This window comes from Ursus arctos, unplaced genomic scaffold (assembly GCF_023065955.2).
Source record: "Ursus arctos isolate Adak ecotype North America unplaced genomic scaffold, UrsArc2.0 scaffold_74, whole genome shotgun sequence".
In the NCBI taxonomy this organism is placed as follows: Eukaryota; Metazoa; Chordata; class Mammalia; order Carnivora; family Ursidae; genus Ursus; species Ursus arctos.
The window spans coordinates 9,695-70,642 of record NW_026623094.1 but is presented as its reverse complement, the minus strand read 5'-3'; the positions used below and the strand labels follow the sequence as shown (position 1 = coordinate 70,642).

Here is a 60,948-nt window from a genome sequence, read left to right as displayed (position 1 = left end):
TCCCCCTCCCGAAAGGGTTTTAGGAGGCAGCTGTGAGTTAGGGGCCAAGCCACTTCGGGCTCTGCTGATAAACTGCCAGCTCCGATCCCAGGCAGCTTCTCCGCTTTATCTCACTCTGCCCACAAGCTGCAGTGGGTCTCCTGAAAAGGATATGCTCTGTTTAACTCTGTGCCCCGAAAAATGCATGCGATCTCCCAATTTTGCACCTGGTTTCAGGCTCCAGGCCATGAAATTTGTCCAGGCCCAGGTTTAAGAATCCTGTTCCAGAACCTTCCCAGGTTCCAGTTACCTGCTTATCCTCCTTCCTCCTGCCAAGCTGGCTTACTTGTTATTCCACAGCGGGTATCTGGGCTGTGCAGCTTCAGTGTTTTTGTTAGCAGTCAGCTGCCTACAGGGGTGCCCCCACTTGAAGTTCTTTCCCCACACCCTCCACCCTCCACAGCAGCCAGGAGTCATCACCTCCCAAATGCCACAGCAGCTGATTGAACCTTCTGACCTGGAGTCCTCAGCTCCCGATTTTGTCTTGGTTGGCTTTGTCTCAGTCCCCATGACTGACACCACCTGGGCCAGGACCTTGACTTCGCTCTTCTCTGTACCCTCTCCATCCTTTTAGTCCAGCCCACTCAGAGGTTATCAGGTTGCATAGGTGACTTTAGGACCCATTGAATGACTTCACCTCCAAAATGATCTCTCAAATGCTGCTTGAGTGCCACCAAGGATGGTATAAAAATCCCCCCAGAAGTCACACAGAATTAATTCTTTTTTTTAAGTTTATTTATTTATTTTTGATAATCTCTACACCCAATGTGAGGCTCAAACCCACCATCCTGAGATCAAGAGTCTCATTATCTTCCAAATGAACTGGCCAGGCTCCCTGGCACACAGAGTAAATTCTTAAGCATCAGAAACTTTGCGGGATTCTTTTGCCTAGAACAAGCAGCAGGGCTGGAGAATTATTTCAGGCATCCCGAATTGAGGGCTCTGCAAATATGCTCCGGGCTGCTCTGAGCTCAGTGCCACAGAGCCCGGAGCAGCTGCTGATGGAGGACTACTGTGAGCCAGGCAGCAGGCTGGGTAGGGGAACCAAGACCATGTCAGCCATGGCCTCTGCTCTCAAGCCACACTTCTGAGCTGCTCTCAAGGCTCCAAAGTTGTTCCAGCTCATTCCCACTGCATTCGTTTCTCCTTCCTCTGTGAACCTTTCTTTACTTTCCTCTCTTTGGGCACTTCCTACACTAGTATTTGTTTGTTTTATCAATGCCCACCAGAGCCAGGCTGGTACCCACCTGAAGGAAGGCCACCAAACAAGTGATGGTCAGGACAGCCTCCAACTCTCACTCTCAAAGGACAGCCAGGAAAGGGAAGGGATTCCAAGGTTGGGTGTGCCAATCTGGGGAGGGTGGCCCTGGGAACTCTAACAGATTTTTTTTATTTCGGTCTTTCTTTCTTTCTTTCTTTTTCTTTTCTTTTCTTTTCTTTCTCTTTCTTTCTTTCTTTCTTTCTTTCTTTCTTTCTTTCTTTTTCTTTCTTTTTTTTTTTTGGTAGTGTAGTAGGATATGGAAATAACACCTAGCTCTCAGACCTTGGTTTCAAATACCATTCTGCAATCAAAGGAATGAGGGACCCTTGGAGAAATGGCTGATTCTAAGACTGGAACAAGAAACGTGCAAGATAATGTAACCCAACTAACTTGAGTTTGCTCCGTGGTGTGTCAGAAACTACACCTGGTTGAGTTGTTGCACAAAAAAACCCTTTTATTTGCAGCAAATAAGAAGGTCCTAAGGAATGGCTTCCAAAGCCGTGACTCCCCGAGCAAGGGTGAATGGATTCCTTTTATTTAGGGTTAGGATGAATATTTAGATAGGGAAGCCTTATCATCTGGTGTAGAGACAGGCATAAGGTTGTGCATGTGTCTTAAGGAAACTTGCCTCTATACATGTTGTATATTATGCAAACGAGGCTTGTGCTTCTCCTTGGGCGGAGATTTTAGTATTATAATGAGGTAAAGGAAGTTGTCAGTCATTCTACAGGTCACTCCATGGTCCATCTGCACAAGCATGAGGCAGGGTTAAGCTCAAATTGGTCTGGATGGTCTGGGCTGGCTAGGAGTCTTGTCAAGGCAGTTGCTGTGGCTCTAGGGGCAGGTTCACTTTCCATTTGCCTGAGTTAAGAGGTAAGCTAGAAAGAAGAGTTTAAGGAAGAATGTGAGACGCAGGCCAGTGAGTACAAGCAGGTGGGCAGTATGGAGATCAGGTCTTGGGGTCTAGCTGGTGACAATAAGCCTGGAGCATCTTGTGGTGCCAGAAAGTTAAGGAAGTACTGAAAAACAACCCCCCACAATGCTGGGGGTGTCAGAGGGGCACAGAAGCCAACTGGAAGAGCTCCTAATGGCTAAAACTGGAGCAATCTGAGTAGTATTGGATTCTAACCCAAAATATAAAGTAAATACCCATGAGTCATACTGAGATAAGCTATTGAAAAAATAAATAAATGGAAGAGACAAATCTCCCATGCAGAAGAATTCCAAATAATGTGTGTAGCTGGTGTGAATTAGCTAACTCTTGCAATTCCTTTTACATTCGAGGCTGCTCCTGGGTTTTGTGTTGCAATCTGACCTTCGGCATGCTGGATTTTACCTCTAGTTCAGTATGTGGTCCTCCGTCATGGCTGCAAGTTAGAATCTCCTTGGGAGCTGCTAAGACCCAAATTAAGTTGGACCCCAGACCAATTAAGTCAAAATTTGGGGCATGCAATCCAGAGATCCAGTGAGTCTGAAGATTCCCTGGGTGATTTTGGTGGGCATCCAAGGTTGAGGGCCGCAGTTCCAGGAGTAGGTCTGGAGCCAGCACCAGTGGGATTGGCTTCCTTTTGCAGGACACTGGCTCCACCGTCTCTAAGGGGTCCTCAGGCATGGGCTGACTCCTCAGACACATGAGGCCATGAGTGTGGTTAGGAGTACTGTGAACCACATTGAACTTGTGAGAAGCCTGTCCTTCCCTCATCACTGTCTTAACTTTCACCTAAGATATCGTGAAGCTGGGGTGCCTGGGTGGCTCAGTCAGTTGGTTCAGTGACCGACTTTTGGTTGGGCTTAGGTCATGATCTCATGGGAATGAGATCAAGCTCTGCATTGGGCTCACACTCAGCAGGGAGTCGGCTTGAAGATTCTCTCCCTCTGCCCCTCCCCCACCTCGTGTGTGTGTATATGTGCATGTGCTCTCTCTCTCTCTCTCAAATAAATCAATCAATCTTCAAAAAAATGGTGAGGCTATGAATCCAACTGATTGTGTAATTTATTAAATTACTGCTCAAACTTTGGGTCTGATTTTGGGGTCCCTCAGCCCTGTGGCTATAAGAGGTTAGCAGTTCTTTTAGCACAATTATAGAGAGTCCCTGGGCTATGCCTAAGATTAAGAATTTATAGGATTTTCCTTCTTTCTCTTTCTTTCTTTTTAACTTTGAAACAACCTCAGACTTCCTCCCCCACCCCCCAAGAAGCATTTGAGAGTAAGTTGCTGACATGATCGTCCTATAATGCTAAAGTGAAGGGGGCGTCTGGGTGGCTCATTCAGCTGAACGTCTGCCTTCAACTCAGGTCATTATCCTAGGGTCCTGGGATCAAGCCCCACATTGGGCTTCTTGCTCGGCGGGGCGCCCATCTCTCTCTCTCCCTCTGCCTGCCACTCTGCCTACTTGTGTGCTCCTCTCTCTGTCAAATAAATACAATCTTAAAAAAAATTAATAAAGTGCAGGGCAGGCCTTCTCAACCGGGGTTCCTCAGTTGAAGGACTGAAGAGAAGACAATAATTTGAGAGACTATTCCAATACTCCCGCGGATGGTACACACTTAGCAGTATTATGCTAAGGAGAGAGTTAATGCCTATTATATCTGGAGTGCCTTCTGATATTAGGGCTTACTTCTCTGATAGAACAGCAAGTGTGTCTTTCCTACGAAGAATCAACCTACATCAGAATCAGGAAATTAGCATTACCACTATCTAACCCTCAGATCCCATTCAGATTTTGCCAAATGTCCTTTAGCCCGTTAGGATCCATTCCACACCGGTAACGTGCTTTCAGTTTTCAGGTCTTTTTCATGCCCTTCACTCTGGAACAGTTCTTCGGTGTTTCCTTAACTTTCATATCCTTGATGCTTCGGAAGATCACAGTCCGTTTGTTCTGTAGTCCCCAGTTCTGTCTGTCTGCTGTTCCCTCGTGACTAGATGCAGGTTAGCACAGAAGTGACACTGTGCACTCTGTCTGCATCCGATCGGATGGGGTATGATTCTGATTTGTCACATTACGTGGTGTCCATTTTGATTGCTTACGTGAGGTGGCGCCTGCTTCTCCGCTGTAAAGCCGTGTTTTCCCTTGGAAATTATTAAGTATTTAGTGGATACTTTGAAACTCTGTAAATACTCCATTCCTCATCAATTTACTCATTTATTAATACCAGTATAGACTCATGTTTTCCTATTTTATTTCAATGGGATACATTTTCTTAATGTCATTTTTTATTTTGGCTGGCTCAGATTGACCCAGATTTGGTCAGTGGGAGCCCCTTCATGCTGGCTTATGTTCTAAACATCCCTGAGCAAGTCCTTGCTTTCTGGTTTATAAAGGTGCTCTGAGCTCATCGTGTATGTTCCCTGCTATAAGTCTGGAATCTGCCATTTCTCTGAGGATCCCTGGTTCCTTTTAGGAAAAATGGTATTCCTGGGCGCTATGTGTGCTCTTTGCTGTTGGGGTTCTGCTCTTCCAGGCCACCTGGACAGCAGTAGGAAACACACACACACACACACACACACACACACACACACACACAGCCTGTCCGTCTATTTATCCACCTTTCCATCTTGAAAGCCACAAGTTCACACTCATACCTACAGTTCCCAATCCAACATCACAGGATTTATGTTATTTTTCTCTCTTTCCATATTTGTAACTCACTCCTCTGACACTCTTCTGACAGTGAGAAGCCTGGCTCTAATTATCCTTAATATATTTACTTATGTGATCAAGCCCCTGTATGCAAACCATCTTCCAGCACTACTCCCACCCCCACACGAGCACAGATGCCTTCCTCAAATAAACTTGGGCTCCAACTCCCCAGCCAGTCTGTCTCTCCCACATGGATGCCTTCTTCATCCTGCTCAAGCTGAAAACCCATGCTACACTTCCCCTCTATGTATGTGCCCTCCTCACTCTGCTCCGGGTCTAAGACGTCCCCTACCCCCAACCAGGCTTCCTCACCATGTCTTCTGTAGTGGTTTAAAAATATATCTGCAGGGGCGCCTGGGTGGCTCAGTCGTTAAGCATTAAGCGTCTGCCTTCGGCTCAAGGCATGATCCTGGGTCCCTAGGATCGAGCCCTGCATCAGGCTCCTCCACTAGAAGCCTGCTTCTCCCTCTCCCACTCCCCCTGCTTGTGTTCCCTCTCTTGCTGCCTCTCTCTCTGTCAAATAAATAAATAAAATCTTTAAAATCAATTAATCAATCAATCTGCAAATTCTTCGATACTCTTCCCCTCAAAAGGTGTCACCTAATTCCCCTCTCCTTGACAATGGGTTGAATTTAGTGACTCACTTCTGATGAATAAAATATGATGGAAAGGATGTCATATGACTTTCTAAGCTAGATCATTAGGAAAAGATAACTTCTTCCTGGTTCACTCTCTGGGATCACTGGCTCTCAGGAAGCTGGTTGCCATGTTATAAGGACACTCAACAGTCCTCTGGAGGGAGTCACGGGTGGTGAAGCCCACAGAGAAAGATATCAACTTGTTAGCACTGACTATTCAGGCGTGAAGTGAGCCACTGTAGAAACAGATCCTCCAGCCTCAGCCAAGACTTGATAATTTCAGCCCTCAGTCATCAAGTCCGCCAGGCCAGGCCTGAGACATCGCAGAGCAGAGACAAGCCATTCCCGCTATGCCCTGTCTGAATTCCCGACTCACGGAAACTGTGAGATAGTAAAAGATTTTTTGTTCTACCCCACGAGGTTTGGGGGTGATTTCTTTTTTTTTTTTTTTTAAGATTTTATTTATTTATTTGACAAAGAGAGAGACAGCCATCGAGAGAGGGAACACAAGCAGGGGGAGTGGGAGAGGAAGAAGCAGGCTCATAGCGGAGGAGGCTGATGTGGGGCTCGATCCCATAACACCGGATCACGCCCTGAGCCAAAGGCAGACGCTCAACCGCTGTGCCATCCAGGCACCCCTGGGGGTGATTTCTAATGCAGCAGGACATAACTAACACACTTTCATTACCCTGCTCAGGTTGTGATGTTCTCACTGAGCCACCCCTCTGCAGCGCTGTCCTTCTTACCCTCCTCGGGCTCTGACCCCTACGAGAGGCCGCCGTCCTATGTAAACCCCCTCCTGGGGCAGCTCAGGGTCTGACTTACTGGGCCAGGCCACTGTCCTACACCAAGGCTCTCCTAACCCAGTTCAGTCACCAGTACCTCACTCTGGGCCTCCAGTGCTCCTTCCACTCCAGGGACACATGCCTTCCTTGCTCTGTCCTAGTGCCTTTAGATTGACTTTTGCCAGGAACGTAAGGGAAGAGATGAGAAGAGGAGAGTAAAAATAAACAGAAAGGGAAGAGGTATGACCTTGTGCTTCTCGATCTCCTTCCTTAAATTGTCCGGAGTTCAAAGCAATGGCCTCCCCCGTAGTCCTTGAATTCCTTGTTTCCTCTATAATGTTTTCTGACAGCAGCCACTAGGACCCCCAGAGCCTTGCCTCAATGGGTATTTCATTCCAGGCGACCCTAAGCAATAGTTACATCACTCATTTTGTCACCACATGCCCCAACCTGCAAGTTCTCATCCCTAAATAATTACTGCTCGTTATCTATTAGTGCATAATGAATTACTCTACAGCTTAGGATCGGAAAAAACACATGCTTATTATCCCACAGGGTCTGGGCGTCAGGGTCTGGGCACAGTGTATCTACATCTTCTGTCAGGCTGTTTCTCTAGGTGGCAATCAAGGCATCAGTCCGAGCCGTGGTCTTATCTGAAGGTTGACTCCGGAGGGATCCATGTTCATGCTCATTCACGTGGTTGTTGACAGGATTCAGTTCCTTAGAAGCTGTTGATCAGTTCATTGCCATTTAGACCTCTCCAACATGTCAACCAGCTTCACTGAAGTGTGCAAAAATAGAAGGTCATAGGGCAAGATGTAGGCCACGGTCTTTTGTAACTTAATCATCCCATCACTTTCCGAGTATTTGTTAGAAGCAATTCACAGGATCCAGAACACAGGATACTATAAATAGCAGGAGAGAAGGAGCTTTGGAAACTATCTTGAAGGCCGCCTATAACAATTATCTTCAATCCTGTCCAGGGAAGATGACCATTTCCCCTAACTTAAGCAAACTATCTCTAGAAAATTAGGCTTAGCATTCTAAAAAGTTCTTGATATTCTCAAAACCACTACTGGGCATGTAGTGAACATTTCATGGGGTTTTGAATGAGTAACTGAGAGAACAAATGAAATAACAGACTATCCTACCGTGGGTGGGTGTTATTTGGTGACATATTCAGCTTGGGAAATCTCATAAAAACCATGGCCTAGTACGATGAAGCCATTGCTTAAAACGTGGGATATCTATATTTACTCATTTGGAAAGTTGTCAACAATATATGACTAAGTGAAAAGAGCAAGTTCTAGAATGTGAACCCGTTCTGAACAAGAATTCAGGAACATTTAATCCCAAGATGTGATCAACTTTTCAAGTATCCAGGAACAAAATCCGGGATAAGCTCATGATGCAACAGAAATTGGAAATTCAGAATTATTTATTTATTTATGAAAGTTGGAGATTTTTATTTTATTTATTTTTTTAAAGTAGGCCCCACACCCAATGTGGGGCTTGAACTCACGAGCCTGGATCAAAAGTCTCATACTCCACCAACTAAGCCAGACAGGCGCCCCAAATCTGGAGATTTTTTAAAGAGATTTAAGGAAGAATAGTCTCCCAGAATATATTGGACACCCCGAAGAGAATCAATATTGATGGCTCTACTGCTTCTATGCAGAAGGGACTTCATCAATTTTCTACTGCTGTGTCACATGTTATCTCAAAACTTAGTGACTTGAAGCAATAGCAACCATCTTATTATTATTATCTCTCTCATTTCCCATTGACTGGGTTCAGCCAGGCAGTTCTCAATGGCATCTCTCATGTAGTTGTAATCAAACCATGGCTGGGGCATGAGTCTTTCTCATGGCTGGGACCTCAACTAAGGCTCACCTGCATGTGGCCTCCCTGTGTTTTCTGGATCTCCTCCTAGCATGGCAGCTGGGTCTCATGAATTAATGTCCCACGAGGAGAGAGGCAGGCAGAAGCTGATCTGCTTTTATGACCCAGCCTCAGAAGTCAGAGCACATCACTTCTATATTATGTTGATTCGAAGCAAATTACTAGGGAGAGCGCATATTCAAGGGAAGGGGAATTAGACGCCACTCCCAATGGAGAGAATCTCCAAGAATTTGTGGTTATATTTTAAAAACCACTGCAGGAGTCATGAAGGAGATTGCTCTGGGCTCTGCAAGCAAAGGCTTCCCAGGCAAATGCCATGAGAGCTGAATGATGAGGAGGGCACACGCCAACTTTGGGAGAGACAGAAGTGGGAATGGACCCTGGACGTGCAGTGGTCTAATGCACGGAGCAGAGGAGTCCGTTCCCTACGCCCAGTGCCGGACCCATTCTTGGGTGTCCAATTTGCGCACTGCTCAAGTCTGCACCTTCCCGAGCGGTGCAGTGTGACCTGGCAAAGGATGCAGACAGACCTGTTTCCCAGCCCAGTGATGCTGCCTATTACCTCTCGAACTTGGATATGTTACCCCCTATCTCTTTAGGGATTGTGTTAGTCGGGGTCCTGGCAGAAAACAGATGACACACTCGATGGGGGTAATTTGAGGAGAGTTTAATAAAAAGACTATTTACAAAGGTGTGAATAAGGTGTAGAGTAACCACTGGGGGATTGTGCAGTACTCCAAGACTGGGGACGGGGGACTAGGAACAATAGGGCTGCCTGTCACCTCCCCCGGGCCTGAAGGACAAAACCTGGAGACAGAGAGGCTGTGTGGAGGGCTACCGAACAGGTGGCGGAACCGTGGGTGGCAGGACAAAGCCAGCCGGTGGGGGTTCTGCGGTGGGAACTGGGGAAAGAACATCTCAAGTGCTCTCTCTTCTGGGTGCCGCCTCCTGCTGGAGCTTCCCACTGTCCAAACCCAAGGGGAAGCCAGAGCAGCAGTAAGCTGGCTAATTCTGTCTCGACAGCTCAGCCCTTGGGGGCTCGCACTGGTGGGAGAGGGGTGGAAAGCTGATGGGGGGCGGGGGCACCAGGTGCCAGAAGACACCAGGCACAGAGATCAAATGGGAAAATGAATGAAGACTGCCTGGCTCAGAGAAGACGCTCGGTGGACCTGAGTTCCAACGCTCTGTTCAAAAAATGTAGAAAAGGTGGTGCTTCCAACTCACGGAGCTTTACGTGGCATAAAAATGCACATGAGTGTGTCCTAACACAAAACATTTAAAAGAATATTCATCCTTTCCCGGTGGGAAGGAAAGCGGCGAACATAGCCTGCTTGGAAGGCACATCACAGCCTCTAGCGGCATCTAGTGGTGGCTTTATGCCTGGAAAAAAATGTGAGGATTCGGGATGCTCCAGTCGCGCCAGCTGTTAACAAACCTCAGTAATGGTCTCCATCCAAATTGCACGGATCATCTAGGCCTCCTAGAATTTGGCCATCACAGTTTTAATCACACCTTTCTTGGAACCCACCTAAAGATATAACCAGGCAAAAAGCGCCGGCAGAAGATTCAGGATAAATTTCGTAATCATAGTGAGATGTGCTGCCTGACAAAAATGAAAACTGATGGAGAAGAGTATCTCGCACGGTCACTGCACAATAGCCGAGCTACAGAAACAAAGTAAGCATCCCCGAGTGGAGGAGTGGGTAAAGAAGGTGTGCTATATCATACGGTGGAATAGTTTTCTGACGCGAGAAAGAAGGAAACCCTGCCCTTTGTGACAATATAGATGGACCTTGGTGACAGTACGCCAAACGAAATAAATCAGAGAAAGACAAATATTGTATGTATCTCCTACGTGAGGACTCTAAAAGGAAAAAACAAACTCAAAAAGACAGGGACTGAAGATGGCGCATGGGAAAGGTGTGGCTTAAGGGTACGTGCTGGCGACTTGTGGATCAACGTGTCCTGGAGGTCTAACACACAGTGCAGTGATGAGAGACAACAAAACCGTATCGTGCATTGTGAACATTGAACTTGCTACGAGTTTAGATCTTAATTGTTCTCACCAATAGAGGAAATGATAATTATGCGACATGACAGAGATATTAGCTAACGTGACAATGGCAGTCATATTGCAACATAAATGCATCAAATCAGTGTGTTGTACACCTTGACTTACACCAAGTTATATGTCAATTACATCTCAATAAAAAAATGAGAACTGGTACTTGGCCATTACTCATCAGCCAAACTCAATGAAGTGTCTGGTTCACTTTTGTCTTTCTCTCTCTCATAAGTTGGTTCTATGGCCAATGTAGGGCTTGAACTCAAGATCCTGAGATCAAGAGTCACACAGTCTATTGTGTGAGCCAGCCAGGCGCCCTGTGTCCTCCCCCCCCTTTTTTTAATTGAAAATACAATGTAAGGACATGAGTAATGTTTTTTAAAAAGAAAATCACTTCTAATTCTACACCTTGACACAGTACTTTTTTTTGGAATGTGTTTTCTGGCCTTTGTGTAACTTCATATTATCGTATAGTATAGACCACTTGCTTCCTTTAAGTGTTTTTCAGTGGTTTTGTGGTTCAACAAAGACTTGGTGATTATCATTCTTTAACCACTGCCATCAAAGGGTGTGCCGAAATTTACTTGGCATTCCTCTATTGTACATTTATGTTATTCTAATTTTTTTTTTTTGCTTTTGCTTTTATAAGAAAATGTTGTCATGGACATTTTTGTTCATCAGAGTTGGTCCTACTTGAGGCTTAGTTTCCCAAAGTTCCTGAAGCAAGATTCCAGGGTGTGGGCCCAAAGATGAGCTACACTGCATCAAGACCGAAGACTGCGTATCTAAGCTAAGTCCTGGAATGTTTGGGAAACGTTCTGCTTTGTTAAAACAAATGTGCTAGGGCCTCAGAAGGACCAGGATGTGGAGTAAAAAGCTCAGATCAGGGAGGCTTGGATATGCGCCCCTTGCTTAGTGAGGTTACGCATTAAAAAGTAATTATACCCAATGAGATACCACTTCAGACTCTTTTGGATGACTATTATTTGAAAAATGAAAATGTTGGTGGGGATGTGGAGAACTTGGAGCCCTTGTACATGGCTGGTAGGGAAACAAAAAGACGCAATTGCTGTGGAAAACAGTATGGTGGTTCCTCAAAATGTTAAATATAGAATTACCATATGATCCAGCAATCCCACTTCTGGGCATGTACCCAAAAGAACAGAAAGCAGGAACTCGAACAGATATCTCTACACCAAAATTCATAGCAGCACTTTCACAACAGGCAAAAGGTAGACCCCCCTCCAAGTACCCATCAACAGATGAATGGATAAACATGTTGTGATACACTTATACAATGAAGTATCGTTCAGCCTGAAAAAGGAGATTTTGGTACATGCTACAACATGGATGAAACTTGAAAACATTACTCTGAGTGAAATAAGCCAGGTTAAAAAAAAACCCACATAAATATTGTATGACTCCACTTATGTGAGGTATGTAGGACAGGCAAAATTACAGAGACAGAAAATAGGATGGAGGTGCCAGTGTTGGAGGGAGGGAAGGAGGTGGAGGCATTGTGCCATGGGCGTGGGGCTTCTGTCTGGAATGATGAAGAAGTCCTGGGCACGGACAGTGGTGATGGCTGAGCAACATTGTGAATGTACTTAACGCCACTGAAACTTTGCATACTTCACAATGGTTAACATGATAAAAATGTGCATGATGTATATTTCACCACGATACAAAAGATATATAGATCAAATGAAAGAAAGAAGTCGTTATAAATCCCTTTATGGAGGTTTTATTGGGGTTTTCAGAGGAGTGAAATTAGATGCACATTTTTAACTCACTTCTGTGTCTGCTCAGTGTTAAATGAATAAATGAATCAGATCTAATAGAAGTCTTTCTGCATATGTACAGAGGAGCCGAGCCGTCACACATACCTTCACCCCTGCAGCCCTTTGTCCCCTCTGTCTTTTCAACTCAGAAGTGCCATATGTACTGATGATCATTATTTTTAAAAAATCATACAATTCGGGGCGCCCGGGTGGCTCAGTTGGTTAAGCATCTGCCTTCAGCTCAGGTCAAGATCTCAGGGTCCTGGGATGGAGCCCCGCGTCTCGTCGGGCTCCCTGCTTAGTGGGGAGTCTGCTTCTCCCTCTCCCTCAGCCCCTCCCCACTTCTCAAGCTCGCACTCTTTCTCTCTCTCAAATAAATAAATAAAATATTTTTTAAAAAATCATACAAATTCAGACCGTAACTATGCGGCAGAAAGTTCACTCTATCCTACCTTGCTCTCAAGTTTTTACCTGCTGTCACTAATTGGCTAAAACCATCGCCTGTGTGTAGCTGTCAATGGTTCCCAGCAAGTTTTAGATCCAGCTCAACCCAGGGCCAGCGGCCTCTTCTCAGGGAAGCCTCTCTCTCAAATACCTAAATAAATCTTTAAAAAAAAAGAAGAAGACGACGACGACGTTCCCATCACTAGAAAAATAGTTTTGTAACATGCGTGGTGATGGATGTTACCGGATTTACTGTGCTGATCATTTCGCAATATGTACAAGTATTGAATCATTACATCGTACACCTGAAACTACTATGGTATATACGGGGAGAGGGAGAAGCTACCCAGGCGCCCCTCCCCTTCTTTCTTACAAAAACAGGTAGCGTGTTGTTTACACTGTTCTGTGTCCGCCTTTTCTTTTTTTATTTTATTTTTTAAAATTGAGATATAATTGAGACAGTTGACATATAGTTAGTTTCAGGTGTACAACGTAGTGCGTCGATATTTGTATGTATTGTGAAGTGATCACAGTAAGTCCAGTTAACGTCTGTCATCACACATAGTTACAAATATTCTGTGTGTGATGACAACTTTTAAGAGCGACTTTCTTAGCAGCTTCTAATACAATACACTACTATTCATTATAACCACCACGCTGTGCTTTTTTTTTTTTTTTAAAGATTTTACTTATGTATTTATTTGCCGGAGAGAAAGAGAGAGAGAGAGTGCACAAGCAGGGGGTGCAGCAGGCAGAGGCAGAGGGAGAAACAGGCTCCCGGCTGAGTAGGGAGCCCAATGTGGGGCTCGATCCCAGGACCCTGAGACCATGACCTGAGCCAAAGGCAGACGCTTAACTGACTGAGCCACCAGGCACCCGCCACGTTGGACATTTCATCCCCAGGACTTGTTTTGTAACGGGAAGTTTGTACCTCTTGATGCCCTTCCTATTTCACCCACCCTCCCCAACCCCTCCGTCCGGCAACCACTGATCTGTTCTCTGTATCTGTGTTTGAGTGTGCTTTGTTTAGCCCCCACATATAAGGGAAATCATTCAGTATTTGTCTTTCTCTGACATTTCACTTGGTCTGATGCCTTCAAGTTCCATCCATGTTGTAAATGGCAAGATTTTTTTTCTTTTTTACGACTAAATCATATTCCATTATTTATTTAGTTAGTTAACTATTTTCTTTATTCATGTGACAGAGCGAGAGAGCACAAGTAGGCAGAGAGGCAGGTAGAGTCAGAGGGAGAAGCCAGCTTCCTGCTGAGCAGGGAGCCCCATGTGGGGCCTGACCCCAGGACCCTGAGATCATGACCTGAGCCGAAGGCAGACGCCCAACCAACTGAGCCACCCAGGCGCCCCCTAAATCATATTCCATTACTTAGATCACATTTTATTTATCCATTCGTCTATTGATGGACGCTTAGGCTGCTTCCGTGGCTTGGCTATTGTAAGTAATGCTGCAGCGAACATGAGAGCGCCTATGTCTTTCAAGTTAGTGTTTTTGTTTCCTTCAGATAAACATACCGAAGTGAAATTGTTGGATCATATGGTAGTTCTATTTTTAATTTTTTGAGGAACTTCCATACTGTTTTCCCTAGTGGCCATACAAATTTATATTCCTACCAGCAGGGCATATTTTTTCCTTTTTCTCTACATCCTTGCCAACACTTGTTATTTCTGGTCTTTTTGATAATAGCCAGGTGTAAGGTGATTTGTCATTATGGTTGTGACTTGCCTTTCTCTATTGATAAGTGATTTTGAGCATCTTTTCCTTTTTTTTAAAGATTTTATTTATTTATTCGATAGGGAGAGAGGGAGAGTGAGCAAGAGGTGAGGCAGAGGGGTGGGGCAGAGGGAGAAGGAGAAGCAGACTTCCTACTGAGTTCCAGAGCCTGGCACAGGGTTCGGTCTCAGGACCCCAAGATCATGACCTGAGCTGAAGTTAGACACTCAACCAACTAAGTCACCCAGGTGCCCTGATTTTGGGCATCTTTTCATGTACTTGTTGGCCATCTGTATTTTTTTTTAAAGATTTTATTTATTTGTCAAAGAGAGAGAGAGAGAGAGCAGAAGCAGGGGGAAGTGGCAGGCAGAGGGAGAAGCAGGCTCCCCACTGAGCAAGGAGCCTGAAGCTGGACTCAATCCCAGCACCCTGGGATCATGACCTGAGCTGAAGACAGACACTTAACTCACTGAGCCACCCAAGCGTCTCATCTGTATGCCTTCTTTGGAAAAATACGTATTCAATTCCTCTGTCCGTTTTTTAACCAGATCGTTTTTTGTTATGATGTTGTATGAGCTCTTTATATATTTTGGATATTTATCCCTTGTCAGGGATTATGTATATCTATATATCAGGATATAGATACAAAATCATATATACATCTCAGGATATATATATATATATATATATATATATATATATATATATATATATATATATGATTTGAAAGTTTTTACCCCATTTGGAAAGTTGTCTTTTCATTATTTATTTATTTATTTATTTATTTATTTATTTATTTACCTATTTGATGGAGAAAGAGAAAGCACACAAGCAGGGGAAGAGGGAGAAGCAGCAGGGACCCCGATGCGGGCCTCCAACCCAGGACTCGGAGATCATGACCTGAGCCAAAGGCAGATGCTTAACCGACTGAGCCCCCCAGGCGCCCCTGTCTTTTGCTTTGTTCATGGCGTCCTTTGCTGTGCAGCTTTTCAGTGTGATGTAGTTCCACGTGTTTATTTTTGTTTTTGTTGCTGCTGCTTTTGGTGTCAATTCCAAAAAATGACCGCCAAGACCAAGGTCAAGTTGCTTACCCCTAGGTTTTTCTTCTAAGAGTTCCACGGTTTCATGCCTTACATTCAAGTCTTCAACCCATTTTGAGTTAACTTTCGCGTGTGGTTCAAGATACGGTCCAGTTTCCTTCTTCTGGATGTGGCTGTCCAGTTTTCTCAAGACTGTTAATTGGGTTAAGGATTTCAGTGAAGGGGTTCTATTCGGGAAGGGATTCCCAGAAATGCTAGTAAAGGTGTGGGAAAGTGGGAAGGAAGTCAATACAGGGTCTGTTACCGAGCAAGTTACCATTGCAGGCATCTGGAGGTCAGTCCCACTCCAGAACCTTGGAAGCCAGTGTCGAACGCCTGCCTCAGTGTTACCCCCCTGAGGTGTGAGGGCGCTGGGGTATTTATATACCAGCTGCTGCCTGTGATTAAGTGGAGGGCTGCTACCTGGAGGGATCAACTCTCTGTCACTTCTGGGCTGTTTTGAAGGCAGAGTGGGTTCCAGCAGCCAGAAAATGCTGTCAGGCAATTATCTGCAGCTGCTGGCATTCCGAAGGCTGGCCGGCGTGCAATGAAATGATAAAGGTTAAGAGGGTACAGGCAGGGTATTGACAGCATTTATAACAGGAAAATACAGGATACCAACGTGGCTGTGCCTGAAGGTCCTTGTGGCCGAGACTATGGCTCCCAGAAAGAACAAACAAAGTTCATTGCGAAGCATCTGGTTGAAGAGGTGTGAGCAAGCACTTCTGTCTGTGTGATCCTGGCCAAGCTCCCTATACTTTTGGGGGTTCAAGGTGTCCATGTATAAGACTGAGATGATATGACTGGCTTCCTCCCTGACCTGTAGAAAGACAGATAACTCATAAAATGGTAAAAGATTCAGGAGTCTAAGTGTCGGAATATTTGTTTTCTCACCAATTGGGAATCCTGTTTTTTTTTTTTTTTTTTTTTTTTACTGATCATAGTACTAAGAAATATTATAGAAGTTTTTTTTTTGAATCCGGGTATATAGAGAATAGGACAATTTATTATTTTTCTTTTCTTTTTTTTAAAGAAACTTCATTTATTTGAGAGAGAGAGAGTGAGCACAAGTGGGGGGAGGGGGAGAGGGAGAAGCAGGCTCCCCACTGAGCGGGGAGCCTGATGCAGGGCTGGATCCCAGGACCGCAGGATCATGACCTGAACTGAAGGCAGACACAACTGACTGAGCCACCCAGGTGCCAGGAGAATAGGCAAATTTAAATCCATTCCAAAGCTAGCCAGTCATAGAAGTTTAACGAGCTGTATAACTTTCCAGGTTTTCAATGTATATATAGATTTATATGTTTACATAGAGGAACTCTTAGGGAACATACTAGTTTTTAATCTTTCTTTTTTTATTTGACAATATTTTGAGAACATATTGGCATACATCAAGAGGTATGGATTTACCTTATTCTTTTTAATAGCCTTATGGAGGGGTGGACAGCAGGGCCAAGGCCTTTACTTGCCTCCAGACTGCTCGGACTTCCCAGCTTCTGGGCCCCCATGCTCGAAGGTGACAGGGGTAGTGACTTCTGCCTACTGGGTGGCTGGCTTGGGCATCGGTGCCTCCAGGAAGAGCCTGCCCTCAGGGAACCGAGAGGAGGAGACCAGGGTGGGGTCCACAGCAGGGGACAGCGCCTGTTTTCTAGTGAAGCACCAGGAGATGTAGCCATGCCCATCCTGCCTCTCTCTGTGCTGACGGGTGATCTCCACCACGCAGTCCTTGGTCTTGACCTTCAGCTCCTCGGGGGCGAAGCGGTGGACATCCAGGGAGACCCGCCAGCGGTGGCGGTCTGCGGGATCTGGGAGACACCGCTGCGGAGCTGCGGGCAGAGCGCATGGCTGTAGTCCGGTGCGGCCACCGCAGTGGGCGGGGGGGGGGGGGGGGGGGGGGAGGAAGGGGCCTCGACCGGCCAGCTGCTGTGGCTGAACCACTGCACCCCCTCCTCGGGCAGCCGGGGCAGCCCGAAGGCCTGATCCAAGAGGCGGCTGTGGGCCTGATACCCGTCGCGGAAAGGGTCCCAGCTGGGGCTCCGCAGAAGAGAGAAGGACACTCGGAGCTCCGTCAGCTGGCTCGGCTCCGCGCATCTGGCTAAGGCTTGGAGAAGTTCCAATCTACCCTTGATGGACCTTTATGCTTTTCCACCCAGTTTTTCTATAATAAATTTTCTATACTAAATAAAGCTACAATGAAAATCCTTGTACATCCATCTCTGCTTAGCTGAGCAGATGTTCCCATAGGATACATTTGGAGAAGTGGAATTGCTTGATCAAAGAGTATGCACATTGAAACATTCTGAAACTATTCTTGATTGTATCAGATAATACGCATAGTCATAGAAGGTGAGGGACAGTTTCACCTCACACTGGGCATTTCTTAACCTTTTGTGAATTGTATTCTTCATGTCTTTTGCCCATTTTTCAATTGGGGTGCTCATTTTTTAAATTTGGTTTATATGTCTTCTTTGTGTGTTAAGGATAATACAGCACCAAGATATTGACAAAGTCAACAGTAAGCTCTGATTGATGGGAAGACCAGATACAACATCACTTGCTCTGAATTAAGTATCTAAAATGTATAAAAGGAACTCAGGGGTGTAGGATACCCTACAAGGAGATTAGAAGCATTCTGCAGGACAGATGAGGGATAGAGAAATTCCCATGTCCCTCAAATCCTCTTCCGGGTCACACAGTTGCAGATAATAAATCTCTGTGTGGGTGTCACATCATACCTTCTGAAAACTCAATCGCCCCTCCTCCGAGGCAGTTTTCTGTGCATAAAGCTGGAGCATTTCTGCACCTAGTCTAGTCTGAGCTGACTTCTTGTCAATTTGGGGATGTAATTACATACCACCTGACTACAGTGTGGTACCCCAAAGCCTGGGCCAAGAGCACTTGTTTATTGCTGCATGATTCTTTATACTTTAAAAAACGTAATAGATGAGGAGCCAATGGATAAAAGCAGAGGGGAGGGTGGGACTGGAAGGGCTCTATCTCCCTTAATCCCCATTAGCTCTCCTCAGGCATCCTCTCTTCCCCTCATTATTCAAATAATTGCATAAAATGTATGTTGTTTGCAGTGAAATGTGTATATAAAAACATCTTTGGAAAACTGCAATTTAACTGAACTGTAATACACCATTTAAATGAAAAAGATGTGTGTGCTACGCACTTTGCTAAGCAAAGCCCCTTGTGTCTCTTCTGGGATCTCCACTGGGTGGAGTGGAATAATCTCTCTGAAAGGTGACCTGGGTTCCCCAGTTGGGCTGGGCAAGTCTGGCTCTGGAGCTTGACACTGGTGGAGGGGAGTGTGAGGAGGAGCCCCTTCCCTGACAAACCCTGGGTGCCTCCTAGTGCCTTATCACCTCTCACCAGCTTCATCTGTAAATGACAAAAGGAGGTGGGGAGTATCTGCTTGAAATGATACTGTCGGCACTGGCCTAAAGCCCTGAGCACCCTTGCTGGGCCCCTGATTCCTATGGTGGGGATAAGGGACACAAGGGGTGCCTCGTTCTTGTGATCGATGTGAGTGGACCAGAGTCAGGCAGATACCCTGCCAACCATCCAGGGTTTGAAGCCTTTCCAGTCCATCGCCACTTGTGTTTTGTTTTAGGAAGCTCATTTCAGTTCGACTCTTCTGATGTGGATTTCAACACCATGATAAGTTAACTTCTGAATAGGAAATTTGAAAACAGAGTCTATGTTCCATCTTTAAAATTTTAATGAAATTGTATCTACCAGATATTAAATTGTTTCCCTGCTGCAAAGTTCTGCTTATTAAATTTTACAGACTTTGTGGAGATGAATTGTTCTCCAACGACAAATAGATACAATCTGGTTTTCTACTGGGCCCTGCCCGGACCTGAAGGGAGCCAAGGGAGTCCTCCTCCCCAGCGGCTCCACCTCCAAAAAGAAGACCAGGTCAGCAGGAAACAGCATGGCTAGTCCTTGATGCTCTTTGGCTTATTTTTCCCTACTCTGTACCTTCTGACTAAACTTTTTCATTTTTCAACATATCTGTGCACATGTAGTCACTGAGCCCTGAGAGTGAGAGCTGCGGTGTCTGACCCCGGATCCTGCAACAAGTTGGGACCAGCGCTGGGACTGGAGGCAGAGTCCGGAAAAGCACAGCAAGAGGACAGGATGGCAGTAGTCTTCTGCTCCTGCCAGGAGCTTCCAGCATTTTCTAGTCGTGCGAGTACAAGGGGCCTCACCACCTCCCTGAGCTAAATGCTTCATGGAGACAAAGAGCACCCCAGCATGTTGGTGCTGAAGCCCTGTGTACCCACGTCCATTTTTCCTCACCTGCGGCAGGCCCCCCAGCCCCAGCTCCCTACCTGCCATCACTTGCTGGTACTCCGTGATCCCCTCCCCGCCCTTCCCACTTCTGTGCTGTATGCCCCGGGAATCAGCACCATCACAGCCAGCCTGTCCTGGAATGGCCAAGGCTGCCTTAAGGCTCAAACGTCTCCTCCTTCCCTGAGCCCTGCAGCTGGAAAAGGTGTTGGAGCAATTAATTCCTTATCCATGTGTCTATCTGTCCCACCATGGGCTCGAGGGAGGCAGGAACCATTTCTTGTACTTTTTTGTAACCCCAATGCCCAGCGCATTAGGGCCGGCATGGTACGCCCACTCGTTTTTGTGGTCCGTCTCCCCGTGGGCGCTGTTCCCTCTCTGAGGAGTCACAGTGCCACCCAGTGGCAGGCTGGATGTACTGAGGCTGCTCGCCGAGGGCCCTTCCGCCCCACCCCCTGCTGGTGAGGGTCTTTACTGCAGGCGTTGAAGGTGATCAAAGGTGACTGACTGGTGGATCACCTTCGCGCAGGGCCTTCCTGTACTCCACAGCTACGGTCAAAACGGGGTGCGGCGGCAGAGAAGCATGCCCGCCGCCTTTGGGATCCTTGGGCACAGAGACTTGGCTCCATGCTGCTGTATCTGCCGGAGGCGCATATGGTTCTTCTCCCTGTCCTGCTGTCCTTTCTCCCTTCCCAGGCTATTAAAATGTACTTCCGAGGCTCAGCTGAGCCACCGCCTTCTTCCTTCCCCCCTCACATACACGCCCCCACAGATCTCTAGCTTATGCAGCCTAGATTCAGATCCCAGCTTTGCACAGTATCTGTTTTGAGACTACAGGCAACTCACTTAACTTCACCGGCCTCAGTTTATCTGTAAAAAGGGAATAATAAAACTACTTGCCCCGTTGGGTCGTGAGGGATAAATGAATGCAGACTGGTAAAGTCCATGCAAGTGTAGCGCCTGTTTCGTTTGTGCTTTTGTTCCTCGTCAGTTACACCCCTTGGGGGCAAGGACTGTGTCTGCTCCATTTTACCCTCATGGTGCGGATTAATGGGAAGAACTCAAAAGGCGCTACACCCGCCAAATGCCTGCGGACAGTCAGCCTTTGATTTGGGTCTTAGTGAGCAGGGGTGGCAGGAGAGTTCCCTCATCCTGGTCCTGGCTGTGGTTCTTTCTCAGTGTGTGGCCTTGGACATGTCACACCATCTCTGGGCCTTGAGTAAGTGGAGGGGTTAGGTTATACTGTTACAAGTCCGTTCTGACCCTCCTGGGGGCCAGGCCTTCTGATCTCAGAAGGAGATGCTGTTTTCCCTCCCTGAACTGCCCTTACCCTCAAGCCTTTTCTTTTTTTTTTCCGGATTGGCAAGACTTTCAGTTTTGGGATAAGTCTTCCTCCTGATCAGGGAAACAGATAAGAGCTGTATTCCAAAGAAGGAGTAATTTTGGCTCTGAGAGAGGGAGGAGCAGCTCTGGGACAAAGGGAAGAGACATTCTGCTTCCCCAGGAAGGTTGTACCTATGATAGGGTGAGGCCAGGAGCAGAGACACCTTAGGTCTGAGTTCAGGTGGAGGGAAAAAGGGGTGACCAGCACAGCTGGGTCTAGGACAGAATGGGGCTACCCTGGTGTAGGCAGCCCCTGAGCCTGGGGATGGCTTCTCAGATGGGGAGGAACTGATAAGAAACACTGTAGCAAATACGACAGAAGCTAACCCCGCAGGCAAGGAGGAAAGTCACCTCTGATGAAAGGTGCCAAGATCTGGGGGCAAAAGGGCCCCTGAGCAGCTGAAAATTTTTATTAAACAAACCTATGATTTGTAATACAAACTACAGAAAGTAAAAGTCTAAATACATGTGAATTTTCTAATTCTGAATGGATTCTTCAAAGCGATCTTCTTCAACTAATCAAGACCCATATCTTGAGATCTTAATTTAGGCCATTATATTTTTTGACTTCTGGATCTTCAATTTATGGTTGTTGTTTTTTAAGGTTTTATTTTATTCTATTTTATTTTATTTTTAAAAGATTTTATTTATTCATTCATTCATTCATTCATTCATTTATTTGAGGGACACAGAGAGAGAGAGCATGAGCAGGGGGGAGGGAGAGGAGTCCTCCCCGCTGAGCAGGGGACATGGGGCTCAATCCCAGAACCCCCATGACCTGAGCCAATGGCAGACGCTTAACCAACTGAGCCACCCAGGCGTCCCAAGACTTTATTTTTAAGTAATCTCTCCACCCAACATGGGGCTTGTACTCACAACCTCAAGATCAAGAGTCTTATGCTCTCCTGACCGAGGCAGCCAGGTGCCCCGATTTCTGTTTTGTTTAGTTTCTAATTTTGTATCAAAAATTCAATTTGTATCCTAAGGACCATACTAAGATAGTTGTTTTCTTATTTATGTCTAATGACTCCACAGTCTGGACTATCTGTTGAAAGTCTATTGTCCATTGTTGATGCTGGCTCTTGTTCATATTTTATTTCCTTCCATGTCTGATTATCTTTGACTGTGTGCTGAAAATTGTACTTGAAAAATTCACTGGAGTAATGTTAAGACTAGGATAATATCATCTTCTCGTGGAAAGGGTTTTCACTGACTTTTGCAAATGTGTAGGGGCACGAGCAAACCAGAAACACCTTAAGCATTTCCAGGGCTTGAGATTTTTTCTGAATCATCCGGAGTACTTGAAACTGAGCTGAAGTACAGCAGAAAGCTAGTTTATTTTCGGTGTAGTCTTCCTTCCAGGGTGCAGCCACTCAAGATTACAGTTCTGAGCGTGGAGTGGTTTTCCAGAGTTGACCCTGCCTTGAAAAGCTCTGGATTCCAACTTACATGACCTTAGCTCCCTCAGCGTTTTAGCCACCTCTTCTGATTACAAAAGTGGCCCCCGACTGAGCTCTCCTCTCTGGATTTTCACCTTTTCCGAGCAATTGTCTCTTGCCAATAATTGGCAAGGTGATTCTTGCTATTTGTTAGCTTTTTTCTGTTTTTAGGAAAAAGCTTTTTATATTTCATGTGAATTATTTTAGTTGTCTTCAGTAGGAGGTTAGTTCTGAATTATTTAGTTCACTATTTCTGAAAGTGAGAGTTCTTTACTTGGTTTAAAATTGTGTAATAGCTTGGTATCTCTCTAGAGGATTGAGGAATGCAGGAAGACTTAGCACAGCTGATCTGCAATCATATATTGATACCAAAATACAATGATTTTTTAAAAATTTTAATTCCAGTATAATTAACACATACTTTTATATTAGTTTCAGGTGTACAATATGGTGATTCAACAATTCTAGGGATGCCTGGGGGGCTCAGTCGGTTAAGCATCTGCCTTCAGCTCAGGTCATGATCCCAGGGTCCTGGGATCGAGCCCTGCATCGGGTTCCCTGCTCCGCTGGGAGCCTGCTTCTTCCTCTCCCACTCCCCCTGCTTGTGTTCCCTCTCTCGCTGGCTGTCTCTTTCTGTCAAATAAATAAATAAAATCTTAAAAAAAGGATTTTATTTATTTATTTGACAGAGAGCACAAGCAGGGGAGCAGCAGAGGGAGAGGGAGAAGCAGGCTCCCCACTGAGCAGGGAGTCCGATGCACGGCTCGATCCTAGGACGCCGGGATCATGACCTGAGCCGAAGGCAGACACTTAACCAACTGAGCCACCCAGGAGCCCCAGATCTCTTATTTTTAAGTATTCTCTACACCCACTGTGAGGCTTGAACTTACAACCCTGAGATCAAGAGTCACATGCTCCACTGACCGAGCCAGCCGAGTGCCCTTTAACCGAACTGTACTTAACTGACTTTCTAGATTGACATGTGTTCTCTTTTCCTTCTTTATTTTTTATTTTATTTATTTATTTATTTATTTATTTATTTATTTTAAAGATTTCATTTATTTATTTGACAGAGAGAGAGACAGCCAGCGAGAGAGGGAGCACAAGCAGGGGGAGTGGGAGAGGAAGAAACAGGCTCCCAGAGGAAGAGCCTGACACGGGGCTCGATCCCAGAACTCCAGGACCATGCCCTGAGCCGAAGGCGGACGCTTAGTGACTGAGCCACCCAGGCGCCCCCTCTTTTTCTTCTTTAAAACATATTCACACACACACACACACACACACACACACACACACACACTGACAATGTCCATGGCACACACTGAGTATCCAAGGCTGGTAGGCCACTTTCCAGCATGAGTGCTCAGTTTTGCCTCATTAACCAGCCAAGGGATCCAAATCAAGATAGATGAGAAGGCTGTCAGATAAACTGGTTTGCGGTTCACAAGTGGTTGGCTTTGACTCAGTGTCACATAGCTGTCAGGAGGGAGAGCCAAAGACCAAATTCCAGCTTGACCACGTGGTATTTGACCTTGGTCAAATTACTAACACAGACACCAATATCGAGAATTACTCATTTTCAAAGACTCTTTCAGAGAAGAGTAAATAGTGATCTAGTCCTGAGCTAGCCCTCCGAGGGCCATTAGCACCAAGACGTCCCCCAGGACAACGTCTTCCATTAAGATTGTGTTTTGCCAAAGAGCGGCCAGTGCGGCGAGTCTCCAGTGTGGGACGAGGCGTCCAATTCTCCGCTCTTCGTAGATATTCCTGCACAAAAAGTTTGCCAGTGGTCTTTGCTCGGCATGCGAGTGCAGCAAGTGCCTGTGGATGCCCCCACCCGCTCTGTGGCCCTTCGCCAGTCAGGAGGCTACATTGCCACCATTGGAACAAAGTTCTGTGCTTTGAACTGGAAGATCAGTCAGCAGTCGTCCTGGCCACAGTAGATAAAGACAAGAAAAACAATCGGTTCAATGACGGGCAGGGGCGTCCCGCTGGGAGACAGTTTGCTGGCACCACGGCTGTGGAGACAGCCCGGGCAGTTCTGGAGCAGCACCCGGGGTCCCGTACTCCTTCCTTCCTGACCGCTGCGTGGAAGAGAACTTTGACCGGGTAGACATGTCCAACGGTTTGGATTGGCCCCTGGACCACAACATCTTCTATGACATTGACAGCCTGTCCTGCTCCGTGGGTGCCTTTGACTAGGACCTACAGACAGGAAAGATGTCCTACTGGAGAAAGGAGAACAAACCCCAGGTGGATGTGCACTGTTGCTGAGGGGGGCTCTGGGGGCCGGTTGCAATGGAGGAAGAGTGATTTGTTTGGATCCTGAGACTGGGAAAGACTCCAAACTGTGAAGTTAACTGTTGGTAAAATAGCTTCATTTTGCTTTGGAAGGAAGGACCACTCTGAAATGTCTGTGACCTTCCAGGGTGGAAGGGACATGAGGGTCTTCTGCCGCAGCCTGAAGCTAGTGGAATTTTCAAGATACCTGGTCTGGGGGCGGGGGTGGTCAAAGGAATTCCTTCCTATCCTTATGCAGAATGAGTGGCAGGCCTTCTTTCTTACTGGAGGAAATTAAAAAAAAAAGATTTTATTTATTTGGGAGAGAGAGAGCACAAGCAGGGGGAGTGGCAGAGGGAGAGGGAGAAGCTGACTCCCCACTGAGCAGGAAGCCCAATGTGGGGCTCAATTCCAGGACCCTAAGATGATGACCTGAGCTGAAGGCAGATGCCTAATTGACTGAGCCACCCAGGCACCCCTGGAGGACCTTTTGAAGACATGTAGAAAATTCTAGAGCTAAAATTTCAATCTAGCTACAAAAAGAAAAAGAAAGAAAGAAAGAAAGAAAGAAAGAAAAGAAGAAGAAGAAAGAAAGAAAGAAAGAAAGAAAGAAAGAAAGAAAGAAAGAAAGAAAGAAAGATTATTAGCAGGGTTTTATTTTTATTTACAATTTTTATTATTTTTTAAGATTTTATTTATTTGTCAGAGAGCAAGAGAGAGATATACAGAGTACAAGCAGGGGGAGTGGCAGACAGAGGGAGAAGCAGACTCCCCAATGAGCAGGGAGCCCGATGTTGGACTCAATCCCAGGACCCTGTGACCATGTCCTGAACCGAAGGCAGGTGCTCAACTGACTGAGCCACCCAGGAGTCCCTGTTTACAATTTTTAAGTGGAAGAGCATTTTAGCAAGGGGTGACAGGTGGTTCTGATAACACACGACAACACCTGCTGAGGTATTACAGAAATGTAAAAAATTGTTCAACTGTCAACCAGCCTCTTGATTCTTCGCAAATTGCTAGGAGGGGAGGGCAAGGGACCGTATCTGTCCTGCATTCCATACTTATTATACATAACTAAAGCCTCAAAAAACTAATAAATAATGACCTAGTTAAAAAAAAATACTCTAGTCCTTAAAAGCCTCTCATATTACAGGATATTTTCTAAATTACCTCAGTTTGAAAAACAAACTTTTGAAAACATTTTACTTTATTTTTTAATATGAAGGATGTCATACGTAAAAATAGATTAGTATAATCACCCCTCAAGTACTCATCACACGGCTTGACCAATTATCAACTGTGGCCAATCTTGTTTCCTCTTTACTCTCTGCCCCCCCAATACACACACACACACATGTGCACACAAACTTCCTGTTTCCTCCCCAACTTCTGCTGCTGGATTATTTTATTTTATTTACTTATTTTTTAAAAGATTTTATTTATGGGGCACCTGGGTGGCTCAGTCGTTAAGCGTCTGCCTTCGGCTCAGGGCATGATCCTGGATCCCTAGGATCGAGCCCCGCATCGGGCTCCTCCACTGGAAGCCTGCTTCTTCCTCTCCCACTCCCCCTGCTTGTGTTCCCTCTCTCGCTGGCTGTCTCTCTTGTCAAATAAATAAATAAAATCTTTAAAAAAAAAGATTTTATTTATTTATTTGTCAGAGAGAGAGAGCACAAGCAGGGGGAGCAGCAGGCAGAGGGAGAAGCAGACTCCCCGCTGAGCAAAGAGCCCGATTTGGGAATTGATCCCAGGACCCTGGGATCATGACTTAAGCCAAAGGCAGACACTTAACCGACTGAGCCACCCAGGAGTCCCTGCTGGATTATTTTAAATTAAGTTCTAGACATTGTGCATCTAGAAAAAAAGGACTCTTATTTATTTATTTAATTTATTTTTTAAAAAAGATTTTATTTATTTATTTGACAGAGAGAGAGACAGCCAGTGAGAGAGGGAACACAAGCAGGGGGAGTGGGAGAGGAAGAAGCAGGCTCCCAGCAGATCAGGGAGCCCGATGTGGGGCTCAATCCCAGGACCCTGGGATCACACCCTGAGCCGAAGGCAGACTCCTAATGACTGAGCCACCCAGGCGCCCTGGGAATCTTTTTTTAAAAAAGTTTTTACCTATTTAAGTAATCTCTACACCCCATGTGGGGCTTGAACTCACCACCCCGAGGTCAAGAGTCACATGCTCTTCTGACTGAGCCAGCCAGGCGCCCCAGAAGAGGACTCTCATCTTTGAAAAAATGATCATTTGCTTAAAACATCTAATATCCAGTCGAGGATCAAATTTCCCGGATTATCCCCCAATGTTTGTTTTAGTCACACATTACATTTTGTTGACATGCCTCTTACATTTCTTTTAATCTATCAAAGTTCCCGTCCTTTTTTTTTTTTAACCTAAGCAACCAGGATGGATCCTTTGTCCATTTCCTTAGCAGTTGTGACTGTGTGACAAGTCCCAGGGTCCTTCGCTTTTCCCACCCTTTAGTAGACAGTGCTCTGGGTGTTACACCAGCTTCACACCTCCACTGAGTGGTCAAGCGGGTCCCCATTTCCACTTACGATAAGTGCACCACATGACAACCAATTTCCTTGAGATCTTTCCGATGGTAAGTAGGGAATTGGAATTGTCGAGGCTTTTTGTTCTCAAGAAATGAGTTTTTCAAGAAACCTGTCGGATGACTCACCAAGAGGCTCTAGGGGACATAAAAACACTGGGGTTGTTTCACAACATGAGGAATGGACAAAAGAGACATTTGTAGATTGAGATATTACTTTATAAAATATGCATTTAAAAATATGAATAGCTAAATTAATAAGCTAGATCAACACAGGCATAACTATTTCTTCTACATCTCAAAAGTTTTCCGTTTTCACGATGAATAAAAGCTGGAAAAAATTGAGATATTTTGATAAGGAGTTGCCATGCATTGAGTTATATATGATGCTTTTTCAGTTATGAAAGGAGACTCATTTCCTTGAAGACTCTGACTCCCCTTGTTCTTCCATATTTTATTTTATTTTATTTTATTTTATTTTATTTTATTTTATTTTATTTTACTTTGTGAAGTCACTCCCCTTTCCATTGCTCTCGATTATGTTTCCTACTTCGACCACAGAGAGAACTTTCTGAATATGCTCTGGATTTGGTCCCTGGTTATTGGCTCTCCTCAGGTACCAGTAGGTGTGCCCCCTCTTATCTGAGGTTCTGCTGGCTTCTCGCTGATACACTTCCCCTAGTTTTATGCACACTCCATGATACATGGGAGCGATTGCTCGAGGTCAGGAGATGAGGAAAACACAGCTCCAATGACCTCCAACCTCGGGAGTCGGGGAGTGAATTTCCTTTCCATTACTCCCTTGGCCAGGAGGAATACTCCAGTGGCTTCTACTTGGCAGTTCCTATGACAGTGGACTTACTGTTTAAGGTCACAGCAGCTCCGTGGCAGTCGGGCCATCTGTTCCACCTACACGTTCAGAAACCAGGGACATGATCCTGATGATTGCTGCTTCATTGGGTCTGTTGTTGATTCTGGTCAATGCTTCAATTGTCACCTGATGCTGTCAAGGCCCTGATTGGTGGGCCAAACTGGTGGTCTGAGTATCAAGGAATTAGTTCCATCTTAGGGGGAGGGTCCATTGTAACTGGAAGTTTGGGGGGATTCCTCTTTACCTGGCACAGTTACCTGGCAAAATCACCACAGGTTCCTTGGTGAAAGACTAGGAGGAAGGCGTCTCGTATACATTTGTGCTGTGAAAATTGGTCAGGGGCCTCTTAAGTCTGGAAAGGGTCCTACCTGGGGCTGCAACTCTAGTAAGTTGGGCCTCTGGTCACCAGACCTAGAGCACATGCATAGTTCATATGCAGTGGATGATGCTGTTGGTCAAATATTTCCTGCTCTCTACCTGAGGACACCTGGTTGTTGGCACTTCTTGTCCCCCTTGGGCTTGGATAGGGAACGACCTGGCTACTTCTGTCCAATCAATTCTGATCAGTGGATGTATGCCACTTCAGGACCGGAACATCTAATTGCCAATTTGTTACCTTCCAGAACAATCCATCTGCTCGTAAGCCTGGCCATGTTCAGGATCGTGACTGCTCCATCAGCCTAGATCCCAGAGCGAGAAAGTCAAGTGAAAGGGGCCCAGCAACCAGCAATAGACATACAGCATGAACAAGGAAGAAAGCTTTGTTATTTTATGTCATTAAGATTTTGACATAATCTAGGAGAGTTTGAGGTTTTTTTTTTTTTTTATTACTCAAAAAAGCTTCATTTTTAAATTTAGCTTTCTGACTCTGAGCTTGTGCCTTCAACACTTTTACAACGATTTTCTGCTTCTCAGGAAGGAAAGCACGCTTGATCCTTTCACACACACACTTAGGAACCAATATAAATCCTGTTGACATGTTTTTTTGTTTTAGACAAGCTCATAAAAACCGTAGGCCTCCCAGCACACACTCCTCGAAGTTGGCCTGGATATACACCACATGAAGATTTTCCAACCTTCTTGATACGAAGGGAAATGATTCTATGACCAGGGGTTCAGGACAGCCTAGTTTTGTTAGAGGCTGTCTTGCAGGACAGCTTACGATGGTAGGTCAAACACTGGACCATTCCGACTGACTACAGATGCCGTCCTCAGAAAAGAGTTAGCGTACTCTGACTGACATGGAAACTGATGCTGAGAGATGCTGTGTGTCTTAACAAAACCCTGACTTTTGTGGCTTTGACTTAGGAGTCAACCGATGGGACAAGAAAGCTGTTTTGGAAGCTGTTTCACACTGAAACAATTGAGAAAACCATCACCGACAATTCCTTGGAAGGTAGATCATGAGCCTAGTAAGCTTGTGAGCTGGTAAGCTTGTAGCTCCAGAAGAGTCTAAAAAACCAAATGTTAGTAGCTTGTGTTGGTTGGTATTAATTGTGTATGGCAAGATACTTCGAGAAAGAGACATACTCAGAAAATAATGGACTAATTTATTGTCAGTGCGAATGGAATGGAATAGAGAGGCTTTTGGCAGTTTGTTTCCATCCTGAGGCCTCTCCCTTTGGCTCAAAGATGGACCATCATCTCCCCTTTGTTTCCATGAGGCTTTTCCTCTGTGTGTTTCTGTGTCATAATTGCCTCTTCTTAGATAGACACTAGTCATACTGGACTAGAGTCCACCCCAATGAGCTCATTTACCCTTAATTATCTCTTTTTTTAAGAAGATTTACTTTATTTATTTTAGAGAGAGAGAGTACACATGTGAGCAGGGGGAGGGAGAGAGAAAAGCAGACTCCCCGCTGAGTGCAGAGCCCAACATGGGGCTCAATCTCCTGACCCTGAGATCATGTTCTGAGCTGAAATCAAGAGTTGTATGCTTAACCAACTGAGCCACCCAGGTGTCCCTTAGTTATCTCTTTAAAGACCCTATCTTCAGGGCGCCTGGCTGGCTTAGTTGGGGGAGCATGCGACTCTTGATCTCAAGATTGTGAGTTTGAGTCCGATGTTGGATGTAGAGATTACTTAAATAAATAAAACTTAAAAAAAAAAAATAAAGACCCTGTCTCCAAATATTCTGAGGTCCTGGGAGTTAGGACTTGAACATATGAATTTGGGAGGGATGGCACAATTCAGCCCACAATACCCTCCCACCAAGATGATGGATTAAAAGTACCTGGGATTAAATAGACAGATGGAGATGAGAAGAAAGAACTGTGGGAATGCTATTGCAAATAAAGCTGATTGGAATCAAATTGTTCAGAATGATAATGAGATGTCCCTCCCCATCCATGGTAGTATTCCTGGCCTTAAAGTCTAATCGGATAATAGTATAGCCCTATCAGATTTTTTATGATTAGTGTTTTTATTATTTATTTATTTATTCATTTGAGAGGGGAAGAGGGAAAGGGAGAGAGAATCTTAAGCAGGGCTCACGCCCTGCATGGAGCCCAACATGGGGCTTGATCTCCAGACCCTGAGATCATGACCTGAACCGAAATCAAGAGTCAGACCCTTAACCGACTGAGTCACCCAGGAGCCCTTTTCTTTCTTTCTTTCTTTCTTTCTTTCTTTCTTTCTTTCTTTCTTTCTTTCTTTCTTTCTTTCTTTCTTTCTTTCTTTCTTTCCTTCCTTCCTTCCTTCCTTCCTTCCTTCCTTCCTTCCTTCCTTCTTTCTTTCTTTCTTCTTTCTTTCTTTCTTTATCTATCATCTATCTATTTAAAGTAGGCTCCATGCCCAGTGTGGGGCTAGAATTCACAATCCTGAGATTAAGAGTCACATGCTTTACTGCCTGAGCCAGCCAGGCACCCCTTACCCTTTGCCTTTTAAATTAATTTGATTTAATAATTTTTATTTAGTGTAATTTTTATATGGTCGAGCTTAAGTACTCCCTCTTGCTATTTATTATTTGTCCTATTTATTCTTTGTATCACCTCTCTTGGCTTCTTTTGGGTCAACCAAGCATTTTTTTTTAAGATTTTATTTATTCATTTATTTATTTGTTTATTTGAGAGAATGAGCGCTCAAGTGCTCAAGTCGGGGGAGGGGGATGGGGATGGGGAGGGAGAGAATGTCGAGCTGACTCTGAGCCAAGCTTCCAGTCCACCCCACGGCTCAACCCCAGGACCATGAAGTCACAACCTGAGCTGAAACCAGTAATTGGATACTCAGCCAACTGAGACACCCAGGCGCCCCACCAAGCATAATTTTTAGTATTATATTTAGTATTATATTTCATCTCCTTTTTGGCATTTTACCTAGAGCTCTTTGCACTGTATTTTAGTAGTTGCTCTAAAGATTATAATAGCAAACTTAATCCATCAAGTCACTGAAATTCTGCAATACAGTATTTTGGGTATTGTTTATGTTTAGTTTTAGAATTTGCATTTTGTTTCTTTCTTTAGAATTTCCACACCTCTCTCGAAATTCCCATCTCTTTGCTTTTTACGTTTATCTTTTCCATACATTCTTCAGTGTATTTAGAATACTTATTTTTAAATCCTTGTCTGCTAATTTCAACATCTGTATTATCTGCATGCTCCTCACGACCATTTCCCTCTATATTATGAGTCACATTTTCCCGCTTTTCAGCATGCCAGCAAATTGTTATTGGCTTCTGAATATTGTGGCTAATACAATTTAGAGACTCTAAATCTCATTATCTTCCACTCACAAATGTCAAGTTTTGTTCTTGAAGGAACTTAAACCACAGCCAGATCATTTTGATCCTATGAGTCTTGATTTTAGACTTTGGAGTGGGTCTATTTCAGTTTTTCCCTTTGTCCTAGGGTGTAGTCCTTGGTTCCAGGAAGTGGTCCTTTCTTTTAAGGTGTGGACCTTCTGGGGTTTCAGTGGAAAGCCAGAATGTTTACCAGATTCTAACCTGACAGGATTTGAGCTCAGATTTTTGTTTCTCTAGCATTGGACGACGGTTGAAATTTCTGTTGAGCGTTCGCCTTCCTCTGGATTCCTTGGAGTCCTGCCGTGTACATGGGCAGCGCGGGAGTCAGCCAAGGATTTCAGAGGAGTTCGTACACAGGTCTTGGGGTTCTCCCTCTGGTGCGCCCTTCTTTCCAGGGGTCCCCCCTCCATGTGAGATGCACTGAGGCCCTGGCCTCTGATTCCTCAGCCAGGTATGTTGGCTTCTTTCTGCTTGAGATCTAGCCCCTCCCCCACTCCACCCACACCTAATCCACCCCAGTCTCCCACGGCACAGACAGTGACCTCGGAGAAAAGCTGAGTAAATGGGGATCTCACTCCACATTCTTTCCTTTTTTCAAGGATCATATCCCCTCCAGTTTCTGCCTACTTTTGTGTGCCCTCAAGTGCTCTCAAATAGTTGGTTTTAAGAAATATTTTGTCCAGAATTTGGAATTGTTGGGGCGCCGGGGTGGCACAGCGGTTAAGTGTCTGCCTTCGGCTCAGGGCATGATCCCGGCGTTATGGGATCGAGCCCCACATCAGGCTCCTCCGCTATGAGCCTGTTTCTTCCTCTCCCACTCCCCCTGCTTGTGTTCCCTCTCTCGCTGGCTGTCTCTATCTCTGTCGAATAAATAAATAAAATCTTAAAAAAAAAAAGTACAAACTTAAAAAAAAAAAAGAATTTGGAATTGTTATCAGCGGACAGTTAGTCTGATACAAGCCACCGTTACTAATCAGAGACGGAAGCTTCTGAAGGGTTGTAAGCCTGCTCGTTGCTTTTTAAAAAAAAAAGATTTATTTATATTAGAGGGAGAGAGATAGAGAATGCGCACGCGAGAGCAGGGTGGGGAGGGGCAGAGGGAGAGGGAGAGAAAATCCCAAGCAGACATCTCACCAATGGAGGAGCCCAACCTGGGGCTTGATCTTACGACCTGAGCTGAAACCAAGAAGTGGATGCTCAACCGACCACCCTACCCGGGTGCCCCTAAAAAGATATTCTTGCATAACTTCTTGGTTCGTTTGATTTTGCTATTTTATTACGGCTGACTTTCTTTTAAGACTTTATTTTTAAGTAATCTCTACACCCCCAATGGGGGGCTGGAACCCACAACACAGATCAAGAGTCATAGACTCCACTGACTGAGCCAGCCAGGTGCCCCATGGCTGAATTTTAAAATTTTTAATTTAATTTAATTAATTAGTTAATTAATTAATTTTTGAAGATTTTATTTATTTATTTGTCAGAGAGAGCACAAGCAGGGGGAATGGCAGGCAGAGGGAGAAGCAGACTCCCTGCTGAGCAAGGAGCTGGATGTGGGACTCGATCCCAGGACCTGGGATCATGACCCAAGCCAAAGGCAGACGCTTAACTGACTGAGCCACCCAGGCATCCCAATAGCTGATTTTTTTTAAACCATTAAATCTTTCCTCTAAGATTTGCTCTGAGATTTTTATGCAAGTGACATCTCTTTTTAAAATGGGTTGAAATCACCTATTTAGATGTTTAACAACATCATTTACTGAATAAGCTATCCTTTTCCAGGGTTTGAATGTGTTGCCCTGCCACATATAAATGACTAGATGTGTGGGTCTGTTTCTGGTCTCTTCTCTGGTTTCTGTTCCATTGAGCTGTTTATCCCTCTGGTAGTCCATAGTATCTTATTACAGTAATTTTCTGGTACATATTTTATTTATATCTGGCAAGACAAGGACTTTTCCTTGTTCTCTTTTTTTCTCTTCCCCCCAATTTCTGTGTGCATGTATTTCTTCCTGCAGATGACATTTTATGATCAATCCCTTGGGTCATAAAAACTACGTTTGAGTTTGTTTCTACCGCAGTGGTTCAGGCAGCAAAGCCTCTCCAGTGGGGTTGTCACTGCTCTAAGGCACCTGCTTGCCTTGTTTCCCCGCAGCCGCAGCCTCCGAGGGCCGGGGTCGCTGAAGTTGGACAGACGCGTGGGTCTGGCTAGAGTGGTGGCCCTGAGGCCCAGGTGGCGGTCGGTGGCCTTCCCCGAGGGCTGCTCTCTGCCTGCGGGCGGGAGGGTGTGGAGATGGACGGGAGCCGGACTCCTGGGTCCGTGCACCCGTGGTCCTTGCTCACACGCAGGGTGCCCTCCGGACGCCCAGGCGACGGGCTCCGTGTTAGCGCTGCATCTGGATGGGCGCCCTTTGCTCCCTGGGGGGCCGAAGGCCGGGGGGCTGTGGTGCTTGGCAGCACCAGGGATGCAAGTTGCTGAGCAAGGCTCCCCCCACGCCAGGGGTGGCGGATTCAATTAAAATTGGGACCTAGAGACAAATCCCAACTGTTATTGTTATTGCCTGATATTGTTTATGAGAGTCAAACAGAGAAAATGAGAAAATGAAATAAATGGTATGAACATCTGGTAACGAGAGATGAAGTCATCTATTGCTCAGATAATTGGAAAACAGAGGAGACCTTAGTAAAAAAAATCTGGAATAGGTGAATTTGGGAAGTTTGCTCCATCAACCTAAACATGACAAAATCTATGGCTTTTGTCTCCTCTAGTAACAAGAAACTTCATAAAGTAATTTCAAAAGAAAGTCACCTAACTTATATTTTGACAAACTACAAGATCTCAGTGAAACAAGGAAAATAAAATCTGACCAAATGGAAAAGCCTAACAATGATGGGAAACTAAAAAATAAATGTAATTTTAAAAAAAATCAATATTTTCCATTAAACCCAGTTCCGGCAATCTCAAATAATAAAGATTTTCTTTGGAAGGAGAAGGATTTAATAAAATAATCCTAGAGTTTATCTGGAAGAATAAATGCCCCAAAGCAGTTGAGAAATAAACAAGAACAGCGAGGTAAGACTTAGTTTACCAGACATCGGAACATATTCTAGAGCCCCTCTAATCAAATCAGTACGGTATCGCCATAGGCATAGCTAAATGGGTCGATGGAACAATTAATTAGAGAACCCAGAATTGCATCGCAGCCCCCATGAGAATAGAATATATAGCCCAGGTGGTAGTTCATGGTAGTGGGAACAGAAAGGTGTATTTAATAAGTAGTACTGGCTTAACGGCTAGCTCTCTCTGAAAGGAAATAAACTCGCTCTCGAAACATCTTTAATTTCAGTTCCGTGGACCACATGGGAGGAATGGCCAAGCCCGCCAGGTGGGACACCACTGCTGTCCAGGTGTACTTGCTCAGTGGCCTGCCAGGCCCTCTGCTGCTCACTGAGTTTGCAGCATGGACTGAGGCATGACCCCACCCTGGAGGGCCTCCCCTGTGTGGGGAGGGCAGGGCAGCACGATGAGGTAAGGCCTATAATGGAGGCCTATATAACATATATGGAGAGGGAGTGACAGAATTGCCTGGCAAGGGACATGTGACCTGATTTTGGTTTTGGTTTTGTTTTTTTAGAGAGGGGGAGGAGCAGAGGGAGAGGGACAGACAGGCTCCACACGCAGTCCGGAGCCTGAGGCGGGGCTCCATCTCATGACCCTGAGATCATGACCTGAGCCGAAACCAAGAGTCCGACGCTTAACTGACTGAGGCACCCGCGTGCCCCACGTGTCCTGATTTTTAGGCGTGTGCAGGCGTCTTCACTGCTGAAGCTGAGTAAGGGTGAGTCTGTCTCTGAGGCTCCTGAGGCTGCTCCCCAGTGACTGTCTGACCGGCCCCCAGCCCCGGAGCAGACCTCCAGATTGGATGTCAGAAGCACCTGGGAGGGGCCTGGAGGGATCTGTGCTGATCCAAGGGCCTGGCCAGGCTGTGCAGGGTGCAGAGCTGACTGCCCGCCCCGTTCTGCTTATGTCACCGCAGTTCCCTCCTCAGCGGGAGCCGGAAGGTCCAGGAGAGCGGGCCCTGGCCTCCAGCCAGGCTTGCTGTCCCTTGGGGCCTGACTTGGTCTGTGCAGTTGTTTCGAGATCTGGTTCTGTAACCTGCCCAAGGAGGGATCATGCGCGTGGCCGGCCCAGGTGAGGTGGGAAGAAGGCCATCCTGGGAGCCCCAGACTGGCCTGACAGTTCTTGTATTCATTGGGGGCCAGAATACTTTGTTTGCTCCTTTGTGTTTTTCATGAAATGACAGACACTGGCAGAATCCCTTTAGCCCCATGGTCTCGCCATTTAGGCCACCCTCCTCTGTAGGTCTCCGGTATGGCCCAAGGCTATTTGGGGTGTGTTAGTCTTATCTCCTCAGTTCAACTTTTGCTAGCAGCCCTGGTTTCCAGGGCAGAGAAAGGGGAGACTGGGGACAATGGGGGCTGAGTTGGTGGTCTGCAGGGGGTGGTCGGGAGTCAGGGACAGATTCTAGGATGTTTCAATAGACTTTGGGCGTGGAGTACCATGGGGGTATGAGGAACACAGCTAGTGATCAGGACTGGGAAGCATGGGGGAAGGGGGAGCACACCGTAGCTGTCCCAAGAAACAGGTCTGTATTGGTGCCAATGCACAGGGGCCGGTGGGCTGGGTGTCCCCCCGAGGAGTCGGGGCACAGTCAGCTAAGTGGCTCCCAGAGAGCCACAGTCTGACAAATGTAATAGCACTCACCTCTGATCCTCCTAGAGTCACCAGAAATGGGTCAGAAAGCCGACAGCCTGGCATTCCTGTCCCCTGGAAGAATGCTTTCCCATGTCAGGGTCTTGTTACCTAGACCAGACTCCCCGGTGGTTTTCTGCTAATCACTGGAGGACACACTGGGGTGAAACTGATGAGGCTTTGTGGGGTGCCAGAGGGGACAGCTGAGGGTCTCAGGCCATACCTGGCTCCAGATGGCTGAGGAACTCCACTTCTGAGCTCCCTGTAGCCCACTTTGGGAAGCTCAGGGTTGATGGTGTGGGCAGACAGCCCCCTCTGCTCACACAGTCCCCCCAACCCCCCATCAGGCATGTGACATGTGGCTAGCTTTCTCTCTGTAGAGCATAGTCGCACCCCAGCACACCCTTGCCAAGGAGACCCCAGGTCATCAGGAGAAGTGATGGGGGCTCCCCAAGACTAACCACACTCAACCAGACAAGTCCAGGCTTGCTTACGGTGGCGGGGGAGGGAGTGGCATTCATACAATTGGGTGTGGGAAGTCCTATCAGCTCATTTTTCAGGGGCAGCGTTATTTCCAGTATAGCCAGGTTTTCCGAGAGCAGCTCAGTGTCTCTCCAGTGTACTACCTTCGCCATATAATACGCAGCAGAGAGGCTCCTGACCAGTCCCAGGTGGGGTAGGGCTCGTACTAGAAAACAACTAAAATGTCAAATTGTATCAAACATCCTCTACTTGTCAATGGAGATAGTCATGATTTTTCTCCTTTGAACAATCAATATGTCTGTTCTATTCATCAATTTCTTAATATCGTATCTATCCATGCGATTCTGGTAGAAACCACACTTGGTCACGGTATATTAACTTTTGATGTGCTGTTAGATTCGATTTGGTTTCTTCCTTTGCTATTCTGTGAGGCCTTAGTTTTCTTGTATTTTGCTGAGTCTTGGCTTAGAAAGAACGCAGGAGGCCCTGATGTTTACAGGGAATTGTAAACCTAACTAGCTACTGAAATAAGGAAGGACAGACAGAACCGCGGCCTCCTCGGACCCCTCCCTTAACCCCCTTCCAGTGTGGTAACGTTGTGCTTGACTTCCCCAGGTTTACCCTCCCAACTCCCCGAAGGATCCATCTACGTCAGCGCTGTCCAGGAGAACTTTCTTCAGTGATGCAAATGTTCTGTCATATGTGTTGTCCATTAAAGCAGCCACTAGCCACATGTGGCCGTTGAGCGCTCGAAGTGTGACTGGCGCAACTGAAGGAATGAATTTTTAATTTGGCTTAATTTCTATTTTAGTTTCAATAGCTCTTTGTGGTTCGAGGCCACCATAGTAGACAGTGCAGATCTAAACCAGTTGTGGTCCTAACTCCATTTTCCTTGCTAGCACTTGGTGTAGGAATGGGCAGTTGACCCTATCATAGGGGAAGACTATGTGGGAGCTCCCTAATACGAGGAAATCCCTCTTCTTCCTTGGGGGTGTCATTTCTGAAAGTGACCCTTGCCTCCCTGAGGCTTGGAACACTCACCGATAAATGAGGCCATTTTCGTCTAAGAGGAAGATGATGCCCAGTGCAGAGGAAGGCACAGCTAGGAAAACCACACAAAAGCAGAGTGGGTGCCCTGGTGGGTGGGGACTGCAGCCTCCGGTTCTAGTGGTCTGTTCCCGTGTAACAAGCTACGCCAAAGCCTAGAGGCTTAACCCAACAACCACTTTATTCCGCCTCACAAGTCTGTAGGTCAGGAATTGGGGCAGGGCTCTGCTGCACGATGTTTTTGTGCACAGGGCATGAACTGAGGTCACTCAGTGTATCTGGCTGGCAGACAGCAAGGTCCGAGGTAGTTTCCCTCATGTGCCTGGCACCTGGCAGGGATGGCCGGAAGTCTGAGCTCTGCTGGACTGTCAGCTGAAGCTGATTGATGTGGTTCTTCCAGCGAGGCAGCCCCAGTCATCAGACTTCCTGAAAGGCACCTGGAGCTCCTCACACAGAGTGTTCCAAGAGACAGGAAGTGGAAGCTTCCAGCCCCTTGAGGTCTGGGCCCAGTCTGATAGAGCATGACTCCCACCATATTCTGCTGGTTAAAGCAGTCCCAGAGCCTGCCCAGGGGCAGGGACACATCTCACCTTTCAAGGGGAGGGGTGTCAGGGAATTTGAGACCATCTTGAATCCGCCACACCAGCCTTGCTTACTGGGGACACCCCTTTGAGTCAGGGCAGCCGAAACCATGTGAATCACATTCTCAACCTGCATATTTCTCATCTCCAAAATGTCTACTCTTGCCCTCTGGGCCATGGAAGGATCTGGGTAGGGTGCTCCAACCCCTTAAGGTTGCCCCACTCAGCTACTCGCCTCTCCCCTTCCGGCTACCACCTCCCCCTCTGTGGTCTCAGGCCCTCCCCAGGCACTTCCCAGAACCTCTGCATGTGAGCCGGGGGTTACAGAACCTGACTGGGTATGAGGCCAGGCGCCCAGCTCTGATGGAGGGGTGTCTTTTTCTCCAGCAGCTGCTGAGAACTGCTGACGTTAGACTCGGTCTGTGCATCTCCCTGGACTGACTTGATCATTATCTGCCTGATACTACAGGTGACCCTTCTGGAGGACCCCCTGGGACCACCACAACCTTGAGGCACAGGGAAGGTTTGGATCTTCATTGGAGGGAGTTTGCTGAGCTGGGCAGCCTCGTGGTGCCGGCCATATCTGCCTAGTGCTGCCCCAGACCACCTGGCCCTGTGGCACCCCTGCCCCCACATTCTTGCTGCTTGTCTCTTCCTCCTGTCCTGGAGCTTGTCCTTGCTAGCAGGATGAGATGCCGGCACCCGCAGACCCCCTTGGCACCGATGCATGCGTACTGGCCTGCAGAGCTGTGGGCCGTGAGACAGCAGATGGCGTGGGCCGCTGGCTTCTGTCCCCTGGCTGGCCTACCCCACGAGCTGCAGCTCAGGCCAAAGTGCACCACCGCAGCCCCGGGAGTCAGCTCTTCCGGCTCCTACTGGGGCCCTGACGGGCACCACACAGAAGAGCAGGAGTAGAGAGGCCTCTGCTGTGGGCACCCAGTAAACTCAGCAACTGGGAGATGGGAGAGTGTTTTCCCCTTTTTCTCTCTGAGGCAGACTCCTTGACGTCATGGTGGTTCATACAGCCTTCTTCAGACGTCTTTCGCAGCCGAACGATCGCTGTGCTTGTTACAGCGCTGTGCTCAGCTCAGTCAGCCCTCCCTGAGGCCTTCCCTCCCCTTTGCTCGCCTCACTCATGCTTCCCTGGGATTCACTCCTTAAAAAGTGTTAGCATCTAAGCTTTTGCCACGGATTCTGCTTCCCAGGGAATGCAGGCTGAGACAAAGCTCTTTCTTCACACTTGGTGTCACAAACATCCTGTGACATCAGTTCTGATCAACCACAGTCACTTAGCACCTCCTCCTGTTTGCTGGGCACCAGAGAGACCTTGGGGACACGGCGGCCAGCACAGTAGGTGCGGTCCTGGCGCCCAGAGCCCTTGGGGTGGGGGGAGGCACCAAGGGAGATGAGGGGGACAAACATCCCACTGTATAATAGAAATAGAAAGGGTAGGAAGGGCAAATTCTAGAAGACTTAGGCCTTTATGTCAATTGGTGGTCAATTCTAAAACCTGTAAGCAGGGGAAAGGGAGCTGTGGTTAGATTCCTTAGAAATTCTTCCGTCAGATAGTTTCTTTCCTGAAAGTCTGTGAGAGTGGGTGGGCTGCGGGGCTGGCCAGATGAGTACCGGGGTCCCAGCAGTCATCTGAGAAGATGCTGGCCAAGGCTTTTGTGTCGCCTGGTGGCCAGCTTGACCACACAGGCTGGAGGACAGGAAGTTCTGGTGGACTCGAGAGAGGATGACAAATTTGGAATGTTAAACCTTCAAGGGGAGGAGACCCTCCCTAGCCCCACAGAGGGTGGACCAGAAGTTGGGAATCCACGTATTATGACGTCTGACCTTCCTTCCCACTCTGGGATTTGGTGCCTCACCGAACACTAGTCTTTTGGAGAATTTCATTCTAATTACTTGCTCAATGCAGCAGGCATTTTTGGTGCTCTGCCCAGGTCCTGTGGCCACCATTCACCAGTCCCGTGGACCCACCCACCCCCTTCTATGGGCTGGCATCTGAGAATTCTTCCCCTGGAGGGAGCTGGAAGTTCTTGGGTGTTTAGGTACCTGCAGGGTAGCCCATAGCAAAGAACTGCTAGCTCAGCTCTCCTGTCTTGAGGTTGGATTAAATCCCAAGGGTAGCTTACACTCCAGAGCTCCCAGCAGCATCAGGTGGAGGCTAGGACTTTGCCTGACATGACACCTTTGGCTGCCTTTCCCTCTGCACACTACTTCCGGGTCTGGCTGAGCCTTTCCCACCCTGGCTTTTAACTGTTCTTGAATTTGAAGTCCCGGGAATTTCAAATCAAAAGAGGCAAGAGCATCATGTGGGTGGGCCCTCAAGAGCTGGCCAGGAGTGCCCCTGCTCCCGGGGCTCTCTGCAGGTGGGTGGGGGAAGGATCTAGTGGCTGGCATGATAAGACGAGGGCCCACAGTACAGCAGCTACAGTCCTTCCTCTTGTAAAGCTGCAGGGGTACAGGAAGGAGTCTCAGGGGAAACTTTCCTGGGTCAGCCCTACCCAAACACAGCACTGTTGGTGGTTCCATCAGGAGCCAGCTCTGAGCATAGCACGGCTGAGGCCCAGGCCCGAGACCAGGGCAGAAGGGGAGGAACAGGAATGTGGGGGTAGGTGGTTCCTTAATGGACCTCCCAGAGAGTTCCCGCTGCTGTGGCCTTCAGTGAGGCACATAAGTGCTCAGGTAAGTACCTCCACTCTTTTCGGGGTGCCTGAGGCCCTGCTCTGATGGGAGACTTTGTCACTCCTGATATCAGTTTCCTCTTCAAAGCCTAGCTCTGTCCTCCAGCTCCTGCAGACTTCTGTCTTTGTGTCCCAGCAGGTACTGGACCCAGGAGGACCAGGGGGGAGACCTGTCCCAATTGTGGGGCTCAGAGGTGCCTGAGGCCTCACACCCAGGCCCCCTGGATTCTAGTGTCTTCCAGGGGCATTGGTCAGAGGCAGGAACAGCAAAATCTGTAACAGAGAGAAACGCAGGCCAGCTATCTGCCATGAGGTTGAAAACAAAATGGTCAGGGATCCCCAGGCCTGGTTTCTTTCTCATGGGGACACATCATTTCTATGTGACAAGTCTAAAGATCAGAAACATGAACCCAAGGACACTCCAGCTCAGGGCTGGGCTGCTGGGGAGAGGGATTTGAAGTTCTATTCTGCTTGTCAATTAGATCTGGTGTTGGCAAGGGGGTGGGGCATACAGTTTAAAACTTTTAGGTTTTTAGGCTCAGGGATCTGTAAACTCAAGTAATGTCTTTCCTTCAAGTCCCCACATTAAGGCAGTTTGTTCTCATTTGTGCTTTTCTGTTCAGTGCAGTCCATGCTGGTGCTGCACACAGCGGTGACCAGGCTGGGCACTGCTCTGGGGAGGGGAGGCCGGGGACGGTCGGGGAGGCCGGGGACAGTCGGGGAGGCCAACCCTCAGAGCAGGGGTCCAGGTCCTTGACCAGGCCCGCACCCCAGAATCTTGCTACAGAAACTTTGGGAAAATAAGCCTCCAGAAGGACCATGCTGATGTACAAAGATGCTTACGGAGATGGGGCACCTGGGTGGCGCAGTCGTTAAGCGTCTGCCTTCGGCTCAGGGCGTGATCCCAGTGTTCTGGGATGGAGCCCCACATCAGGCTTCTCTGGGAGCCTGCTTCTTCCTCTCCCACTCCCCCTGCTTGTGTTCCCTCTCTTGCTGGCTGTCTCTCTCTGTCAAATAAATAAATAAAATCTTAAAAAAAAAAAAAGATGCTTATGGAGAGGCCTCCAAGTCAGGGGTTGTAATAGTCAATTAAAACTTCCTCACAGATATTCTCTCCCCCAGTAACTAAAGAAGTGAGCTACAAAATATGTAATAAAACTCCAACCTTTGGAAAAATTAATCAATGATTTTTAGAAGAGAAAGCATAATACAGACGTCCTAGCACAGATGGGCAGTGCCTCAGTCCGGGGCTCCTGTGCCTCTTGACAATTCCTACCTCCACTCGTGCCCTCTCAACCTACAGTGAAGGGGAAGAGCATCAAACACCCCAGCCTCGTAGGTCACCTCAGAGCAGAAAGCACACCAGGGACTTCCGGATCAAGATGGCAGATGGTACACCATATTTCTAAGTTGGCTGTCTCTCCAAAACTTGCATGGAAGTCACAGTAAATGGGAATTTGGAAGACATAAACTCCCAAAGACGGGGAGAACAGCAGAGGGAACCACAACCATCTGGAACCTAGAAGCAGGAAGATGAGTGGAAACTGACTCAGTAGCCCCAGGAAAGCCACGTCCTAAACTGGCAATGGGAACAACCATGAACCACCCATAATCACTCGATTACACAGTGGGATCCACCAAAGGCTTCGCTGTGGGCAGAACCAGGTACCTCGGAAGAGGTGGGGGGAGGAGGGAGGCCAGCAGGGAGATCGCAGGGTGGTGTTTGGAGCCTTTGGCATCCTCCCCACTCTGCACAGCTGTCTCCCCATCACGGTCGAAGACTGCAGGCTCTCTTCTGGAGTAGGTGAATCGGGGGATCTCTGCACTGGGGAATGGACATCAGGTAAATGTAGGGGCCTTGGAGGTCCTGAACCAAAACAGGGGTCTAAGTGAATACTGAGATGTCTCTCTCCCCCACCAGCCCTCTTCTCTACTCAGCTTCTCTCTGGGAAAACTGATGTCAGGGGTCCCCCACCAAATAACCCAGCCAGATCTACCTGTGAAGAAGTAGGGGTGAGGAGACTCACCCAGCCTCCAACTTCTTGGAAGGAAAAACACCAGTGTACTTCCTGCAAACATGGTGGCTCTCTGGGGAAGGGGTGCAGGGGCCAGCTTGGGCTCCTCTGAGGTGGCTTTGGAGGGTTACCAAGCAGCTCTGTGACATTCTTTCTAGATTGTGGGGGCCCTTAAGCCTCTTGGCTTCTGCTTTGGGGCTTTAATCAACAACAGGAAAAGTCTCTTTCCACATCCTTCTAAACAAGATTCAGAAGCATAAGTCTTTTGTTTACAAATATGGAGATAGCTAGCAGAAGAAATACCAAGGGATTGCAAATGAAATTGCTTCCAGGAGTGGAACTAGGGAGTAGGAGAGATGGGACAGGGAACTATTTTTCATATGAGACTTTTGGTATGATTTCATTTTTATTTTTTTATTTTTATTTTTTTAAAGATTTTATTTATTTATTCGACAGAGATAGAGACAGCCAGCGAGAGAGGGAACACAAGCAGGGGGAGTGGGAGAGGAAGAAGCAGGTTCATAGCAGAAGAGCCTGATGTGGGGCTCGATCCCATAACGCCGGGATCACGCCCTGAGCCGAAGGCAGACGCTTAACCGCTGTGCCACCCAGGTGCCCCTGATTTCATTTTTAGTATTTTATTTTATTATTTTATTTTAAGTAGGCTCCACGCCTAGCACAGAGCCCAACACGGGGCCTGAACTCATGACCCTGAGACCAAGAGCTGAGATCAAGAGTCAGATGGTAAACCAACAGAGCCACGCAGGCGCCCTGATTTCATTTTTAAAGGATGCGCTGGTATCAATTAGATTGCACAGATAAAAACTACAGAACAATCCCAGGAATTCCCTTGACCTGGCCTGTCCTCAGGGGTTTGTGGGGCAGGGGGAGCCCTCACTCTTCAAACCTGTCACGTGGTTACTCACCTCACCACTGCTGCGGACACAAAGTCCCGAGTGGGGACACGTGGGCAGGGGTGGCCGGAGTAGCTGCTGTGAAATTGTAGACTTCCTGGTCTTCGGGGAGAAGCTGTGAGGTTTTCGCTCTCTGAACTGGGATTCTGAGAAGCTTTTAGATGATGAGGGAAAGGCCGAGTCCCTGGTGGACCACAGCCTTTTGGAGTGAGAAGAGCGTAGGGGCAGGCTGGGCTGGAGGGTCCGCGTTCTGGGGCATGCGTGTGGGCCTCCATCCGCTCTGCAGGGAAGGGAGGAGCCCCAGGCTCTGCTTGTCAGCCCTGCACTGGGGTCCCACCTCTTACTCTGCGCATCAGCCCCCTGCTCTGTCCGGCCCTCTCCAGAAGGCCTAGAAGCTTCCGGGACCTGCAGCAAAGGCCCTTCTGGCTTTCCAGTGGGGCACTTCCCCGAGCATAGCTCTCTTGTTCCGAGTCTGTCTCAGGGGCAGCCGCCACACACTGGGTCCCCTCATCTCTGGGTGGCCGAGGCCTCCTGCAGACTCTGTCCCCACGGGGTGTTGGTCAGCTCTGCTTGCTGCAAGGAATCGAAGTTTATCTGAGGAAAGGGGAAGGCAGGACTTATGGCCAGGAGCCTGGGTTCAGGGATTGGGAGGGTTGGTGGGGCATCGAGGCCAGGCAGTTCTTGCCAGATTCCAGCAGGGGACCCAGGCAAAGCTAAACAACCAAGCCTGAAGGATCCAGGGGCTTGTCACAGGCAGGTGTCTCCCAGTTCCTAAGACCTCCAGGCAGCCTTTGTGAGGTACTCGGGCGGGACCACCTACAGCCCCCCACAACCGTGGCTTCCACATCCTGGTCTCTGAACACCTGCCTCAACTTCTACTCCACAGTTCCTTTGTGCCAGGGACCCCTTTGGAGTCTCGCACAGCCTATGTGGCCCTTTTCGGGGGCGTAGCCTAGAATGAATGCGTTAGATAAAATGCACAAGATTACAAAGGAAACCGATCCCAGGGAAATATTATCACTAAAATATTGAATAAATACATTTGTGTTAGGGTCACATGCATGCTTCTTCATTAACGAATCAAGATTGGCGGCAGGTGTAGGCAGGGCCTGTGATTCTGAAATACTGAACAGCCAAACCAATATTGTGCCCACCGTGCAACAATCCTACCGCCATAGAAAAGTAGCTGTGAGTTCCATTGGCGACAGAGTCACAGGCAATGCTACTGTGGGGTCTTGTCTATGCTCATAATAAAGGAAAACGCTATATTTCAGCTAGAGGTTTGTGCAACCATGTTCATGGATGGCCTGAAGTCTACCTGCAGACCCCAAGCTAAGAACCCTGCCTCTTCTGCCTGGCTTCCAGAGTTCACGGCTCTGCTCGTCACAGCCCTTGCCATGGGCTCCTCTCCGGTGCCCCTCTGCCCCTGGGCACCAGGTACTGGACTCCTCATCACCAGCTCTTTCCCCTACTTTACAGGGGCTCAGGCAGGTCTGGTTGGCGCCTGAATTTGGACCTTGGCAGGGCAGAGATGGTGGGAGAGTCTGCTCCTGGCTCAGGCTGCAAAGCTACAGCTCCCACAGAGCAGAAAGAGCTGAGGGGACTGGAGCGCATTGTGTGGGGGGGGGACAGGGCTCGCCTGGGAGTCCAGAGATGTGTATGGAAGGCGTTAGCATAAAGATGTAGGTCGGGTGCCTAAGACTTTGTGTTAGGCAGTGTTTTTATAAAAATCACAGTGCCGGGGCACCTGGGTAGCTCAGTTGGTTAAGCGTCTGCCTTTGGCTCAGGTCATGATCTCGGGGTCCTGGGACCAAGCCCCATGTCGGGCTCTCCGCTCAGTGGGGAGTCTGCTTCTCCCTCTCCCTCTGCCCCTCCCCTTGCTCATTCTGTCTCTCTCTCTCAAATAAATAAATAAATAAATAAAATCTGTAAAAAAAGTAAAATAAAATAAAAATCCTAGTGCCTAGGCTATCCCCTAGGCCAACTGAATCAGAGTCTCTGGGTTTGGGCTCAGGTGACATCATTTTCTAAGCTCCCCGATGATTCCAGGGTGCCTTGGGGGCTGGATGTGAAGGCATGGGACAGAGTGGTGGGCAGGAAGAGAGAGGAAAGAGGCCCCAGAGGTTAACAGAGGTCCATCTGTGAGCTGACTGGGAGTTTTGTCCAGAGCCTCAACTGGCCCAGGTGGGGAAGGGAGGATGGGAGAGAAGACTGGGGTCCCTGAAGAAACCCGAAAACAGAGGGTGCCAACCATCACCAGTCCCTGACTTTGACTGCCCGACTGCCAGCAGCTCCTGGAGTTAGCTGGTTTTCTGAGAAGAGAGAATGAGCACCTTCCGTCCCAACCCACTGCCCTGCAAAGAGCCAAGCCCCATATTCTCTGCGGGTAGAAAAGCTGGGGCCTCTGGACACAGTGGGGCTGGCTGTGCTTGGGCAGGGAGCTCACACGCGCACCAGGACCTCATTTCCCCTCTGGGAGAAGGCGTGTGGCCCTTACGCCTGCCTTGCCTCCTGCTGCCCTTCTGCTCCCTGACCCAGAGGGCTTCGGGAGCGGCCCATGCTGCCACAAAGTGGGCTGTGAGCCTGACAAGACCCGCCATATCCGTCTCAATCCCTCTGCCACCAGGTGAAAAGATTAGGGGCTCACATTGCTGAAGCCTGCAGTGTTCCAGGTGGGTGGTTCATTTCTCTTGTCAAATTAAAGCGTTGCATCCAATGAAGTATCTATCTCCCTCTCTGTTCTGTAGATAAGGAAGGAGGCTCAGAGGGCAAGATGGAGTCACCCGAGGTCACACAGCTCCACGGTGGCGCAGTGCTGGCTGACCCCAGTGTCCTTGTGCCGAGGTGGGGGCGTTTGTGCTGTGCAAGCATCACAGCCCGGGGCGAAGCCAGGACTTGCCCTCTCCTGCTTCAGCAGCCCCCGTACACTTGGAGAGAGGCAGCCTAGGGCGCTCTATACACTTTCTCACGAATAACCCCCATTCTACGGAGGAGGAAACTAAGTCTCAGAGATCATAGATGCTAGTCACTTCCAGATACTGACAGCAGATAGGGGTAAAGCTGGAAGACCAGCGGAGGTCACCTGACCTGCCAGGGTGGGGGGTTGGGGCACGAGAGGGAATTTGTAATGTTTACAGCCTTGGGAATCCCCCTGCAAAGCCAACAGGTCCACAGCCACATCAAAAGACAAAGCCAATTCAAGTTCAGGGATTGCATTCAGAAATCTTCCAGGTCCACTCATGCAATGCGAAACCTGAGGGCTTATGGGCTGTTTACTCACTGAGAATGAACCCAGACACGCGTCACATGCTAGAAATGTTCTTCACGGAGCACATCTCTGTGGTTGTGTGGATTTCCATGCTGCTCCATGCTTGTCCTCTACGAGCAGTCAGAAATTGCTCTGGGCTGTTAGACATCAAAGTGGATGCTTTCCTCCCTTCCTCTCCCCCTCAGACAAAGGCTCCACTTGGTAGGGAAGAGCTCAGGAACTTGGTTAAGATCAGTGAAAACACCATGAGGAAGAAAATTGTTTCTCCTGCTATGCCAGCGTGTTACCAAAGGTCAAAAAAAGTATATAGTCCCAAGGTGGTTCAAGCCACTCTCTGGGTGTGTCCCTAGGAAATCTCAAAGGCTCTAAGAAATCAATCTCATGCTTCAAATCTGGCAGCAAGCTCTTGCTTTCCACGGCTGCGGGGCGTGCCCAAGGCACATGCCTCTCTAGGGTGTGTAATCAGTTTTCAAGTTAAACGTTTGTTCTTGGGGCGCCTGGGTGGCTCAGTCAGTTGAGCCTCCAACTCTTGATTTTGGCTCGTGTCATGATCTCAGGGTCATGGGATCGAGCCCCACGTCGGGCTCTGAGCGCAGAGCGGAGTCTGCTTGGGATTCTCTCTCTCCCTCTCCCTCTGCCCCTCCCACTGCTTGCTTGAGCGCTCTCTCTAAATAAATAAATAAACAAATAAAATCTTTTTTAAAAAAGTTTGTTCTTTTGGTCTTACTCATATTTTCCTTGCCTTTCTGTTTCCCTGGTCTTCTCTTGCACCTGTTGGCCGGCCCTGACTCCCCTCAACAGAAGCTTCCAGCTAAGGGAAGGAAGAAGCTAGTTTCTGGGGTTGGCGGTGTGCGTGTGGGTGTGTGTGTGTGTGTGTGTGACTGTCTCATTCCCTCCTGATAACACAGCAAGGGTGCCCAGGGCAGCCACTGTGACTGATGCTAGCCCAGGGCAGGGCACACTGTAATCATTTAATAAATGCACAGTCCTTGGATGGGTATGAAGTTGGAGCCCCAGACTGGACTCACTGAAATGACACACAGGGACCAGGCAGGATGGGCAAAGGAAACATCTCTGAAGGCCCTGGGTCAGGATTCCAGGCCAAGAAGGTGGGCATCAGAAGGTAGCAAACCCAGGAGCCACCATAGGTGCTCCTGTGGGGACAGGAAAGCCCCCCACAGTGCTGTGTAAACTCTGTCCCACGGCTCTACCCTGGCTAGACCCCGTTTTCGCTATCATAGGGTGCACAGGAGGCACCTCAGTGGGAGCACTCCAGAATGGGGAGTAAGGGTGGGAAGAGCCACAAAGAGGTGGGCCACCAGGACCAAAAGGACCCTCGGATGGCTCTGGGGACATTAGCAGGACCACTGGGCTACTCGGCTGGCTCCCGAGGGGCAGGCTCCACTGGTGGGAGGGGGGATGGCGCTCAGAGCAGGCAGAAGGGCAGAGCTGTATCTGCTGCACTATGAGAAGATAGCAGAAGAGCAAGATTTTCCGAATTTCTGAGTTTATGTCCTCACTCCCACCCCAGGCCATGGGACAGAGGGCCCTATTCTGACAGGGTTTGCCTGGAACCCAGCAGGTTCCAGGTGAGGGGGGGCCCAGGTGAGGGGCTGGCTGGGTGCCGACAGGAATATGTTCATTAAGACATTTAATATTCCCCTGGCAACAGCTTCTGGGAGTTTCCCAGGAGTCTCTGGGTAACCCGATAGCCCTTACCAGCAGCCTCAGGACGAGGAAAGTGATCCCTAGCAGTGAAGAGGATGGGAATGGCATGGGAGCGGCCTTGCAGAGCTGCCTGCTAGGCCAGGTCACAGAGACCTGCCTCCCTGGACACTGGTGCTGTGGCCAGAAAGACAGAAACACAGGGGCCCCAGGCCTATCCTCCTGGCTTTTCTATCAGCTTTTTTTTTTTTTAGATTTTTAAAAAATTTATTTATCAGAGAGACAGCGAGCACAAGCAGGGGGCGCGGCAGGGCAGAAGGAGAAGTGGGCTCCCTGCTGAGCAAGGAGTCCAATGTGGGACTCGGTCCCAGGACCCTGAGATCATGACCTGAGCCGAAGGCCGATGCCCAACCGACTAAGCTACCCAGGCGCCCCTCTATCAGCTTTTCTTATAAGAGCTTTCAGGACTTCTCTACAACGGACAGGAATTCTGGGGCTCAGAAGTAAGTACAGTTGGCATCAGGGCCCTGTGGACAGTGTCCATGACATTGGTTGATTCTAGTCCCCCAACAAGTGTGAGTTGAACACACTGAATGAACACAACTGAGATGTGCCTAACTCCTGCTTGATCTGACATAAAACACCACAGGCCCTGTCTCCCTGGCCGCTCAGGCCTCCTGCTTCCTGTGTCCCTAGAACTCGTCTGAGGGTGAGGGGCCTGGAGAGCTTTCCCCATCTGCAGGTAGGCCGGTGAGATGCGAGGAACAGGCCATGCAGAACTGGAGGCGAGGGCTCCGGGTACCACAGTGCACACTCAACCCCTTCAGATCTCCCAGCACTGTGGGTGTGTATGTGCAGGGGGAGTGAGCGGGATTGCGCATGACTCCTAGGCCATGCTGAACAGAAGGGCGGCTCGGGCTGGTCCAGGGGAACCCAGAGCCTGGCCGGGCAGCCAGCTGACACCACTACCCACCCAAGACTCAGGCCATCCTTTCACAAGCAGCCTCTGGGGAGAGGTAACAAAAAATCAAGGTGCTAGAACCCCTGCGGGTGAACTGGGAAGGCTGGCTGGGGGGTGGGAGGTGGGGACCCTCAACGTCTACTGGCTACCGTGGCAGGTTGGGGGCAGGGTGGAGGGATGATAACATGTGTGTGCCACAGAAACCCCCAGAGCCAGAGGCTAGCCTTGAACATTCGCCTGCCCTCAGCTACTGGACTAGGAGAGGAAAAGATGCCAGGCCCTCCTTCAAGGGAGTGGGCACTAGCCAGGATGGGAACTGTGAAGGGTTGGAGGCCCCCTTCCCTGTTTGTCCCTGTGCTGATTCCTGAGAGGGAGCGGGGCCCCTGAGACTGTCGACAGGGAAGCCAGGATGTGCATGAAAAGGCTGGGTCCCACTCTGAGGCAGGCCTGGAGAGAGACCTGACGGGCAGAGCAGCAGAAGTGGGGCCCTGGGTTTGTGGGGGATGCAGCTGGACACCTGCGAGGTCTGAGGAGAGTGACGGAAGGCCAAGGGCTCCCCCACCTCGGACCCGTGACTTGTAAGTAGGACAGCTTGGGCAGTGGTGTTGCCCCCAGGGGACAGTTAAACACTGTGTCCTTGAAGGCTGAGGCTGCCCGTGGAGCACATCCTTTTAGCTTCTCCGTCTGCACAATGGGTGACCAGGTTGGCTCTGCGGGGGTGGCTGTGAAGATGGGATGGACTCGTGCGGGCTGAACTGGGGGCCAGGCGCCCCATGGAAAGGGGGAAGCTGCCCCTGGACAGCCGTGGGGGTTACTGAGGGCAGCAGAGGCTGTTCCTGATGAGCTCGGGGGAGAAAGAGAGCCTTGTCAGAGGGGAGGACAAAGCCTTCTGCCCAATGTCTAGGAGCCTAAGCATGGCAGAATACACACACACACACACACACACACACACACATTCACACTGACACACGCTCTCCTACTCTTGTGCACACACACACACACACACTTTCACACATGCGTGCCGCCATCATCAGACCTTCTGTGGACAGACACCCAGGGACCTGTGTCTGAGGGAGCCCGCAGTACTGAGCAACTGGGCATGTGCACTCCCAGCTCTGCTACTTAAAGGTGGGGACAGACCCTGTGGCTGTGAGTCGCCATAGCTGTGACACTCGTTCCTTTGTGCTTCACTGGACACAGCAGTCACCAGCCCCAAGAGTAGCTCCAGGCTGGGTCCACGCAGGACGCAGGGACGGGCGGCCGGCAGACCAGACAGGAGTGCTGAGGTCGGAGGAAGTTTGGGAGGCTGGGCACGGCTAATATCCTGACTCCCCGTGCCCTCGACTTCTCGGTGGGCTCGAGAAAGGACTACCCCACCTCAGGATGAACCCTCCTTCGGGACCCAGAGCCCAGGAGCCTAGCTGCGTGGACACCCCAGCCTCACCCAGCAGGTGGGACAGCTCCCGGAGCAGCACCTCCAGCCCGGGCCAAGCTCTGCCCGTCAGCCCCACGGTAAGCCTGGGGCCAGTGTGTGCGCACACAGAGCCTTCCCTCCCGACCCTGGCCTCCCTGCTGGGGACACCCAGGGGCTTTGACAGGGAGATAGAAAAGGCCTGAGCTCCTCTGTGAGCCCTCAGGCGTGTTACTGGAGCTCTCTGGGCCTGTCTTCCACGAAGAGGTCAACAGAGGAGAGTGTGGGCCATGTCTTTCCCCACGGAGAGCATCCGAGGAACAGAAAGGCCAACCCTAAAGGACAAGGGCCTGGAATGGCCCGGACCTGCCCTTGGCTGCATCCATTCTCTTCCGAGGGTGGTTGGATAACCCGCAGAGACTTGCAGGGAGGCAGGCACACCCGAGGCCTCTGGATTGTCCAGCCCAGAGTGAGGGGGTGGGTGCCCTCCGCTGCCTGATATTCTGGCCAGGGCCCCAGGGTCATACCGCACCAAACCCACTGTTAACCGGGGAGGACTGTGGGTGCCCTGAGGACCCGGGGATGCTGGCCTACATCCTGGATAGGACGGGAAGGCTCCGTAGCTATAGGAGGCAAGACAGAGACTAAATTGCCCTCTTTTCCAGGAAAGGAGCTGGGGCAGAGGGTTCTTTAAAGCCCTTTCTGCTGGCCGCATGGCGTCACAACCTCCCTGTAATGACCCTGGGGGACCTAAGCTTTCTTTTTTCTTTTTTAAGTTTATTTATTTAAGATGTATTTATTTATTGGAGAGAGCAGGGAGGGGCAGAGGGAGAGGGAGAGAGAGAGTCTCAAGCAGTGTCCCTGCTGAGTGCAGAGCCCAACTCGGGGCTCAACCTCACAACCCTGAGATCGTGACCTGAGCCAAAATCACGAGTCGGACGCTCAACCGACTTCCACCAGCCAGGGGCCCCCTAAGCTTTCCTTTTAAAGGGGAATTCTTTTCCCCCGTCTCATGTTGGTATCAAGGTCAGCGCTCCCCACTTATGCTGTGGGGGAGTACAACCTCTTCTTTGAGCCTGGGGAGGGGGTGGGGCTCCTGAGGAAAGGGGTTCCACCCAGCTCCACCACCCCAGAGTCTGCAGGGCCTGGAATACCATTGCTAACTGCCTTGAGTGCTTCCGTCAGGGCCCATACAGTGGTTAGGAAGCCCTGAGGGGATGGTTCTGCCTTCTCCCCAAGGAAATGGCCCTCCTTGTCAGACATGTGTCTGTCTGTCCATCCAGCCTCCAACAGGTGATCCTAGAAGCCCCATGCCTCTGTGCTACAGTGCAGGAGCTCGGGCTTGACTTTAGAGAGACCTGTGTTTCCACTGTGGTTCTGCCACTTCCTAGCAGTGTGGGCAAGTGGCTGTGCCACTCTGAGCCTGTTTCCTTACTGGGAACCTTAACCTTTCGTTCTCAGGGTTATTCCAGATGATAGGATAATGTGATGCTCTTGTTTCTCTGTCTCTCCATAGGCAGCCGGGGCTCGGGCTGCTGCCTGGGTCCCCTTCCCAACGGTGGATGTTCCGGACTACGCCCACTACACCCTGGGCACAGTGATCCTGCTGGTGGGGCTCACGGGGATGCTGGGCAATCTGATGGTCATCTATACCTTCTGCAGGTGCCTGGTTGGAGGGACTAGGGCGTGGGCACCGCGGGCAGCCAGCCATGCAGAGACGGGACAGCAAAGCTGTCGCCAGCTCTCCAGGGCAGTTGAGCTTGGATGGGGACGCCACTGCCAAGCCTTCAGTGGTCTCAGGACAGGCCTCCATCTTCTAGCTTAGGGAAGGGGCCAAAAAATAGTCCAGGGCAACTTGAGTGGCGCATGCCAATTGGACCCCAGGCACACGTGTAGGATGAATGTCCCTGCAACTCACACACGTCTGCCCATTCTGCCCTGCTCTCAGCTCACCTCCACGTCACCTGCCCCCATGGGCATGTCCCTCTGCCTCGACAAGCAGCCCTGACAACAGGGTCCTGAGTCCTCAAGACCCTCAGCAAACACCCTTGCCAACACCCAGCTTCCTTCCCCACCTGCCCCATTCTTGGGCTGAGTGGCTGAGACAGGCAGGTGAAGAGGTGAATCCCTGACCCTACTACCTTGCCTATTAGCAGAACTGACTTTGGGCAAGTCACTTATTCTCTGTGGATCCATTTTTCTTTTCTATTTTTTTTTTAAACTTATTTATTTGAGAAAGAGAGAGCAAGAGCATGAGTGGGGTGGAGAGGCAGAGGGAAAGGGAGAAGCAGGCTACCCATTGAGCAGGGAACCCCATGCGGGACTCGATCCCAGGACTCTGGGATCATGACCTGAGCTGAATGTAGACACTTAACCGACTGAGCCACCCAGGCGTCCCTGTAGGTCCATTTTTCTCGTCTGCAAACTGGGGTTGTGATTTACTTCATAGAGTCGATGTGTGATTGTGCAAGTTTATGTCTGTGCGGTGCCCGTCAAATAAGTGTTTGAATCCTGGCAATGCCGCTTACTGAGTCTTGTTATCTGGAGCAAGCCACCTCACGGGTGGGAGCCTCAGCATTCCCATCTGGAAAAGAGGGAGGGGTAGATGCAAAGATGGATGATTACGGGAGAGGAGTTAGTGAAAGTGCCTGGCCTGTGGGGCACACCTGTCTGTCCCCTGCCCTGGGCCAACCCTGAGTGTGAAGACTGTAGAGATACTGACGAAGGGGGCAAGGAGGACAGCTGGGGAGGAAGGAGGTGAGACGAGCTCTTGGGAAGGCACGGCTGAGCACGCAGGAGGGAGAACTGGCCTGGAGGGGTGCAGAGGAAGGAGGGGTGTGTCCAAGGAGAGAGTGCGGGCCATGCAGAGGGGATCCCGAGGGCGAGAGGAGGAAACAGACGTGTCCTAAAGCCAGCTAGGGCTGGGCGCAGGGCACTCTGGGGCGGGATTGCTGTCCACAGGAGGCAAGAGTTGCTGCCTGGTGGGGGCCTCACTCTCAGCCCATGCAGTCAGGCTCTAGAGTCATCTGGCTAGTGCTTGCCGGGCAGCAGCACGGGTGGCGGCCCTGTGGCTTGTGCCGGTGTGCGTGTGTGCAGCACGTCCTGACAGCTTCCGACCCTTCACAGGACCAGAGGCCTCAGGACGCCGTCCAACGTGTTCATCATCAACCTCGCGGTCAGCGACTTTCTCATGTCCTTCACGCAGGCCCCCGTCTTCTTCGCCAGCAGTCTCCATAAGCGGTGGCTCTTCGGGGAGGCAGGTAGACCTTCCGGGGTCCCTTCTGCTGGAGGGAGGAGGAGGGTTGTGGCCCGGATGCCCACCGTGGAGGCTGGCCTCGGATGAGAGGTGATTGGCTCTTCCTGGGCGGAGGGTGGGTGGCCGCCCTGGAGCCCGTGAGTGAGCAAGAGGGAAGACTCAGCTTCTGGGCCAGATGTGCCAAGGAGCCAGAGTGGAGAGGGGCTCAGGGCTGCTCTTCTGGAGAGGTGAAGGCAGGAGCTGGGTATGTGTCATCCCCAGACCCTCCCTCCCCTGGGGTACCTCTCGGGCTCCTGCCGCGGTCTGAGGCCAGGGAGCTGTGCCCACAGGCTGCGAGTTCTATGCCTTCTGTGGGGCTGTCTTCGGCATCACGTCCATGATCACCCTGACGGCCATCGCTCTGGACCGCTACCTGGTGATCACGCACCCGCTGGCCACCATCGGGGTGGTGTCCAAGAGGCGGGCGGCGCTTGTCCTGGCGGGCGTCTGGCTCTATGCCCTGGCCTGGAGTCTGCCGCCCTTCTTTGGCTGGAGTAAGTGGACTGGGGGAATCGGGAGAGAGGAGGATGAGCTGGGCGGGGCACGTGCAAGGGCAGGCAGGTAGACTTGGGCTGGCCAGCTGGCAGGAGGGGCCAAAGGAGTGCTCGAGCCTCAAGGCAGACGGATATTCAGGGGGCGTGACCAGCAGCAGGGGAAACTGAGGTAGCACCACCAGCAATCAGAGGATGACCTGGGCTCCCATCCCCAATACCGGGGAAGACCACATGGTTCCTGGGCGGCGGGAAGTGACGGGGGCATCTGATGCTCAGCTGTAGTGTCAGGCAGGCCTCGGGGTGTAGGCTTGAGCAAGTAGGAGACTTAGCAGCGAGGCACCCACCTTTCTGTGGCAGGACCGAAAACCTGGCCCAAATCTGGAGGAATTAGACCCTGGGGCTATGTTCAGTGGAGGTCTCAGTTCCAACCTGGCAAAAATGGGCAGCAGGGTGCTTTGCCTGCTAGAACTGGCTGGAAAAGCTCCCCTCCACAAGCCCTGGCTTCCTCACTGCCCTGGGCAGGGCTGAGTGGGGACCAGTGTTCAGGGAGCTCGAACCCCACATCCAAAGCCCCTGCTAGATGAGGAGCCTCGAGTATGCTGCCCCAAAGGCTGAGCTCTACTCCTGGCTCCCAGGCGCCTACGTGCCCGAGGGGCTGCTGACCTCTTGCTCCTGGGACTACCTGAGCTTCACGCCGTCAGTGCGAGCCTACACCATGCTGCTCTTCTGCTTCGTGTTCTTGCTCCCCCTGCTGGTCATCATCTACTGCTACGTCTTCATCTTCAAGGCCATCCGGGAGACAGGCCAGTAAGAGCTGGGTGCGGAGGAGGGGCTGGATGGGAGGGTGGCCACACCCCTTTGCCAGGGCTGTCCCTACCCTCCCCCCAGGCTCACACTGCACCCTCCCCAGGACATTCTCAGCTCCAGATAGGCAAAGACAAGCTGAGCCCTTGTGCTTAGGGGGTGAGGTGCCTAGAGACCAGCACAACCTGGGTGCCTAGAGAAGTCTCAGGAGACAGGGGCTTCTGAGGAGGGGCCCTTTAGGCTTGATCAGGAGGTCTACGGGCTAGAGAAGACACCACAGATGGAACCACAGGGAGGCAGCTTAGGCTGGATGTAATGGAGAACTTCCTGGGAGTCAGGGCTTCCTGCACTGGAGAGAACAGCCAGGTCCAGGGAGCCTCCCCCATGGCAGCCATGACCGTGGCCCTCACTGTTACCAGAGTGGGGTCAGACTTGGACTTTGTGCCCGTGCTAGGGCTCTCCAGACTTTCAGGGCCTGCGAGGGCGGTGTTAGGTCCCCTCGACAACGGCAGCGGCTACAGAGAGAGTGGAAAATGGCCAAGATTGAGCTGCTGGTCATCCTTCTCTTCGTGCTCTCCTGGGCCCCCTACTCCACTGTGGCCCTGATGGGCTTTGCTGGGTGAGCAGTGCCCAAGGGGCTGGGACAGGGGCTGGAGGGGGAGGGAAGAGGGTAAGGGGACCCTGGGTTGACCTCTCCCTCCCCAGCCCAAGCCTGAGCCAGCCTCACAGCCATTCATTCATTCTCCCTTGGGTGGCAGCAAGGTTCCCTGCAGGAAATGTCCCTGCCACTTCCTCGAGGCACTGGGACACATGCTGGGGGAGTTCTGGGCCATGTTGGATTTGGCCTGAGGGCCTGCAGGGACTCCCAGGTCCTGCCAGATCCCACGGGAACATAAGACTCTCCTTGAGGTTCTGGCTCCCTCTTCACGGGGGCTGTGGGCACACGGCCAGGGGTGCCGCTCACCTCCTGCCTGCCAGCCCTTCATGGCTAGAGTCTGGGGACTTGATGTCTGCAGCGACGAGGACATAGGCCAGACTTCAGAAGCACTTTGAAGCAGTGAGAGTTATTCATCCTGGGAAGTATTTGGGTATGAGACCTCCTTGTGCAGGAAGGGCCTGGTCCCCGGTAAGGCTGTCTTGTGGTCACTCTAAGAGAGCCAGGGGAGCAGTGGGCCTCAGGGTTGCATGGGACGGGGGAGGAGCTGGCCAGAGGGCCAGAGTCCATGGGGATGGGGAGGGTTTCCTGCTAGCGGCACAGGCTCCAAGCTATCATGGGACCTGGTGGAACCCCCCAACCTGGCTCATCTTCCTCTCAGCAACCCTCCCTCAATGGCTCCCCAGGTTTCTGCTCACCTCAGATCAGAATTCTCCCGGCATTACAGTCCCTCTTATAAGGCTGGCTTGGTCATGCTGGTTTGGGCCAGGCTGGGTTGCACCCCACAGGGCCTGGCCTAGAGGAAGAAGGTTCCTGAGAGGGCGGGTGGGCTGTGGAGTCTCTGGGAGGGCCAGCTGGCAGGGGGAGCCACAGCTTCTCTGTCCTAGGTACGCGCACGTCCTGACTCCCTACATGAATACAGTGCCTGCTGTCATCGCCAAGGCTTCTGCCATCCACAACCCCATCATTTACGCCATCACCCACCCCAAGTACAGGTGCGGCCCTCCTCCAGGACCCAGCCCCAGGTCCCCAGGCCATGGAGGGCCTGAAGCAGTGAATGGGGGCAGAGGCTGGCCATCTTTCCTGTCTCTTGTATACGCACTGGTGGGGGCCTCTAGCAGCTGGGAGTAGCAAGTGGTACTGGTTGGGGTCTGGAGCTGGTGTGACCCCCTTTGCCGCTCCACTCTCCCGGGCGAATCAGCTGGGAGGGACATCAGAGCTCCCTGGGCAGTGTCCAATCCTGCCTATGGGATTTTTGGAGCCAAGGCCAAAAGGCAGCCAGGATGGCCGGTCAGCAGTGATACCCCCTGCAAAGAGAAGAAGCCCCCAGACACCAATGTCCTGGAAAGACCACAGTCAGGAGAGGTTCGAGGGCCCTGGTGGAGGCCCGGGGGTGGTTCTGGCCCAGAGCGCTCTCTGCTGATGGATTCCCAGCACAGCTGGCCTCTCCCGCGAGGGGCCCTTCAGTGCTTCCTCTTGCCTGGTTGTGTCGGTAACTCGCCACCCTGCTGAGGCCAGCTGCAGGTTCAGAGGCTGCTCAGGAGTGTCCCTGGTCCTCACTGGAAGAGATGCGGCTTGGGCCAGCCCCTTGAGAGCTGAGACCAAGCACTTTGCCGAACCTGCCACCCTCTGTGCCCACGGCCCCACTGCCTGTCTGTCCATCCCGAAGGCTATAAGCCCGTCAGTCTCTTTCACCGCAGCATCTGTCTGTCCTTCCTCATCACCTCCTATGACTGCCAGTGTCTTTTTGTCCATTCCCATCACCCCAGCATTTGTCTGTCCTCATAACCCCAGTGTCTGAACCACCCCATTTCCCCCTTCTGTCCACTCGTATCAGCCCCGTATCAGTCTGTCCATCCACCCCCATCAGTCTGTCCAGACACCCATCCTGGTGTCTGCCCGTCCACCCCCCTAACCAGATGTTCTCTTCCTGCAGAATGGCCATTGCCCAGCACCTGCCCTGCCTGGGGGTGCTGCTGGCTGTGTCAGGCCAGCGCGGTGGCCCCTACGCCAGCTACCGCTCCACCCACCGCTCCACACTGAGCAGCCAGGCCTCAGACCTCAGCTGGATCTCCGGACAGAAGCGCCAGGCGTCCCTGGGCTTGGAGAGTGAGGTGGTAAGGATGCGATGGTCTCCCAAGGACAGCACCTCGTCCTACTTTCCTCAACCACGCCAGCCTCAGGCCTCTGAGACCGAGGGACCCTCAGAACCCTGGGACGCTGGCAGGAAGAGCCCTTCACAACTGCCCCATGGCCTTCCCTTGCCTCATCCCCCCTGACAGGCAGGGGCCCTGGGGCCAGAGAGGCAGTGGGTTGGCCCAAGGTCACCCAGTAGCAGGGCCAGGACTGATGCATCTTCCAACGCCAGGTCATCTCTCTTCCACGCTGGCAGTATTCCAGCGGCTTAGAGCCACGAAAGGACAGGCATTTCTAGCCCTAGATGGGCCGCCTGAGAGACAGGCAGGAGCTGCTTCAGGGCCCTTTGTTCTTAGCATTAAGCCCCTCCTCCTGGAAGCCTTGAGGATCCCACAGGATGCAGTGGAAGGAGTATTGGCCCCGGAGTTGGGGGACCTGAGTTCAAGCCTCGGTTCTACCACAGCCTCACTGTGTGAGCGTGGGAAGGTCACTCACCCCCTCTGAGCCTCTGTGTTCTTCTCTAAAAGGGAAAGCAGTTGTCTCTACATGGCTAGGGTGCACATGAGTGGGTGCTGACCCCACAGTTGTTGTTAGCCCTAGGAGCTACTGGCCTGCCAGCCCCTCTTTGGGGCCCGGGGCTGTGATGCCCCCTAATGTCCCCAGGAGAGCTCTCTGTGCTGTGGCCTCGTGTCCCCAGCCACACCTGGGCTCCTCCATCATTGTAACTACAGGGCCCACGCTGGGCCTCACCAAGAATCTCCACTGGCCTCTTCCCACTGCTCCCATCCCTGGGGGGTCTCAGTGGAGGAGCTGAGGGAGGAACTGTCAGAGATCCTTTCCCTGAACCACACATAGTGAATGACATCAAGGAGTGAATGGTATCTGTCAACAGAGGCCTAGACCCTCATGAAGACGGACCCATCCTACATGCTTAGAAGGCACACACACACACACACACACACACACACACACACACACACTAGCATGGGCACTCACAGTTTGTAGGGATTTGGTGACCAGAGAGCCTACAGTGTCATGGACCTCATTGCAGTGACCTCCTGTGTGGAGGATGGAGACAGTCTTGGCTGGGGAAGAGGGCAGGAGCGGGACTTCGGAATGTCCCTCTCACCTCACAGTGACTCTCCCACCTTCCCCAGGGCTGGATGGACACGGAGGCAGCGGCCGTGTGGGGGGCTACCCAGCAAGTGAGCGGACGCTTCCCCTGCAGTCAGGGCCTGGAGGACATGGAAGCCAAGGCCCCTCTCAGGCCCCAGGGGCAGGAAGCAGAGACTCCTGGGAAGGTGATTGGGCCTGGCACCTGCCAATCCATACAGGGGTGGGGACAAGGGGCGAGTAGCCCAGGGAGTGGCCAGGAAAGGGAAGCTGTTCTTGTGGGCAAGCCCAGTGCCCTCTGGGAATCACTCCTTCCCCACCCAGGTGACCCTTGCCTGTTTGGGGTGCCTGGGGGTCTCTGTGACTCCATGATGCTCTGAGCAGGCCTGAGTGAGGTCTGTGGCGCACCTGAGAGTGTCCGTGTGATTGTTGTGACCCTGCCTACGCACATACATGGCAAGCGGTGGTGGCTCTGCTGTGCTGTGAGGAACATACGGCATGTGTGTGTGTGTGAGCAGGACGCGTGCGCAGTGAGTCAGGGCAGTATGACTTGTGCCTGTGTGTGACCATGTGGCCTGCACATGCTCTCGTCCCTGTGACACCACAGGGCACAGGACTGAGTGTGCCCCAACATGTCTGCTCTAACTGCGTGGGACCGAGTGTGGGTGGTGTGTACCTCTCTGCGTGATTGGAGGCTGGAGGTACCTGGGGGGGGGGGTGCCGCGAGCTGTGT

At 49.9% G+C, this 60,948-nt stretch overlaps 1 protein-coding gene and 3 pseudogenes across 2 annotated transcripts in view; 2 read left to right on the top strand and 2 right to left on the bottom strand.

Moving 5' to 3' along the window:
- Positions 1–16,825: 16,825 nt before the first annotated feature.
- LOC125281564 (heat shock protein beta-1-like) lies at positions 16,826–19,989 on the bottom strand (annotated as a pseudogene).
- Positions 19,990–20,713: 724 nt separating this feature from the next.
- On the top strand, positions 20,714–25,029 carry LOC125281563 (regucalcin-like; annotated as a pseudogene).
- Positions 25,030–28,757: 3,728 nt separating this feature from the next.
- LOC125281561 (60S ribosomal protein L34-like) lies at positions 28,758–29,381 on the bottom strand (annotated as a pseudogene).
- A 22,309-nt stretch (positions 29,382–51,690) lies between these two features.
- LOC113258933 (melanopsin) overlaps positions 51,691–60,948 on the top strand; it is an 11,114-nt gene continuing 1,856 nt past the window's right edge. Inside the window, exons 1-9 of one of the 2 annotated variants that reach the window (XM_026504013.4) lie at positions 51,691–51,819; positions 53,235–53,380; positions 54,845–54,978; positions 55,304–55,507; positions 56,143–56,314; positions 56,766–56,930; positions 57,854–57,961; positions 58,903–59,083; positions 60,260–60,403. In XM_026504013.4, coding sequence (XP_026359798.2) covers positions 51,691–51,819; positions 53,235–53,380; positions 54,845–54,978; positions 55,304–55,507; positions 56,143–56,314; positions 56,766–56,930; positions 57,854–57,961; positions 58,903–59,083; positions 60,260–60,403 — 1,383 coding nt within the window. Of the gene's footprint in view, positions 51,820–53,234; positions 53,414–54,844; positions 54,979–55,303; positions 55,508–56,142; positions 56,315–56,765; positions 56,931–57,853; positions 57,962–58,902; positions 59,084–60,259; positions 60,404–60,948 lie in introns of both variants that reach the window. The other variant, XM_026504012.4, reaches the window with a different exon arrangement.